This window comes from Caloenas nicobarica, chromosome 12 (assembly GCF_036013445.1).
Source record: "Caloenas nicobarica isolate bCalNic1 chromosome 12, bCalNic1.hap1, whole genome shotgun sequence".
Lineage (NCBI taxonomy): Eukaryota > Metazoa > Chordata > Aves > Columbiformes > Columbidae > Caloenas > Caloenas nicobarica.
In genome coordinates this window covers 19829731-19898095 of record NC_088256.1, presented here as the reverse complement: position 1 = coordinate 19898095, position 68365 = coordinate 19829731, and the positions used below count along the sequence as shown (strand labels likewise).

General features: G+C 48.8%; 5 protein-coding genes across 5 annotated transcripts; 3 read left to right on the top strand and 2 right to left on the bottom strand.

The window, feature by feature from the left end:
- Positions 1-16516: 16516 nt before the first annotated feature.
- On the bottom strand, positions 16517-26156 carry DNAAF6 (dynein axonemal assembly factor 6). The gene is made up of 7 exons (XM_065643545.1): positions 26072-26156; positions 25441-25543; positions 23677-23737; positions 22174-22279; positions 20232-20328; positions 19373-19458; positions 16517-17006 (listed from the first exon to the last, which is right to left on the bottom strand). Exons 2-7 carry the CDS (start codon positions 25522-25524, stop codon positions 16877-16879), a joined length of 564 nt encoding a protein of 187 aa, XP_065499617.1. The 5' UTR covers positions 25525-25543; positions 26072-26156; the 3' UTR covers positions 16517-16876.
- Positions 26157-26334: 178 nt separating this feature from the next.
- On the top strand, positions 26335-34291 carry LOC135993380 (nuclear pore glycoprotein p62-like). Its single transcript, XM_065643203.1, has 12 exons — positions 26335-26707; positions 27606-27988; positions 28230-28340; positions 28707-28835; positions 29859-29957; positions 30304-30409; positions 30562-30706; positions 31115-31164; positions 31291-31425; positions 32084-32195; positions 32400-32466; positions 34079-34291. Exons 1-12 carry the CDS (start codon positions 26424-26426, stop codon positions 34168-34170), a joined length of 1713 nt encoding a protein of 570 aa, XP_065499275.1. The 5' UTR covers positions 26335-26423; the 3' UTR covers positions 34171-34291.
- Positions 34292-35452: 1161 nt separating this feature from the next.
- On the top strand, positions 35453-43870 carry LOC135993426 (nuclear pore glycoprotein p62-like). The gene is made up of 12 exons (XM_065643298.1): positions 35453-35824; positions 36398-36780; positions 37022-37132; positions 37499-37627; positions 38651-38749; positions 39098-39203; positions 39343-39487; positions 39881-39930; positions 40057-40191; positions 40873-40984; positions 41696-41762; positions 43651-43870. The coding sequence occupies exons 1-12, from the start codon at positions 35541-35543 to the stop codon at positions 43740-43742; spliced, it is 1713 nt and encodes a 570-aa protein (XP_065499370.1). The 5' UTR covers positions 35453-35540; the 3' UTR covers positions 43743-43870.
- Positions 43871-45138: 1268 nt separating this feature from the next.
- RBM41 (RNA binding motif protein 41) lies at positions 45139-52690 on the top strand. The gene is made up of 7 exons (XM_065643228.1): positions 45139-45204; positions 45893-46009; positions 46587-46779; positions 49217-49421; positions 50792-51168; positions 51770-51917; positions 52279-52690. The coding sequence occupies exons 1-7, from the start codon at positions 45197-45199 to the stop codon at positions 52434-52436; spliced, it is 1206 nt and encodes a 401-aa protein (XP_065499300.1). The 5' UTR covers positions 45139-45196; the 3' UTR covers positions 52437-52690.
- A 14629-nt stretch (positions 52691-67319) lies between these two features.
- On the bottom strand, positions 67320-68015 carry CLDN2 (claudin 2). The gene has a single exon (XM_065643532.1). It carries the CDS (start codon positions 68013-68015, stop codon positions 67320-67322), a length of 696 nt encoding a protein of 231 aa, XP_065499604.1.
- Positions 68016-68365: the final 350 nt, after the last annotated feature.

The following is a 68365-nucleotide window of genomic DNA, read 5'->3' as shown; positions in this document are numbered from 1 at the left end:
CCTTGTAACTCCTCCCCAGGATATCTGGTGTGCTTTACTTGAAAGCCAGTCAACTTTGACATAGGGATGGTTTCTTCATGTGGGGTGAGAAACACTTCATTGGTTGCAGTGTGTACATGTCCCCAAGCATGACAGGACCTTGGCACTAACAAAACCAAGGTGTCTAGACCTCTACTAGTCCTCTTCTGCAGAAGGCAGCAGTGTTGTCACTGCTTCACAGCTGGGGAAACTGAGGCACGGAACAGCTCCAGGATTTAAAAAAAAAAAAGCCACAAAACAACAAACAACTGTTCAAAACCCAACAGCCTGCAGCTCCAAAGCTGTTGTGGTGTGCAAGGGGGCTGAGCATGCTGCTGGGTCCGTGTTGCACAACCAGCAGTGGCTATGACCTGCTGATGAACAGAGCCTGGGGGAACAGCCAGCAGGATCACCCCGGGGCTGCTGCTGTACGCCCAGCTCCAACCTCACCCACCGCAGGGCAGCGGCAGCCTCCGAACACCAGCATTTTCTCACTCCAGTCCTGCTCCTCTGCCCAGGTTCTCCAGCGGATGGGCCATTCATTGCCTTGGTGCTCTGGCCACACGGGATGTTGCTTTGCTACCTTGAAGGACAGGAATGACCACTCACCCCTGGCCCACAGGGCTTTTCAAGCACAAGTGTCACCTCAGTCCCTTGCATCCCAAGGTACATAAAGAGGCTGAAACAATTTGAAAGCCAAGGCAGGTACCGTGAAGTCTGGATAGCAGGTAGACACTTCTGGAGGCATCTGGATCCCCTAGAAAATTGGAAACTGACTTGTGAGTGGGATTGAGGTCTTAGAGTGTATACGCAGATTGAACAGACCAGCTTGCCCAGGGGAATCTCACAGCCAAGGCAGGAGCTGGAGGCAGATATAGCAAATCCTAGATACATGCACTAGCCTTGAACTTCCCAACCAGCCTGTGAGGCTTTGCAACCCCCTTTCCTATATTCTCAGCCACGGTTTGCCACCTCTCCCCTCCCTGCGTGACAGCTGTACCCTGACATCAGCAAAACTAAGTACCTGTCCAGGAGAAGAAAGTAAGATTAATTTAACTTCAAATGCTGCCAAATGCATAAAGCCAACACAGTGGGAAAAATAAGGCAGGCAATTTTATCCTACTTGCTTTCAGCAGCAGTGACATTAGGTGTTATTTGATACAAGAGAAGAGCCAATATTTCCAAACTGAAGGGCAATTATGTAAACTGGTATCTTTAGAGGATCTGGAAGCCGTTCAGACCAGGAGCACTGGGGAACAGGTTCTGACTCAGGATCGTGTTTATCGAGGGCCCAACTTGTTTCTTGATGCTTTCACCCTAGTCCAGACTTTCCATTTAAAGAAAACCTCAGGCAAGGTTTCCAAAAGCAGCATTGTCCTGACTCCTCTCTGCCATCTGTAACCATCAGCTAGATCAGTGCTAAAAGCCAGTGCCAAAAGCTTTTGCAAACCCTGTATTTCCAGCTAGGAATGAAGGGAGAGCCCCGTTCACCTTGCTGAGTGTGAGTTCCAGAGCCCCAGCCTAATAACATAAATGTCAGTTGTTGAACTTCCAGCCAGCTTTTGTGGGTGTCTCTGGCACAGCAACACATTGCCAAGATTGTGAAATATTAAATGAGGCATTAGAGTAAAAAAAGAACAAAATTACGCATCCGACGGCCATTTTCCAATACCCTCCGGGTTTGGCTTTGACTGCCTGTGACATAAACGGGTATGGATTTATAACAAACCTGCCCCAGCGCAGGCACCAGCGCTGGTGGGGAACAGGAGGTGGCTCCTGCTCAGTCCCCAGAGCCCACGTCTCCCACCTGCTGAGACTAGCGCACGTCCACAAGCTCCAGCCCTGTGGCAGATGTGCTGCCTTTTGCTAGCATCAGGTCTTCTGTGATGCTCAGAGTGCCCCCAGCTCCCTCCCTTTTAAACAGCAGCTTTCAGGAGCCTGAGGCAGAGGGTGATGGATGAAGGCTCCCCAGTGCCAGGCTATTGCTTTCCCCATAAGTTCATTCTGTTTTGCCACAGGAACGGCCAGCAAGCCTCCACAGGAGGCTGCTGTAGGTGCTTGTGAAGAACCCCAGTCACTGCCTTGGTACATCTACTGGCACCGAAGCAGCTTTGCAAGATTGAGCTTCACAGACCTGATCTGCCAGAAATGAAATAAGGAGGTTCTGCCAGAGTGGCAGAGACATCCTGGAGAGAAGACAGGAAAACAAAGTAGGTACAGAGGGGAGAGACACTGAGGTACTGCAGGCATGGAAATCCAATTCCTTGTTAAATTGGAAAAAGGCAGGGCTTGGAAAATAATGCTGATAGGGTAACAGCTCTCAAACAGAGATGAGGCTGCAGGCTGGAGATGCAGAAAGGCACTTGTGTGTACGCACAGGCACATACAGGAAGATGATTGAGAGAGCCCATAAGTGTAACACTGGAGAATATTGAAATTAACCCAGAAAACAGCCTGCGAAATTCAAATAATCCGTGCCATGCAATGGGCTGAATGCATCCTGAGCAGCGAGCTGTCAAGCGCTCTGCAGCTACACGAGGGGGATGTGACATCCAAGACATCGGGAGCAGCCGTTAGGATCACTCAGCTTCTGAGGCTTTTTAGGAGCTATTTTTGCAACTCTATGCCGTTATTCTGCAGGATGTTCAGCCCCTACCCTTCCCCAGAGAGGCTCATCCTTTTCTGTTGGCATAACCTCTCCATTTGAGGTGGAAGGCAGAGGTCGGGGTCACACAGCCATCGGGAGGGCAGGCTTCCTGCCCTCACATCTTCAGCCAGCTCCTTGCAGCAGCACAGTGCACGGAGACCTAGAGGCAGGTCTCTGATCTCCTCCCGGGGGATGAGGGCAGGAGGGACCTGTGCTCCTCCGTACACCAGCTCTGCCCCACCAGCACTGTTATTCACAATAACCCCTCTGCCCTGTTGTTACAGTGGGAGCACGGAGCCATTATCCATCAGCATCCTGGCAGAGCGCTGTAATTACAGGCTGCTCCGTGAGGTGTCTCAGGTGCTTCGGCTGGGTACAGCGTTCATCAAGCCCTTGAGTGCCACGTGAAGCTGCACCCCTGGCACCGCCACCTCCCAGACCAGCACGGCTGCTCGGCCAGCAGCCTCCTGGGGCCAGGAGAATCCTGTGCTGAAGCACACAAAGGCACTTCCACGGCTGCAGCCAAGCACCCCAGCCTCAAAGGGCTTCTACCTCATGAGGAGGGTCTGGTGGAGTCAGTTCTCAAAGCTGGGTAAGATCTGGTTTGCTGTAAAGGCAACCAGTCTCCTTCAGCAGGGGAGGGAGGGATGTTTGCAAAGTGGGACCGAGAAGTGGCGACCACTGGAGGTCCTGCCACCCTTAAACTCCAACTGCTCCCAACACACCAGCCAGGATGAAAGTGCATACGTGTCTATTCTGTTAATGAGGAACATCACAGACAAAGACCACGTTTGCACAAAATATTTAAAGGAAAACTATTTCACCACTCAATTCCCCCTACATCTGTGTTGAACCAAGATCCATGTTGTGCAACTGGTCCCTTTGGTTTCTGCCAAGTATCTCTTAGGATGGATTACTTTACTCACAAAACCCTCACAAGTATTTTTGACACTATCCCACAAAATTATTTCTGCATAAATAGTCACTGCTCTCTGCTTGCAAGTATTTTTGTGCCTATAAACTCTTTGACCAAAGGAAAGAAGGTCCCTGCAAACTTGACACCTGTGCTGGAACTTGAGAGCACCATTTCTAAGCAGTGCCAGACTCTCCCCAGCCTAATTAGGGCTGTCTGAGTCTGAGCAAAACCAGTCCTTCCCTGTGTGGCCAGATGCTGCATTGTGCCCAGAGAAAGCAAGCAACTTAGGCTTTACTGACAGAATTCCTAGTGGAATAATTAAACCCAAATAATTCAATTAACATTGCAATTGAGTAATTGCATTTCAAGCATTGCAGTAATTGAGCAATATTTGTATTGTCCCAGCGATGAAGATAGGCACAGTCGCCTTTCAACAGGCAGAGGAAGACAGATGGTGCTAATGAAGGGCAGAAGAGAAATGTGAGGTCACTAGATTAAGTGCTCTTCCTTTTTTGGCTAGAGAAGAAAGTCAAACCACTGCGATCCTGTTGCCTTTAAAAGCCCAAGTAACAGAAATAAAAGAGACTCCGCAGGATTGCAGGAGTCTGCTTTACCATTAATTACTTTTTGTTGAAAGCTCACAGCCTGCTTGGCATTGCATCAAAAAGAGGACAGCCACGGTTCCTGCCCAGCTAGTCTGTTATCTTAATCTAGCGCTGCTTCAGAGTTCAGACATCAGCAGCGAACGAGGAGCTAAGACTTTGGGAGGAATTTCTGCCTCCCTTAGCTACCTGAATGAGCCTGCAGCAAGTGTCAGGCCAGAATTCAGGAGACCAGATCTTGGTAAGATAAAACAGAGACAGAAAAATAAAACAGTTTTAGGATGCCTTACTTCTTGTGCTAGGTGTAGCTCTTGAGGGTCTGCAGGACTTAGACCAGTGAGAACGCTCTGCGTCAGTGAAGACGGCAGTTAAATTACCACTCATGCCACCACACTTGCATTGCAGCCCAGCTCTGGGGAAGAGTGTCCAAACCAGACACCCTATTATCTGTCAAGTTTGACCCAAACAAATCCACTAACTGTTCTTTCTAGAAAAAAAAAAAAAAGTATTGCAGTGAATAGAAAAGCCACTATCTCCTGTTTACATGTCAGTTCAGGTGCTGGGTGTTTGTCTTTCCCTTGATGCTCACGCTGATGATCAGCCTTGGGAGCACAGGAATTTGGGTTTTCAAGGATTAGCCTCTAACCAAACAAGAGCTGCAGCTTAAACCTTCCTTGCCTGTATTTGGACATATGGCTATTTCCTGGGAACCCAACTCTATCGTGTAGCCTAAGGTGCAGGGAATGGAAAGGCTAACAGCATTGTTAACCCCTTCAAGTCTGAAGGCACCGCAAGCATGATGTACATCATCTCTAGCTACTCTGATCTGGGTTCTTTGCAGCTCTGTTACAATACCACAAGGCTGCCACTTCCGAATCAATTTCAGTTTTGTTTCCCTACTCCCAGAGCTCTCCAAGCAATTTAAATTTGTTTGGCAAATTGCAAAATATATATATACACACACTTAAGAAATTGGCAGCTGATACTACGATGCTGTTTGCAGCTCCCCTCCCACTCTCAGCAACTTCTGAGCTTGATGGTGAATTACTATGAGACCTCTACACCTCTGTGTTAGCTGGAATGATGCACCTTGCACATCAACAAGCAACTAGATGGAAAATAGATCTACTGATGCTCCCATTGTTGAGGAAACCAGCATGCTGATTCAGGCTCTACCAGGCATCGGAATCCACGTGGATGACAGGCACATCCTACTCTGCAAGGGTTTTGATCACCAAGGTCTGTATTAGGTTCTCCTATGTTCACTGCAAGACAAATCCATAGAAACTAGGCTTTGTTAACTCCGCTCATTGCTCTCATTTGAGGCAAGTTGTCTACACATGCAAAGTTGTCTCAGTTTAACTGTACTTGGAATACATTTTGAAGGTCTTTTCTGAGGCGCCCATAGCCAAGGAGGAGCATGGAACCCTCTCTGGGTGGGAGAGGGCAGCTGGCCAGGGGCTGCCTGCATCTCAGTCCCCACGCTGCCACTCGGGTTTGCGGAAAGAGAAAACAGAATCAGGTCTGTTCCTTTGGGCACTGAATGTCTTGCAGCAGACCCAGGGCAGAGTACGACACAGAACCGAGCTCTGCCTCCTTTTCCTTCAAGGCACATGACAGTGCAAGTATGAAGGGGACAAATGTGTCCTTGTGACTGGTAAGCCACATGATGGTCACGAGTCTGGATCTGACTCATAGCCCAGGAGATGCTGTAATAAACCACCACTGGCCTACTCTGTCCTCCCGAGCACTGAGGCAGAGCTTTAGCATTCACATCTGCATTTACTACAGGACCCCATTTCCCCACCACAAAAGCAACCCCAAATCTAGGGGGAGAGTTACCCTTGCTTACTGCAGCAGCTTGTCCTCTGATTAAGGTCTTGCACACAAATTCATTCCCAGCTCTCACAGGGAAATATTACCAGTCTTTCTTCAGATGTGCTTGGGCTCCCTGTGTGCTTTGGTTTTATCTGGTGTTTGAATAAGATCAACTAACATTAGCGTGCTCCAGAATACCCCAGTGCACAACTCCAAGGAGCCCAGACACGCAGAGTGGCATCAGCATAGGAGCAACCCTGGTGCTCTCTTTGCACACCCCTTGGAGAGCAGGGACTGCATTAACAACAAAAGCAGCAAAATCCCCGCAGTGGCATTGTTTTACACGCAGACAGGTCACCTGGGCTGACTAATACTTCCAATAAACATTGGAAGAAATCTCTGCAGGTTTGATGAACCCTGCCCTGGACTTGGTGGGTAGCAAGGTCTCATTGCCTCAGGAAGATCCCGAGCAGATTCTCATCAAGACAATGCATGCTGTGATGATTCCTAAACTTGCTCAATGAAACAAGCTTTGAGCTCCTCCAGCATATTGCATGTTTGCTGGAAAAGCACATTTGGAGGTTTCAAAGCTGCATTCTGCCTTCTGTAGGTGGGAATGTAGTTGCCATTAGCCCCTGCTTCTGCCAGTAGCCTGTAGTTATTAATACACTTGCTTAGAAAGTGGGTAGATACTAGACTTTTTTTTAATAAAAGAATGAGTGAAGACTGCTGTTGTCTGTGTGCATAAGGACACATGAAACATAGAGCTCAACAGCAGCAGGCGACAGTGCACATACACCTCCCACCTCTGACTATCCCATTGGTAACAACTGCTTTTCCACCAGCTAGTGTGCAATCTCAAGAGGCCAGTCTCCCAATTCCCTTCATTTCCTTGAAGAAACCCCAAACCAGCTGATTTTCCTTCAGACCAAAAGAAAGATTTCATGTTGTGCGAAATAACAACAGAAAACTTATTTTAACATGGAAAGAGGAGCTCATGGTCTTCACCCCTGCTGCTTTGATCCAAGTTGAATTTTTCAGTTTTGCCACTAGTCTTGCAGTGGGAAATGATTATTTGCAAAGCCAAATTTACTATCGGATGACTTGTTTCATGCCAGCTAGTGAATAGCTTATTCGTACTTGGAATTGTATCCAGGTCCCAAAAGCCATAACCACTGTCACCTGTCAGGGTCAACAGCAAGTGGCAGAAGCCGGCTGCATGATGAGGAATAAGCTGTTCTCCATCCCCTTGAGAACCCACCCAGATCAGTGGGTCATTGCTTTGAAGTTGTCCTCCTCCACCCAAAGACAGGACTCGACTATTCTACAGCTTCCAGTAGTAAAACCTCCACCGCACAGAAGAAAACGATGTCTGTGTGTCTAGCAGGAGTGGTCTGGGAGAGATGGAGCAGCGTGGCTCTCTCTGGTGGCACGATGCAGAACGCCAGCTTCCATTTCATCGCTTGCTGCCTGGAGAGGGAGAAACTGTCACCCAGCAGCACTCGAATGCTCCACCACCTCCAAGTCAGGGAACTCTGTTTCTGAAGATGGGCTGAATATGGCACACCTGCTTCCCCCGTCCTGTCCTCTGCAGTGAAATCTCCTGCATCTGCACCCATAAGTCTGGAATTCACTTTTTCTGCCTCCTGGCACCAAGCAAGCGGCTCACACAGGCTGCATCACAGCTCACATGCAGAGGACAGCTGCCTCCCAGCCATGTTCCAGTGTTGTGTTGTATTGTATTAAAGGTTGACAGTACATCCTTTCTTCCCCTCCAGTTTGACTGTTTATTTTATAAAGGTCGAAGCACCACTGCAGGGCTGTTGATCTGTGGGGGCTGAACAGCATGGTGCACAGCAGGCCTACGAGTTAACTTGTTCTCAATATTCCCTATACTGAGGCCTCAAGTCCCACCAGCTCAAGTGTTCGCAGCATGTAAAGCTTATCACAGAATCAGCCTTCTCCATAAGTCTCTCGGCAGCATCCCCCTGGGGGAAGACACAGCCCTCATCACTTCTAAGCCTGTAAGTACAATGTACAAAGACTAACTGGCCAGCAGAGTCCTGCAAGTTGAAGCATCTCCAACAGAAAAATGCAGACATAACGCAGTTATAACACTGCCGAGGTTGTAGCAACCAGTGGGTTGAGTGAACACAAGGTCAGGGCTTTAAACTGCCCCCCTCCACCCCAGGGACCTGCAAGCCCTTCAGTGGAGGAACAAGGTCAGAGCCCACCAGGACTCCTCCAAACCAAGCCCCAAGTGGAAAGAGCTGCTCAGATTGTGTCCTGCAGTCCATCACCCCATCTCGCCCAGCAGTTCACCCCACAGGTGTTCTGATCTCAGTCCCATGCAGATCACCGACACTTTCCTCCGAATGGTGCTGGACTGCAGGTAGCAGGCTAACGCCTGAAACATGGTGCATGGGCCAGCCCCAGCTCCGCGCCAGCCTTATCCCCTCCAGTGAGTACCAAAGCACTAGTCTGCTTCCAGGGGACAAATTATTATGTAAAAGAACAACAACAAAAAACCCAGATAACCCAACCACCCCCCACCCAACAAACAAAAAAAATTTTAAAACAACAAGAAAAACTGGAAGAAACTAACAAAGCCCACAAAAAACACCACCCAAACCAAACACACACAAACACACAACTAAAAAAAAAAAACCCACAACCAACAAAAAAACCTACCCAAACACTACCCAGATGGTTTGGTTTTTGTGTATGTTTATTTGTTTTGCCTTTTTTTCCCCCCCTCTTTCCCTTTTGGTAGGACATATAAACAAGTAGATTCTCTCTTTTGATCCATATCACGCTGTCTTATCACACTCTCTCCCATTTTTGTCATGCACACAGCCCTGTTACACAGCATACATCTTTGTACCAAGAAATACTATAATAAACTCATATGAAACTGGTATTTAAGCTGGTCCATGATGCTTCCAGGGAGAAAAACACCAACAAAAAGAAATCTAGCTTGGTAAATGCTGCCCAGGAACAGCCTGCTCATCCCTACGCTGTACTGCACAGCCTTCATTAACTTACAAATGAATTCCTGCTGTGTCTCATGGCTTCCTTCAGATGTTATTATTCCAGCCTCCAAGGACATAAACAATTCTCTTGATTTAAGGAGCTATGCTGAGATGTTACTTGACTGTGGCTTGGGGAGGGGCAACAGCATTGGGAGAGATATTTTATTCAAGAAAACAGAAAAATTCCTTCCAAATAGAAGCAGAGGTCCAATTTAAATAAACTCACAGATCATAAGCTGGGGAATTCATGGGTAAAGAGAACAACAGAAATGGGGTTTTGTATTACTTCAGCTACTCTCTTCACTCAGGACCCATATCACAGCAAACAGTTGATCGCTGCCATCTCTCATCTGAGCACTGGTCCAGGACAACTTTGCGGGATTTTTCTAGATGAGGAAACCCTTTGCTTCATCCAAGAGGTGTCCTGCCCCTGGTCTGAAGGTAGCACCTTGCTGCAGAATGAGAACAACTCTAATCCCCTCATTTACCTATCATTCCTACAACAAAGGCGCCTTTATTTTTTATTTCTTTTTCTAAACTAAACAAGACCTGCTCTAAATAGGGAAAGGGATAGAGGCAAGAAGGCCAGGGCACAGCGATCTGTCACCCGTGCACTTCACACACTGAGCCTGCTTACGCAGGAGCGAGTGCAGCAAGGGCAAAGCAGAGAGTCGGGCTGTTGCAGGCATTTCAGAGGGTTCACGAACTGCAGCCACATTGCCCACTCCTCCCACACCAGTTCCCCTTTCATCCCGTGTTGCTAAAAGTAATTGCCATGTGCCACCTTGGGCTGACCTCTGGAGCCAGACAGCGTTCCCAGCTCAGTAAACCTACGTGACCTTCACACTCCGGTCCTCTTGGAAACCTCACAGCCATTGCAGGCACCGTCCCCTTCCCACAGCTTCTTTAGGCACAGGATTTCCAGCACTGGTGACATTCAAACAAAAGTCGAAGTTTGTCCTGAGCTCAGGGTGATGAGCCGCCTGCTCCGACCCTCCCCTTCAGTGTAGTGGTTTTAAAGAAACTTTGATTATTCTTTTCTCCTCCCAGCTGCGCTTTTGCTCAATGCACATCCCTCCCTGCCTTGCACTGTCTCACTGCACCATCACACATGCCATTTAGCCTGTCACTCATTGCCTTACGACACAGGTCCAGTCCTGTGTGACCCCGCACACCCCAGCCCTGAATTCCCACGTAGCTCTGCCTGCACAGAATCACAGAATGTTAGAGATTGGAAGGGACCTCGAAAGATCATCTAGTTCAATCCCCCTGCCAGAGCAGGAACACTCAAGTGAGGTTACACAGGAAGACGTCCAGGCGGGTTTTGAATGTCTCCAGAGAAGGAGAATCCACAACCTCCCTGGGCAGCCTGGGCCAGGCTCTGGCACCCTCACTGAGAAGAAGTTTCTTCTCAAATTTAAGTGGAACCTCTTGTGTTCCAGCTTGAACCCATTACCCCTTGTCTTGCTGTTGGTTGTCACCGAGAAGAGCCTGGCTCCATCCTCGTGACACCCACCCTTTATATATTTATAAACATTGATGAGGTCACGCTCCAGCCCCGCCGGCGTTATCCATACCGAGGCTCAGAGCCTCACCCGGCTCTCCTCCACACACACCAGCCGTAGCCTCCAACACCTTCACCCACATTAGACACTGGCCTCCAAGCAGCTACACAGATACACCATTACTAGTTACTAAGGCGAATCACAACACAAGCTGTACTTGGGGCCAGGGCGGTGTTTTCGGTGTTTTGCTGTGACCTGCTGTAGCTCCTTTCAGCACCTCAGGTTTCCCCCAGAAGCTTGTCCCGGTTCTGACAGCTGCTGCTGACCGAGAGCCGTACATCCAGCTAAGTCGCACTGACACTCCTGCCTTCATACAGCACCCACAACCCAGGACAAAACCAGAAGAATTTCTCACCTTGTCAGAGCTTCTCACATGCAGCCACTGGCCAATTGCCTCTTGAAACTCCCAGGAACAGCACAGATAGTCTCAACGCCAAGACAAATGATGCATCTTCCAGCTACCTTACTGTTTCTTGTACAGTATTCATACAACTTTCCCTCCTTGCTTCCCCAGGATTACCACAAACACAGCACATACTACCCCTGCCAGCTCCCCTCTTTGCTTAGCTTCTCCCACTGTTGCTCTGCAACCATTTAACTCCTCCTGGGTGGAGCCCTCTGGCTCCCAGGTGGCTGGGATCAGCTCAGGTGAGACAAGCTAGAGCTGACTATTCCAGGTGAAGCCAACTCCTCGTTCCCCCCTATACATTTGCCAGCTTGCCCCAGTGCCACCCAAGGCTGTGCTTCAGGGATGTGGCTACAGGAACCTGAGTCCTCCCGGAAGAAAGTTATTCCTCAGGAGGTCCTATCACCTGGGTCTCCAGCCAGAGAAAACCACGGGGGTGGTAGACTCCCGTCACTTGGGCATGTGTGAGGGGTGGAACCCACCCAAAGCTCACAGCATCGTTAAGCTCAAGCACTGATGCTGACACCTGGTACAGTTCCTAGTCTGCTGCTGACTGGGAAATGTCTGGCTTGCCCACATAATCTCCTTATGAGTTAACAAAATCAGCTGTGTCCATCTCCATTCCTATCCTTTTTCTTTTTGTGCAGCTTTTCAATAGGAAAAGAATTTTCCAGAAGAGCTCTATGGCTCTTTTCTTCTCTGCTGAGCAGCTGCAGGAGATAGGTTGCCAAATAAAACCTTGCTGCCTTGGCAGCCTTTGCTGGGTCATGATACCAAATTAAAAGGGTGTGGATTTAAAAAAAAATGCTGATCAGCATCAGAAGTGAGCTGTCAGTCTGCCAGAACCCACAAAAAGGGTCCACAATTAAAGAGAGATGGTCTCTAAGGATTGTAGGTGGACAACATCCACAAGTGTGCTGGCAACTTCCCATGGCCTTCTCTTCAGAAATTAGTGTGTGAAGACAGAGAAAAGAGATGAAAGCGAGACCTTGAGATGAGTAAGCCCAGAGTGGTCACATATTTAAATGGATTGGAAAAAAATACTCCAAAACCAAGGGCACTCCTGTGTTGTCTGTGTCACTGTTGCCCTGAACTGCATCTCAAAAAATCAAGTACTCATCTGGGACAGAGACACACATCTGGAAGCAGAAAAAAACTTTTCAGGCCTTGGAAATGCTGAAATTCTGAATGATTCAGACTTTTTCTGAGTTGGCTCATTCCTTCATAACCAGCCATTTTTGCACTGGGGAGCTGCAGGATGGCTACGTTTGAAGCATAAGCTCAAGCAGGTTGTGCCTGTAGCAAGGGGCCCCTTCTCAATTCTGTCAACGCTCCTCCGGTAGCTCTGCCTTGACCTGCGGTATCTGCTGCTTTTGTGCCATGGTCCTGAAAGATAACTGCTCTAATATAATCCAGGTTCTGTCTGCGGTTCTCCTGTGTGTGCCGCTTTCCCATGCACACAGACCAGCTGCACAGTGAGGAAGAACAAAGTGCTTTACCTGGTGTTAAGCTGAGTGAGGGGAGATGAATCATACGCTTCACCAACATTTGGCACATCCAGCAAGGGTCGGGAATGTCAACTGCAACCTGTGGGGAGACTCTGGTGAGAAATGTCCTAATGTGAGAACAACCAAGGGAAGTGAGATAAAGCACTTAGGAGAGAAGAGATCAGAGTCCCCTGAAATGAGCACAGAAGAAACAGTTGGGAAGGAAAAGGAAAAATGTGGACTGGCTGTTCTGCATCACAATCTGAAAGTAAAGTCTACCTGAAGGACAAGACAAAGCAAGCCACAAAGAGATTAACTGTCTCCTGTTTGTAAAGATTACACCAAAGAAATAACCCAACCCCCAGCAGATTCCAGGCACCTTCCCAGAATCCAAGACCATACATAGGTAGACAAAAGCAACCGACTGTCTGTGGCAGCAGCTCTTGAAGGAGATCCCAGAGAATAAGGCTGAATCCAAGCTGCAGGTGCTGCAGAGAGAGGGTGAAGGTCTGCCACCACCACCAGGTTCCAGGGCACCCTCTCAGGCATGAGGAGGTGCACAAGCGATGGATGTGTGAGTGCACAGTGAGCCTGCTTGCATGGATTGGCATCGGTGCCTGCCCTTGCCCATCGGTCTGTCTTCTTGTATATCCAGTAGCCTGTGCTGCCAAACATCCAGAGTAGATACTGCTAAAAGCAGTCACCTGCGACCTGACTGATAAAATTTGGGAGGTCTTGAGGATAGAGGTTACTTCACTGAGAGTCTCTTTCCTGTATTCGCACACCCCAGCCTGCAAGGATGGTGCAGAGCTCCCTTTTGCCCACAGCACTGAGCATCATTGCTCAAGGTTAGATGAGAAAGACAGAAGCAACACCAGTTGTGTCTCCCGGCTTACTCTGTAGGCTTTAGGGTAGAGATCTTTCTGTACACATAGATACAGCTTAGTTATTGTAGATAAACTATCTGTCGGGAAGCAGGTACTGATAAAGCAGTGTTTCACACGATGAAAGAATTACATAGACATTTTGGATACAAACTTTAAACTGAGTAGCAGAAAAATGAAGTAGGCTTCCTTTTAAAACAAATACATGGGGTATATGATGATACCAACAACAGACCTGGAGGAAGATGGGAATATGAGCAGCCCAGAAGCTAGACTGCAGGTTTAAGGGAAAAATCTAAATTTAAGTTCTTGTTTTGTCTCTGGTGTTTACATGGAGCAGCTCTTCTGGGTTTTCTCTTTCTCAGGCCATAGAATGAGGAAAGCATCTTTGCCTCAAAAGGTCAGTAGCTGGACAAAGGGGAACATGAAGAGAGGTGAAACACACAGGACAAGCTGGTCTGTGTACTTTAGCACACCACCACAGTTCTGACAGAAGGCAGGAACAAGTCAAAATGGGAATGGTGGCTCTGCCACCACAACTGGAGGACAGAATGCACAAACAAGGCCAGATGACAACCTGCACTTTATTGGGATACTACTGTAAACAGCCTCTATCACATTTCCACAGCTACAGTACCCTCTACTTAACTGCAATCCATTTAATCAAGATGTTTCTTAGGGAACCAAATAAAACTTGATGATGCTTAATGGCTGGGTTGTTTATCTGGGCTCATAATTTTGATTAATTAAGATGCCTGCAGGTGTTGGAGTGGTACTGAGGCAAAAGCTTTGATGTTCAGAGGCAAAGGGGGTTTTGTATCCCCTTCAAAAGGATTTCTGCCAGTGCTAGTTAAGCAAAGCAAAACTGCCTTCAAGCCCTTGCAAAAAAGTAAGCTCTCTTGTAGCTGTTTTAGCAGCAAACCCAAGGTTTCTGGGAAGCTTGGCAGCCTGCATGTCCTTTTGACCAATTTCTTCTTGGGATGATCTATGGAAGACAACCAACCAACCAGCCAACCTTTTGCCTAGGGCAGCTTCTCTCTCCTTGGTAGGAAGAAATGAGAATGTGAGAGCATCTCCAGGTGGTGATGATCAGAACAGCAAATGTTCCACCACCAGACCAATGTTTCTACTCTCTTGAAAACAGCATTAGAGCTTGTACTTTTGAGTGGTGGAAAATACGCAGCCTGGTTTCCTATGAGTTTGTCCCATGTTCATATACTCTGTTCATATACCATAATGCTGTGATTTCAGCTTGCCCCTGCCAGCGTATCTCCCTTTCCCTGCAATACCGTCGCTGTCCTGCCATGTCACCAACTTGCCATCTTCCCTTGGCGCAGGGGCCTGGGTGACCTACTGTCACCTGGAACGTGGCTGTGTGGAGTGACTGGCCAGCAGGCATGAGAAATCACACTAGAACTTCACCCTTAGGTAGCACTAATTTGTTCCCTTTTCTATTCAGCAGCCAACTTTCTTGTAAAACGCACCTCAGATTTTTGTCTCTTGAATGCAGATTAAAATGCCCCCAGGTTAAAAAATACGTGGGGAGAAAATGGGACATGGATACCCATGTGGCATAAGCTCGTTTCCATAGAAAACTAAAACACCGGAGAGGCACAATGAGCCAAACTCATCGTTATTTTCTGTATCAAACATTGACATTAAATTAAGCAGAACTTGATGATTTAAGGCTTGGTAAATTACTACTGCCAACTATAAGGGCAACATTACCTTGTGGATAGAGCACTGGAATAGGGCTCAGAAGAGCACAGTTATATTCTGCTTTGCCATGGGTTTACTGAATTAATTTGGACAAATATTATCTTCCCATGTGTATAAATACAGGTAAATCTTCCACTTTTCTTGTAATCTGTATAAGAAATGTAAAAATGAAGCAGCATATTGTCTGGGGACTACAAAGACAACCTTTTTCCAAGAAACAGCCTTATTGTAACTTCTTGGCAACCACAGGCAGTGCAAACTGAGTCAGGAGGAATGATCTCAGCCTTTTCATACATCTGCATTGTTCCCCTCCACCACAGCTTTGTAGAGCAGGAATGAGACATTCAAATGCAATTTGTGGAAACTTAAGCAAACACAAATTTGAGTAGCCCCTTAGTGTTATCAGCAAATTCGATACCTTGTGGTGAATCTTAACCGAGGTATCTGCTCTCCAGTGCATTAACACTAAAACAAAGGTTGAGTAGTATTATTCTGACACAAGCAATGGGTCCAATTTTAAGGAAAGTGGTTGATATGTCCTGGCACCAGCTTAATTTGTCCTAGAGTTATAATGCAGTATATTGCAAACATACTGTGGGTTCTGAAAATTCCTGACAAAACAAAAAAATATACCTGGAAACTCACTGTCAGTGTCTTAAATTCATCACGAAGAATTCATCTTCTCATTACAGCCTGCCACAAATTTAGCTGCATAGGTGCTGTCTGCAACCTAACCGGTCAATTATTTTCCTCTACTTCTACGCCAGAAGAATGCAGCACGCATGTAATTTTAGTTTTAAAGTGCTTACAAGCTTTTGGTTAAACTTACCTAGAGTCCATCAACATGCAAAGCTCTGCTTGTCCGCTCCACTTTGGTCATTGAGCAAATACCTTTGTCTCCTGCATGATTAGTGATGTTAAATGGGTATATTTACCAAACAGCTAGTAAGAGAAAGACCTTGGTTACCTATATCTGTAGCTCTAGATTGGACCTGAAGGCCAAATAAAAGCTTTTGCTGCATTTCAGCCATTTAAGTGATGCTTCGTTATGCAAATTCCTCTTACCTCACTTTTAGGAATTCTCTCAGGACATTATATAGAGAAGGCAGAGTGAAAGGTAACTGGAACTGTTCATTAGAACACATTCTTTTATTAATCACGAAAGATCAGAAAAATAGCTGGAGGGACAACAGGTGAATGGATGACACTGAACCACACATCGTCAAAAATTGCTCAAAAGAGCTGAGCTGTTCAACAATCGAACTATAGCTGGTTACCTTGCTCTGCCAGTGTAAAGGAGCCTCAGATGAGGATATGGATCCATGAAGAGCTTTGATCTTCTTGTCAAGGAGTAGCTAAGAGGAGATTCTGAACCGGTCCCAGTCCCAGCACTGGAGGCCAAGCAAGAACATTACCACTTGCAAGTCTCCCAACAATAACTAAGCACCAGATGCGTTGGCCAGAGCCACATTGTGCTGCTTATCAGCCATGACCACAAAAAGAGTATATTTGATGTACAGAATTTTATTCTATTTTCCAATTCACAGAGCCAGTATCAGACTGAAAGAAGCAGAACGTTAACCAGGGCAGTGCAAGAGTTGGACAGCCTCAGCTTATAGAACCTATGGGTGCTGTGCTCCTCCTGACTCATTCAGTTTCTTCAGGGATATTCTGCCTCGACAGTTCAAAGAAAACAATCCACTATTTCATGACTGGTTAGGTTTCAAGAAGGCTTCAAACTAAGAGATTACTTTTTGCAACCTTTCTCTATTTCTCTGTCCATCAGGCAAAATTTATGAAGTCAAACATCCTTGATACTCTCAAGGTGATTTCCAAGGTCTCCTCTTCAGAGAGAAAACGAACTTTACAATCCTTGCTGTTCACACGGTAGGGGAGGTGTAGCAGCAGCTTCCTGTAAAAGAGGACACAGTGAATTTCAGTGTCTCAGACTGGATGAGCAATTGCGATAGCATTGCAAGTTACTCCTACCATTTGCCAATCAGTATACCAAGGAATGTTCTTTCAGTGCATCTCGTTCTCATGACGGGTTGTGGGGTTCATGCAACACCCGGTGCACAGCTGTACAGGCCCTGAAATACTCCCAACACTATTCCTTTCCTTTAGCTGTGGCTATGACAACAGTTTCCAACGATGGATTTGAGCTCTCTCCGCTGCTCTTCCTTTTGCACAGTGCTGCATTTTAAATGCAGAGGAAGGAGGAGCTGCATTGATAATGCTCTCCTGGTGGTAAAAATCTGAATAATGCCTAAAGTCTGAACCCGTCTTCAGGAGTTTGTCTTCTCTAGTAAAAAGAAAGAAGCGGTGCAGCCTGATTAGAGACTCTGGCCAGATCAGTTTCACAAAGGATATGTCTACACTGCAAAGCACAGTTCAGGTATGAGAATGGACTTACAGTTATGAAGGTTTTGGGGTTTTAACCTACGTTGAAGATTAACTCAGTGATCCTCTTCCTGTGTCTCAGTAACATAATACACGAAGAAAGGCTGGATCTTGGTCTCAGGAACTATTCCCCAGTCCCTCACTATGTTAGACATACAGCTTTTCCTGGAACGGCTGACAAGCCTTCCCGTTTATCTCCTCGCAAGGATGTCTCATTTGGACCCATCCAACTCTTCTCATTGACAACAGTTCAAACTTACTCGCAGATGCATAGTCTGGACTCTCATCCCATGCTTGTATACAAACACTATCAACAATGGGCCAGTCTTGGACCTTCACTGCATTGACAGTGCAAACAGAATAAAGGACACTTTAGAATCAAGACATCTGCCCAACCAAACTCTATAAAGCCCAACAAGACAACACGGTAACATAGATGGGGGTTACTTTAAATTGTAATTTAAGTCATGCTGATTCTTCTTCAGACCATTTCAGCTCTCTTGTAGGAGGTATGGCTGAAAGAAGTACAGTCAAAACACCTTTGCACCACACCTAGTGCAGGCAACTGTTTGCTATAATTTGCAGAAGTCCCTAAAATCAGCTTGGCTTAGAATCAGCCCCAGTACTATAGAGTTGGAAACAGTTCCTTTGAGCCCTCATACACATCTGTGAGGCTACAGTGGTTTTTCAGTATGTAAAAGTAGAAATCTTGTTTATTTCTTTCATACTGAGAAGACTTACATTTGTGAAAGCAGTGCTGGCTCAGGCTGTACCCAAGCAACCAGGAGATTTGCAGCAAACTTTATTTGCTAGGCTTGTGACTAGAGACAGCTGGATACTAAGAAGATAACGGCAGCTCTGAGTCACCAAAAAATGCAAAAGAAAAAGGATGCTGAGCTTTTCCTACATCTGCAGTATTGCATTAAGCCACCTCTTTTACTACCTGTAGGTTCTGCAAGTCATTAGCTGAGCAATTATTCCTGCTGATTTTCCAGTTTCAGAGCTAGCAATTCCAAACATTCTTCCACTCCTGTTGCATCTTTGGGTTAAACCCAAGCAAGGCGTAACCAATTCAGCGTGGTTTTGTCTGTGAGAAAGGCACTTCACTACAGTTAGTCCACTAGGGACACAATTTATTTGGGCTTTAATCCATGGCCTGCACCTTGAATTTATTTGCAGGAAGCTATTCACATATGGATCTTCCCACATCCCATTCAATGCAGCAGGTCAGCCCAGCGAGCATTAAGTTTCCTACGAGAGCACTCTGTTGTGAAGAAGGACTTAAAGCAAAACAGACACAGGAATCAGCTGGAAATCTCAGGCAGGGCAATTGCACACTCAGGGAAATAGGGAAGAATAATGAGAGTATATCATTCAGTTGACTATCTTTGTAGGTTTGAAATAGCCCTATTAAAAAAAAGGACTCACAAGAAGTCTGTTTATGGAAACCTCATAACATTTCCATCTCTGCATCCATGCCTGGATATGTCCAAAATTTGGCTTTCAACTTCTGAAAATGTATCTGTAAATTTTTTATCATCTTGCACAAATTAGTATTTAGAAAGCAAACTCTCAGGATGTCCTTCAAGTCTGTGGGCAGTTTTTTGCCAGACATTTTGGGCCCTTAAAGCCTTGCTGTTTAAGTAGCTGAAATCTGTCTTAAAACTATTTTTGTTAAAACAGTATCACGGATGCAAAGCTAGCACACTACACACGTACAGATGGACTATGCTTGGTTTTGTCTATATCTATTTCTCATGTGCAATTAATAACCCAATCTTTAGCTTTGCTTTCCATACAACATTCAGCTGAAGGCTTGGTTAAATCTCCTTTCAAACAAGATTCTAACTGTACTTCTATAAATTGTGTTTCACTTACATTTTGGGAGTTCGAAGGTCAAGAACCTCGTCCTGGATATCTAATGCAATGTCTGAGCACTTTGTCTCTGGCAGTTTGATTTTAATCTGAAATGATGGGCAGAGGCAAAGCTGTGATTAGATATGTATCCCTTTAAGCCATAAAAGATCTCATCTTCATGAATATTTTGACAATAGTGTCAAAGAGCAACATTCTCAGTGGGTAATTTGTATCAGAGAAAGTATGACAGTGATAATCATTGCTTTCCATAGCTTAATGATGTGTATTGATTTTCTATTTTCTTCAAAATCCTGAGCTGATAATATACTTGACAGGTATTCTACATCCAGCAAACTCCTCTGGCTTTGTGTATTCCAAGGACAGCTTGCTTCTACTAGAAAAAATTGCACAACGGTTCCACCTGTCCTGAAGTTCAGAAAGCAGGAAGGTCTTTGATCATATAATAATAGGACAGGATCTGATAGCTGTAAGTTTAAAGATTGTCAGTATTGTAGCATTCTGCTAACTCACATACCTTGTAAGAAATGCAGGCAGATGAAAACCATCTGCTTCCCAGCCCCTCTCCCCTTCAAATTTGTGCCCAAGATGAAACTTTATCTTAGAGCTACATTTTATTTTCCTCAATCAGGATGTGGCATATGATTCTCTTGAGTACACTAGGTCCTTGAGATACACATGAGTTCCTCAGGCTAGCAAGTGTAAATATCATCTACAAATGCTTGAAGAACTACAAGAACATCCTACAGGAGGCCAGAGGCAGTTACACAGCTGAGTGTTTACATTCTGTCCCTCAAGAAGGCAGCAAGATTGAAAAGGGCAGAGAAAGAGCACAAAGGATGGGGATACAGGTTCAGCTCACCACCATGTATTCACAGCAGGCTGTGGAGTGGTCTTTCCTGCTCATCCCAAGGAAGACGTCCTCTGTTCCCACGCACTGTTTGAACAAAATCTGGTACCTGAGAAAGAGAAGTAGTTGCCTAAGAATACTGGAGAAGGGGCAGGAGACTGTATTTCTCAGAGGACTGTAAATATCCCCATTGCATTGTCTCTCCCCCTTTTCGGTCTCCCTTTAAGGCTTCATCCCGTCTGCACAGGGTTTCTGTCCAGAACCATGACTGAGTTAGCTAGAAGACAGGTGAAGATCGTTCACTCCACCTTCCAAGGCTCTTCCTTTGCTGCCTACACTTCACTAACCAGCCCTCGTGGGATCAGGAAGTGCATCCTAAGTGAATATGATACATACCAACTAATCAAACACCACAAACTCTCGGGAAATGGATTTGAAAAGGATGCTGTCACAATTACCTGTGTTCTGTTCTGTCATTCGTCGTGTTCTTGCAGCCAAGGCATAACACTCTTTTGTCAGATTGTAATTGTTTTGCATGCAGCCAACACTGATTTCCTTTCCCTCTGCATCCACTAAACATGCAACCACATAGTCCCTTGCTCTTGATACTTAATGAATAAGGAAATACAAGCTAAAGATTGTATTTTGAACATACGTTACTCCTACTAAATTGAGCAAAATAAGCGGAGTGAGTTACTTCTCTAAGCTGTTGGAAAGAGTGTATGCAAAGTGTTCACATCTCCGGTATTCATATGCACAGGTAATAATTCCTGAGTCAATGAGAAGTCTGTCTAATAGCTCTGGCTGCACCTCTCTGGCCATCTGTTTTCCTTTTGGGTCATTCTCCTTGATTCAATTTGATGAACTGTTACAAAGATTTACACTTTCTTTTCATCTGTGCAACACAGGTCACAGTTGCTTGAGGCTAGAGAAGCACTGCATTTTACCCAGCATGCAGGGGAATGGTTTAAAAATAGCATGAAAAAAGCTTCTGTTTTGCCCACAATAGAGAGTGTGTTCTGTACCTCACAGGTGACATTTTGAAGAACAAGTGTACAACTGTACATGAGTCTATAGGTTAATGCCAAATCACTTTGAGAAATGCTGAGTCTAAGTTCAGGTGAGCCTCAGTCCTGTGTTTAGAGCAGGAAATTGAACACCTAACGGCATGACTTACATGCAGGGAAAAATGGGGATTCTGGACTACAAACGAGCGTATGATGTGCAGCTTCATGGGCTTCAGTCCAGCTGCTCCAGCATTTAGCACTCCAGGATATTGCAGCAGAACACAATGATCAGAAATGCAAAGGCTGCTTTGTGGATTGACCCCGAGGGCTTTTTGACCTCTACAAACTACAACTAATATACCTGATTGTATCTATTTCAAGGACGTTTTTGTTATCATTTTTCTACGAGCAAGGGAAGGGACTCTGGGTTTAGAATGTCCCTTGATAGACTAAGATTGAATGACAAGATTTAAAAGTTCAAAACTGCCTGCCTTCCTTCCTGTAGTAGTATTTGTCCCTAAAGAGCTTAATTGTTTGAAACGCAAATGTAAGTTGGAGTACTTGATGAATTTATGAGTATTGAAAATGAACACATCTCTGTTGCGGTGGGAAAAGACAGGTATTTCACACAAATGTCATATTTGAAAGCTAGGAAATAATTTTGCTGGCCTACTTCCCCTCCTAATTGCACTTCATACAAGTATCTGACACGGCAAGTAATATTATAATGGGAAAAACTAACTCTACATTTCTGTTATGAGATCAGAAGGTTTCCAAAGGAGAGGTTAAAATCACTTCTCACATGTTGCTTTAGATGCAACACTGATATTTTCTTCCATGACACGAGCTTTTCAGATGGCTGTTTCACTCAAATGCAGCAGACGCTGTTTAACTCCTGTTTCCATTAATGCTACGTAAAGCCCTGCAGGCAACCTCAGCTCACTTACTCTGGCTCTTCTCTAGGGTCCTGGGTATCATCAAATTCAGATCCTTCCGGAACCTCCTCTGTATTCCAAATAGTTTTGCTGGTTTTGGATTTCAGTTTAAGAGTAACTGTAAGTGATGAGAAAAATCAACATGGTCATCTTTTGGAATGCCTCTGTGCCTCTAGATTTGCTGAAAACTTAGATTTTTCTAGGCTTTAGAAAAAAAAATCTTTGTATTAAAAGCATTCTGGTTAATGATTACAGTCTTCTTTACCTCAGTATCTTATAAATAGGAATTTGCAGAGGGAGGATGTTTTCCTTTCCCTTAAATCTCCTTTACCCAACCTCTATGCCAAGGAAATCCTCCTTTCAGGCATAAAATATCTAGCACTTCTAAATGGGTAAAGTGTAGAGGTATGACATATAAATCTTCCCCAAGACTCCTGACATGAGTTTTTTAAGTGAGCAGAGTCAATTACAAAAGGACCTCCCCCCTCACATAGAAATCCAGTTCTTCCCATTAGTTCTTGAGCACAGCCCAGATAAGGTACTGGAGACACATGACAGTTCATGGGCAGAGTGTTGCGGTTTACGCCTGTCCTACATGGAAAAACATATTTTCTATGAAGCTGGTAAATCTGCAACGTGAAGGTTTTTATAGTGGAATCTCTGGTTATTGTTGGAATCCCAAGCAGAAATACTGTATTTGCTTTATTTGCCACAGTTCCTTTCCTGCTACACTCATACTGGTCCTTGTTGACCTTTCTTAGGGCTCATAACTAAGCTGCCAAATAATGTGACAGCATTAGCTCCTGCAAGAACTTTATATTAACTTTGCCAAGACTAAACTTCTCTGCCTTTCTTTCCTGAGTACAGTCCAAGATGTTGACACAAATTTAGGAACCCTCAAAATACTTGTTCTCATTGTCTGAGTATCTGCCTTCCTGTATGGTGCCAGAACACCTGAGTCAGGTAAGACACATAACTGTTTGGGGTTTGCAGACAAAGAACTAGGTGCAGGAAGGAGAATAACTGAAAAACATTTCTCATTCTGTTGATGGCAGCACTGAACAAAGCTTCTGTTTTTTCCTGTGTGTGATCTGAACAGGGTTGTAAAACTTTTGGGGGGAAATATGGTATGACTGCATTTCATGGTACACTTCATAGCTCTTTCTCCTCATAGGCATAGGCTCAGTTCCACACAGTTTACTCCATGAAGATCCTTTCAGGTGAGTACTTAGAAGCCCATCTTCCTTGTTTGCTCTAACAACTCTGTTTATCATCGTCACCGGAGGCTGCTGCGCTCTGGAGTTACCCTTTCTGTTTCTCTTTATATATTTCGCTGTTAAGCTTTCAGGAAAAGAAGAAAATTAGTGTTATTGTGAAAATGTAATGCTATTTCCACCTCAAAGGTCAGCGACCACTCTCTTATTGAAGCAAACCCTATGTGTGGTAACTTACTACAGCTGTTTTAGTCTGCTAACATGGGACGGAATGCTAAAACATACAAATGCTCCTCCTTACCAGTGGTTTTCTTTACTGGTCCAATACTAGCAGGAGTCATGGTGCTAACAGAAGTGTGCGGCTGCGAAAAAGGCAAACGGAACTTCAATCAGTTTCACAGAGCCCAGTAACAATGACAATGTCAATAAATATAAAATGTTATCTGAGATCAAACAAATCCCCGCTAGAAGCCGAAAAATATTATCACACAATTACATGACTGAACCATTCAACATTCTCTCCTCTGCACTCTCACCCAGCAGAAAGTGACCTTGACACACCAGGTTTAAGAAAGACTCCCAGAAGTACAGCATTATGGACAGATGTGCTTTTTGAGTATTAGTTGCCATGGCATTTTGGCAAAATTTCCATGCTTTGCCTGCCATGAAAATATTGCAGGAAACCAAGGGTGTTAAATGAAAACCCCATCACAGCATTTGGATTCCTTTTGACAGTAGAGATCACATGAGGCAACAAATTTTCCTCTAATTATGAATTAATTTAGTGCTAATAGGCAATGTGAGGCATTTCTCCATATATGAAGATTCCTCAGATTGATAAAAGTGCTCATATGCACAGAACATTAAATTAAATAAAAATAAAGATTTCAGTTTACCCAGATTGACTCAGCCTTAATTGACACCCCTCATGGCAATTTTCCATTTCTGTCTCTGAAGTGTCATTCATTTCATTAATAAGATGTAAACAAATTCTTTTAAAATCAGTATGTTTACTGCAAAGATGTACATCAATAATGCCGGTTTTAATAGGCAGGCATTAAAGAGCTGAAGGGTAGTTAAGAGTGTGAAGGACCACATCTACCACCTGCTGAAAGGAAATTTGAAGGGATATGCACCCCTTTTATCCCAAATATTACTACCATTGCCACTACTGGTGCACAACTGCTGGGTCAGCCAGCTGGCTCTTTGTTGAGGAGTGATTTGGAGGAACACTGAGGCACTTGCCATTTTTTGTTATCCATGTCATAACATGATTTGTTCAAAATCCCAAGAGACTTGGCAAAGTTTTGAGCCTTCACAGAGACCTTCTACATTGTAATTGTTGGGACCTGTGACCCTCTTGGGATATTTCTCCCCAGTTCGCATACACACCTAGACAAAAGCAGCAGTTGCGTATTGCAGGAACAACATACTCTTTCTAAAACGTGTGAGTTTTCACCTAGTCCTGAGATTAATTGATACAGAAGAATAGGAAGATATTTCTTTCGTTATTCATTCAGACCCTTCACCTTAGAATGATTACTCACCCTTCCCTGTCCTACAATGACCAACATATCTATTGCACTTCAGGGATCAATTACCTCTACAGTTCAATGCCTGACACACAGAATTAGTACACTCAGTCACTTCTGGATATTTTAGTCTTTACTCAGAAGCAGAGCAGCAACTTTTTTCCCTTCATATGAAATATATAGCTGTAATTGCCTTCATCTCTGGCAGACTTCAGGGAAAAGTAGGGGGAAGCCTAAAGTGTCTAAAGCTCTTTCAACTACATGTTCCTATTTCCTTTAGGCTGAAAACTTAGATGTCTCCTCCATTTTCTGGTCTCAATCTCTCCATGTTTTCCTAGGGCATCTTCCTTACTCTAACCCTCAAGAACTTGTTACCTTAAAAGTACCTTCTAGCTGTGTCAGTCCAAAACCTCCTAAGGTTTTCATGCTCTTTTTACTCACTGTGGGAAAAGAGAGATCTGCTTTTCCTCACGTAACAAGGTTAGGCTATGGTACGGCGTGTAAAAGCAACAGCATTTTTATGAAAGACTCACCTCATGTTCATCATCGTCTTCATTTTCAGCATCACGAAGCAGTGTGGCAAGAAACTGCAAAGAGCCTGAGGAAACACTGTCCATATCAATAGCCACCGCTCACCTATGCAAAAAAAACCAAGCGACAGATGAAGAAATGATAACTGAGTTCTGTACTGTCTGTAAAGCACAACTTTCCTCCTGTGTGTTCTGGAAGGACAAATTTTGGCTAAACTCTCACATGCATAACATCAAAATAAATATAATGGAATATAATAATCCTTTACTCTTTGCACTCAGATTATAGACTCTTTGCTCCACGACCATTAGTTACAATCACAGCTCAAGCGGTAGTGACTGTTAGATCTGGTAGACCTGTGTCGACAAAGATTTGCAGCTCAGACAAGGGCACCAGGATGCCTTGGCTCAGGCCTGGCACTGAGGGACCAGACAAAAGACCTCCACACAGTTCTCTGCCTGCCCCCCTCGCTCCATCAGGCTTAGGCCAGACCCAGACCCGGCCCAAGCCGAGGGCGAAGGGAACCACAGCCCCCGCGAAGCCCGCCCTCCCCACGGCGCCGCTTCCAGGCTGCAGAGCGGCTCCCGCTCACGCCGTCCGGGCAGCGGGGCAGCCCCGTCCCCGCAAACGCACCGGGTTCGAGCAGCCGCTCTGGCCGAACAAACGTCCCGGAGCCGCAGGGCCCGCCCGGGGCCGCCAGCGGCCGCGTCCCCGTCACCACGGCAACGAGCGCCGCTGCCCCGCCCCGACTCACCGACCAATCCGAGCGGGTCGGCCTGGAGCGGCGGCGGGACCAGCCAATAGCTGTGGAGAGCAGGAAGATCCGGCCGGTGGTTGGCGAGGCGAGGGAGAGGGGGCGGGCGCTAATTGCGTCATCAGTTCGCGCGAGCGCGGCGCAGTCCGGCTGCAGGAGCGGGGCCGGCGCCGCCATCGGTGCGGTTGTGGTGGCGGGTCGGTCCCGGTCCCTGTGGCCGCCGCCGCCGCCATGAGCCAGTTCAACTTCGGGTCGGGCGCGGCGGGAGGCGGCTTCACGTTTGGCACGCCGAAGACGGCCGCCAGCACGGCCGCGACCAGCTTCTCGTTCTCCACGCCCGCCGCCCAGGGCAGCTTCAGCTTCGGCAGCGCGGCCCAGCCGCCCGCCAGCAGCCAGCCCGCCGGGCCCTTCTCCATCAGCACGCCGGGCCCCGCCGCGCAGCCCGCTGCCGCCTTCAGCTTCGGGACGCCGGCCCCGGCCTCGGCGGCTCCGGCCGCGACCGCGTTCCCGCTGGGGTGAGAGGCCGGGGCCGTGCGGGGGTGTTGGCGGTGCCGAGCGGCCCCGGAGCGGGGGAGGACGAGCGGGTGGTGTCGGTCCGCTCGTTGCTCTGGAGGGGCTTTGCGTGTGGCTGTCAGGGGATGAGCCTGTTGCTCTTGTGCCTTCGAGCTCCTGCTGGACGTGGGGAAAGTGTTCAGTGAGAACCATTATTTGTCATTGCTGAATCTCTTCAGAATGGCTCTAAGAAAAAGCTGTTTCATGCTTCAGTCTGTAATTAACACACCACAGAATGGTTGAGTTTGGAAGGGACCTGTGGAGATCATCTAGTCTAATGCATCTGCTAAGGCAGGTTCACCTGGGTTATTGATGCTTGCATGAAGAAATGATAGAACTTTGCATCTAAGCATAAAGTGTCCTTTCTGATGTAAGTCTAGAGTGCTCAGAATGTTCCTTCAGCCAAGTGGGATCGTTCTGTCCTTAGGCCAGCCTGAAAGCTTTGGAGTGATTCTTCATAACTGCTGTTGTCGAAGCTTGTCAGAGCGGAGCAGTGAGAAGGGAGCTCAAATAGGGACTAGCAGTAAAAGTCAGTTGACAACAATAGTCTTACGTAGGGGAAGTGAAAAGGGTGCTTAGGAGCTGACAGAATAAGCAGCTTCACTTACACTGCCATCAATGTCTTCTGGTGCCTGGGTGGTTGGAGGTAATTAAGGGGGAGTCAGTATAAGGAGACTTAAAGGAGGACTAGAGATGACAGGAGTCACAATACAGTCTTTGTCTAAATTCAAAGGTTAACCCAGTCAAGTGCACACCTTACTGAAAGGTGGTTTCTGGTGCCAGCAAAGGGTCTGTGAGAAAGCTGATGCAGAACTGGACTGGATGTATGTCTCAAACAGGTTGGCTTCTTTTCTTCTGTAGGACAAATACACCAAAACTGACGTTTGGAGGCAGCACCACAGCTCCAGCGACCGGCATCACAGGGGGCTTTGGGTTTGGTAGCTCTGCACCAACCAGCGTGCCCTCAAGTCAAGCAGCAGCCCCTTCTGGCTTTGCGTTTGGATCTGCTGGCAGCACCAGCAGCACCACCGCTCAATCAGGCACAACTGGAGGGTTCACGTTTTCCAGCGGTACCACAACTCAGGCCGGAGCAACCAGCTTCACCCTCGGCACTGCAGCTCCGCAAGCAGCACCCTCAGGGTTGACCTTTGGAGCAGCAGCTGCAGCTGCTGCCACCACCGCAGCCACCTCAGGAGCTGTGACCCAGTCGACAACCCCCTTCAGCCTTGGGGGACCGTCCGCAGGTGGGGGTCAGGGCTTGTGAAAGGGTGGCCGGAGTTGTGGGCAGCCTGTGTACAGGGAGGGCGGCTGGGCTGGTGTGGAGGTTCCACAGCCTTCTGCTTCTGCTGGGGGGGAATGGAGAGAGTGGCTGCAATCAGTGATTTTTCTGATGTGCTTATGCAGGCTCTTCAGTGATAAGTGACAATACAGTGTCTCTGTAGTAAAAGGTTCATCTTTTCTTTTTACTTGCTGTACTTGTTCCAGGTCTAAACTTTGGGTCATTGACTTCAACAGCAGCCACTAGTGCACCCGCGGCAACGCTGACCGCGAGTACCAGCCAGGGACCCGCTCTGTCCTTTGGAACCAAGCTTGGAGGTAGGAATGATTTTAGGGAGTAATTACTCAAGACGTAGTGAATCTGCTGTCTTTCTGGGAATAGTTTTCTAAACTGAGCCTGGCGATGGGCTAGAAGTGTTTGTTACTGTGAATTTGCAATGGCATCGGTAATCTCTGATGGTTCATAGAGCCACTGAACTTAGTCTCCTGTGTTGTTGTTTTTATTGCATCCCATGTGTCAAATTCTGTTCCGTACTTGTTGCTGGAGCGTAGTGGAAAGGAGCCACAGGTTTAAAGGGTACATTGGAAAAGAGATATGAGGTAGAATAAGAACTGGTGTAGATAGGCAGATTTGTATTATGTTCCCAGCACGATTGTAGAGAGTCTATGCTTTTTCTGTTGCAGTAACAACGACGGCTGCCACAGCTGTTGCTACCACCACAACCTCCATTCTTGGTTCAACGGGGCCTACGTTGTTTGCATCTGTAGCGAGTTCTTCAGCACCCACATCATCTACCACCACAGGCCTCTCACGTGAGTCACACCGTAGAGTTTTTATCTGTTGGGGGAATAAGTGAGCAGTGCATGGTTGGTGGTACCTGTCAGTGGTGGAGCTGCAGGTGCTGGGGTAATATGGGAGAATTCAAAAGGCCGGGTCTTCTCAGTGCTGGCCACGTTCCCTCTTTGTGGTTTCTGGCAAACTTTCTTCAATGGCGAGGCGTGGCGGGTTCTGTTCAAACCAAAGCGCAGTTTAGATTCAGAGTGGGCAAGCGCATGGGGCGGTTTTAGCTTCAGTTTCCTTTGACTGTGGAGCCACTAGCTACAGTAAGCGTCCCTGTTTACCAGAGTTAAGACAGCTATTCCATACATCATGCTGCCTAACACCTAGCTCTGAAAATATAGGCAGCTGCTCCCAAAAAGTTTAGCAGGTTTTATGTTAAAACCACACTGATTAGTTTCAACTAATCAGTGGCAATTAGTAGATGTCCTATATACCAGCCTAAAAACTTGTGTGTTTTACTAGCTCTACAACGCTAGTATTGCTACTCTAGTTCCAAAGCTGACCTTAATCTTGTGTTTCAGAATGCTTCTAAACTAATGGGCATTCTCTGTTTATCAGGATGTCTGAAAACTTTTTCTTAGATGATAACAGGTGGGTTGTTTTCAGGGAAGTGAGATGTGAGCAGTGTGTTTCCTGTAGTACATGCAGTTGTGTTGCTTTACAAATAGACTCATGGTGAGATTGTGTTTCCTGCCTGCCTGTGTCCAGTACCTTTTGCTTATTTTAGCGTTGGGCAGCAGTTAAATGTTGGAGAGTTCAAAACGGTTAAAGTGAAGTGACGGTAGCTGGGTTGAAGAAGTTTCCTGGAAGAATGGCAGAGTGTTCTGGCTCTTTTATAGCTTCAGTCTGCCCTTTTTCCTGTTGTATGTGGAGTGGTCCTGGCTAATAGAAATAAAGATCAGGTGGAGATGGGTGAGCAGGCAGGGTGGAACATTTCAAGGGGTCACTGTATTTAATGGGTTATGCAAACTCCTAATGTTGTCTTCTGTTGACAGTTGGTGCCCCTTCCACTGGGACAGCCAGTCTTGGAACGCTTGGGTTTGGATTAAAAGTTCCTGGAACAACAGCTGCTGCCACAACCAGCGCTACCGCGAGTAAGGACTAGATGCTGAAATAACACGGGTCTTTCTCTCTGATCCTCGTTTTCCATCTGCCCAAACACACAGTCACTCATGACTTGTGAGATCCTGGCCACAGCAGAGGCAGCCAATTCCTCATTTTCCTGGAGCTGCCAGTCAGGCATTTACAGGCCAGTACTTCTGTGTCAAGTTGTGCTTCATTCCCCTCTTGACAGACATGGGATTTGCTTTTAGTCCCTCCAAGCGCAGTGCTCTATGAGCTCAAATAGGTCCCTTTGGAAGTGTATGTTGGAGATGTTCTTGTTATGCTGTATAGCAGATGTGTCTTCTTGTGTTGGTTGACTTGAATCTCTTCTTTCAGGCACCACTTCTGCTTCTGGCTTTGCTTTGAATCTGAAGCCGTTAAGTACAACCGGTGCCACTGCAGTGGGGACTTCTACAGCTGCCATAACCGCAACAACAGCCAGGTGAGTGTTTTGTTAGAGCGGACTATTTCTCGACTGGGGCAAGAGGCGCAGTGTTGATGCTGGTGTCTGGTGTCGGAAGGGGAGATGGGTGTTGTCATGTTTATGTTTTGGGTTCTGACCTCTGTTCTGTGCTGTCTGACGCTTCCTCTCAGCGCGCCTCCAGTGATGACCTATGCCCAGCTGGAGAGTCTGATAAACAAGTGGAGTCTGGAACTGGAAGACCAAGAGAAACACTTTCTCCATCAAGCCACGCAGGTCAATGCCTGGGATCGGATGCTGATAGAGAATGGCGAGAAGGTCAGGTGACATCCCGTGTAACCTGGTTTTGCTTGCTGAGATCCGTAAAGGCCTTTGCTGGTACAGATGCAGCACGACATCCAGGGGGACATTCTACTGGTTAAAAAAAAAATAGTTGTGAATTCTATCTGGATGCTTGTGAAAGTCTCTTTGTATGTCTGCTCTGGTCTGTAGGCATTGAAGGCTGGAAATCTCTTCTGAGTTTACCTGGTGATAAAAAGTTATATTGGAGTGGAACTTTGATAGCATATCCTCCATGATTCAATATTTGGTCTGTGTATCTTCCTGTAATGGCTGCTTGCTTCTAGTAGACATTTGTACAGTGCTGTCTTTCTCAGTTCCATCACCCTTCTTTTTTGAGTTGACATTTGAGTTTTCGTAGTGTAACTGAGTGTCTTCTGTTTCCAGATTACATCATTACACAGAGAAGTAGAGAAAGTGAAGCTTGATCAGAAGAGGTACGACAGTCTGAAGCCTTGAAGTGATGCAAAAAAGAACCCAAATGTTCTCGTGCCACTGGTGGTATGGCAGATCTAGAATGTATATTACCTGTGATTGGGGTAGCTGACAGTTTCTCTTTTCAGACTGGATCAGGAACTAGACTTCATTCTGTCACAGCAGAAAGAGCTTGAAGACTTGTTGACCCCCCTGGAGGAGTCTGTGAAGGAACAGAGCGGGACGATCTACTTGCAGCATGCGGATGAAGAACGGGAGAGGACGTAAGAGAAAAATGGGCTTGGGACGTGTGCTGAGCAGAGGAATGTGGTGGTGATCGATCAGCAAGAAGTAGAAATGGGCCGTGTGACAGTATTGATCTATCGGTGGCATTTGTCATGTATGGGATCCTGTTTTATGCATGGCAGCTTAGATTTTATGCATTGGAAACAGGGTAATGGGGACTGGAAGCCTTTGGATGCTGGTCTAATGAGCTGTGTGGGAAAAGGTTACTGATTTGGACATATATTCTCTGAAAATTAGTGATTCTTTAGTGATAGAAGTGAAGAGAGCAGAATGCACTGTGTGTGGCTCAAGCACCCTTGTAAGCCTTAAGTGTTTAGTTGTAGCAAGGTAATTAAAATAAGTGTTAGGTTTGAGAGATACAAATGTTGAAGAATCTGGACTAGCTGGTTCCTTGAGTTCTGACACAACCTTCCAGAAAGTCTCAACAGTGTTACTTGTCTGTCTCTGTGTGTCTGTCAAGAGAGGAAGAGGTCAGCAGTTACTTCATGTGTGTGACACAATGTCTCCCGTGGTGCTGTCTCCATCAGTGGAAAGGTGCAGAAGCTGGTTCTGACTGCCCAGGGTTGGTGTGACTGGGAGCAGATCTTCTGAAGTTTACGTCAAATATTCTGACCTTGGTTCCCATTAATTTTGCAGCTATAAACTGGCTGAAAACATAGATGCTCAGTTGAAGCGTATGGCACAAGATCTGAAGGATATCACTGAGCACTTGAATACATCAAGAGGTCCAGCAGACACGAGTGATCCGGTAAACTCAAGCTTTATTTTTCTTATGTGTGCACAAGGCGACAAAAGATATTTAAACAGTTGAAACTCTTCATGTATCCACTCTTGGATGCTACCACTGCTTGTAGTTTCATTCTTGGAAGGGTATTTTGTTGTAGACTGTCTCTTGCTGCCCTTAGTTTTTGTGTGCTGTAACAAATGACTTGCACCATTTCTTTCTGCTCAGCTTCAGCAGATCTGTAAAATCTTGAATGCGCACATGGATTCCTTGCAGTGGATTGACCAGAACTCAGGTGAGAGTCGTGTTGCAGCTTTTTGGGAACGTAAGCAGAAAGCATGTAGCGTGTATGGCTGTGTTTCTGGACATAAATGAATTCCTGAAGATCTCTGAGGAATCTTCTCACCTTCATTTCCACTGACCCTTCTGTGGTTGAATTCTCCTGATGTGCATTCAAGGCCTCTGCTGAGAAGGAATTCCTGACAACTGCTCATGCTTCACAAAAGAGCACTGCTTGGAATGCATCAGTGCAAAGCAGAGGATGTGAAAACGTTATGCTGTATTCTATCCAAGTGAGGTTAAATATTTCAGCTTGTGAAATATTGTGGAGTTTCCCTTTCGATCAGGAAAATGGGTGAGGAGGTGCGTGTGTGTAATGTTGTCATCTCCCTCTAAACAGGAAAGCCAAACCCAGGTGAGACAGAGCAGGATGCATTTATCCGCAGGTGGGGTAACTTTGGAGTATGGAAATTTCACAGTAGCAATAACTTGAGATGTAATGCAGAGCCGAAGATGGCACTCAGTAGGGAAAACATGAAAGCAAGGAGAATTTGTTTATTGTTTGCCCTTAAGCAGTGTGGTGGAAACACAATGCAATTTTCTCTTAGCTCTTGCCATTAGTAAATTGATAGGTCTGGGAAGGACGCAGTCCTTAACATTCTTTTCGTATATCAAAAACAACAAGAAAGCAGAGAACAAATAAGCAAAACCCCAGAGCTCAGACCTCTGTGCTGCAGGTGATCCGTTTTGGTTCCTGTGGAAAACCTCCAGGACTGTTTCCCCACAGCCAGTGACCATTTCTAGGTGAACCCATACACAGTGGCTATTATTAACTTGCCTGACCTGTTGAACAGTTTTGTGCAACTATGGCACTTTATTCTTATTAACGTTAACCTCTACTGCCACAAGTCAGCGGCTTTGCTGAGCATGGACGCAGGGTGGTGCTGCTGGCACAAGTGAAAGGTGTTTGGACAGAGCCTTGTTGTGACCTCCTGCCTCTTCCCGAGAGGCTCAGAGTCTTCTCTCGCAGGTACAGCTGAGACCTGAGTTGGGCGAGAGAGATCTGGGAGGTGGTGAGGCAGACTGCTGTTTTATGCCACAGTCTTTTTGGCATATTTGAAAAGCGACAGAGAGGAGTGTGTTGCTTACTATGTTAGTGGAACATTCTGGTTTTGGCAGGCTGTGCAAAATCAAACCTCACCTGGAATATCTGTCTCCAAGCCACAGGCTGACGTAATGTTGTAGCGCTGTTGAATAGTGTCTGTGAGCTTTGCTGGAATGAGATTAGAAATTGCTTCAGCTTGTGCAGAGCAGTTTTGCTGTTTATGTTCAGGGAAAGTTTGCTCTGCTCTCTGATGCAGTGCCCTGCAAGTCCAACACGCTGGCGTGGCAAAAGTGTCGCATGTCCCAGCACCCTCTGATTCTGCCTGCCAGTCCCCAAATGCCTTGGGATACTTTTCGTATGATTTTCTTTGCCTTGGAAGGTTCGCAGTGCTTGGTGTAGGGATTTCCTCCTCCTTTGTGCACTGTCAAATCTGAGGGACTGTCAAAATGTTTTTCTGCAGGCTAGTGTGTGCAGGATTGTGTTTTAGGGTGACTATAAGATTAATCCCTTGTTTCTCCCACAGCTGTATTGCAGCGAAAGGTAGAAGAGGTGACAAAGGTGTGTGAGAGCCGCCGCAAGGAGCAGGAGCGCAGTTTTCGAATCACGTTTGATTGAATGAGTCCAAGTTTGAAGGATTAAACTAAAATCTGCACAGAAAACAGAGGCTTTTGGGAACCTATGTCTCAAATCATGTGTCTGTTTTTTTTTTTAAATAAAATCAGTTGTTTGTTCCCAAGCTAGTCTTTGCAGTGTCTGACTGTGTTTCCCCCCGGTCTGGTGTGAGGAGACTGCATGAAGTTTGTGCTGAGAGTTTGTGCTATTTGTGCTGTGTAACTGCACGCAGCCTGGATAGATGCTGCTTAAAAGCTCGAGAGGCAGCATTTGTGTATGTGACTCTGCAGCTGAGCTCTTTGGTGCTTAAAAGTAATGGGACTTTGTTCAGTGGGACTTGCTAAGCTTTTATTCAGGTCCTTACAGAGCTGGTGTGATGAAGAGCTGTCCCCAGAAGGAGCTGCAGCCGATGGACTCAAATTCCTCATATTGCTGGCTGGATTTTATGTTTAAATGAGGTATGTGCTTCCACTGCTGAAAGTGAGCCTTGTTTTCTGTACCTTTGGCAGTAAACAGCTTTAGTGCTGTACCTGTAAGCGGAATTTCTATGCACTTAAAACTGAATATATGTGCCCATAGAACAATGGTACCTGTGTGGGGGTTTAGTGTAATGCAGCTTGTTTGGTTGGAAGGGTGTGGGGAAAGAATGTGTTCAACAAGTCTGCCTTGGCTTTTTAAGAAATAAACACATGTGATCAAAAAGAATCAATATGACTCTATAATGCACATTAAAATGTATCTTGGAGTAGAGGGAAGCGAATGGTCATGTTATTTAGCAGAACTGCCCTCCTTATTGCTTCTCCTTTGCACTTTACACTTGGCTTAGGACAGGATCTCCACACCGTCCTCTGGCTGCCCGCCTCGCTCCATCAGGCTTAGGCCAGACCTGGCCCAAGCTGTGGGTGAAGGGAACCACAGCCCCCGCGAAGCCTGCCCTCCCCACGGCGCCGCTTCCAGGCTGCAGGGCGGCTCCTGCCCACGCCGTCCGGGCAGCGGGGCAGCCCCGTCCCCGCAAACGCACCGGGTTCGAGCAGCCGCTCTGGCCGAACAAACGTCCCGGAGCCGCAGGGCCCGCCCGGGGCCGCCAGCGGCCGCGTCCCCGTCACCACGGCAACGGGCGCCGCTGCCCCGCCCCGACTCACCGACCAATCCGAGCGGGTCGCCCTGGAGCGGCGGCGGGACCAGCCAATAGCTGTGGAGAGCAGGAAGATCCGGCCGGTGGTTGGCGAGGCGAGGGAGAGGGGGCGGGCGCTAATTGCGTCATCAGTTCGCGCGAGCGCGGCGCAGTCCGGCTGCGGGAGCGGGGCCGGCGCCGCCATCGGTGCGGTTGTGGTGGCGGGTCGGTCCCGGTCCCTGTGGCCGCCGCCGCCGCCATGAGCCAGTTCAACTTCGGGTCGGGCGCGGCGGGAGGCGGCTTCACGTTCGGCACGCCGAAGACGGCCGCCAGCACGGCCGCGACCAGCTTCTCGTTCTCCACGCCCGCCGCCCAGGGCAGCTTCAGCTTCGGCAGCGCGGCCCAGCCGCCCGCCAGCAGCCAGCCCGCCGGGCCCTTCTCCATCAGCACGCCGGGCCCCGCCGCGCAGCCCGCTGCCGCCTTCAGCTTCGGGACGCCGGCCCCGGCCTCGGCGGCTCCGGCCGCGACCGCGTTCCCGCTGGGGTGAGAGGCCGGGGCCGTGCGGGGGTGTTGGCGGTGCCGAGCGGCCCCGGAGCGGGGGAGGACGAGCGGGTGGTGTCGGTCCGCTCGTTGCTCTGGAGGGGCTTTGTGTGTGGCTGTCAGGGGATGAGCCTGTTGCTCTTGTGCCTTCGAGCTCCTGCTGGACGTGGGGAAAGTGTTCAGTGAGAACCGTTATTTGTCATTGCTGAATCTCTTCAGAATGGCTCTAAGAAAAACCTGTTTCTTGCTTTAGTCTGTAATTGAGATGTATATGGAAGTGAAAAGGGTGCTTAGGAGGTGACAGAATAAGCAGCTTCACTTACACTGCCATCAGTGTCTTCTGGTGCCTGGGTGGTTGGAGGTAATTCAGGGGGAGTCAGTATAAGGAGACTTAAAGGAGGACTAGAGATGACAGGAGTCACAATACAGTCTTTGTCTACTTTCAAAGGTTAACCCAGTCAAGTGCACGCCTTATTGAAAGGTGGTTTCTGGTGCCAGCAAAGGGTCTGTGAGAAAGCTGATATAGAACTGGACTGGATGTATGTCTCAAACAGGTTGGCTTCTTTTCTTCTGTAGGACAAATACACCAAAACTGACGTTTGGAGGCAGCACCACAGCTCCAGCGACCGGCATCACAGGGGGCTTTGGGTTTGGTAGCTCTGCACCAACCAGCGTGCCCTCAAGTCAAGCAGCAGCCCCTTCTGGCTTTGCGTTTGGATCTGCTGGCAGCACCAGCAGCACCACCGCTCAATCAGGCACAACTGGAGGGTTCACGTTTTCCAGCGGTACCACAACTCAGGCCGGAGCAACCAGCTTCACCCTCGGCACTGCAGCTCTGCAAGCAGCACCCTCAGGGTTGACCTTTGGAGCAGCAGCTGCAGCTACTGCCACCACCGCAGCCACCTCAGGAGCTGTGACCCAGTCGACAACCCCCTTCAGCCTTGGGGGACCGTCCGCAGGTGGGGGTCGGGGCTTGTGAAAGGGTGGCCGGAGTTGTGGGCAGCCTGTGTACAGGGAGGGCGGCTGGGCTGGTGTGGAGGTTCCACAGCCTTCTGCTTCTGCTGGGGGGGAATGGAGAGAGTGGCTGCAATCAGTGATTTTTCTGATGTGCTTATGCAGGCTCTTCAGTGATAAGTGACAATACAGTGTCTCTGTAGTAAAAGGTTCATCTTTTCTTTTTACTTGCTGTACTTGTTCCAGGTCTAAACTTTGGGTCATTGACTTCAACAGCAGCCACTAGTGCACCCGCGGCAACGCTGACCGCGAGTACCAGCCAGGGACCCGCTCTGTCCTTTGGAACCAAGCTTGGAGGTAGGAATGATTTTAGGGAGTAATTACTCAAGACGTAGTGAATCTGCTGTCTTTCTGGGAATAGTTTTCTAAACTGAGCCTGGCGATGGGCTAGAAGTGTTTGTTACTGTGAATTTGCAATGGCATCGGTAATCTCTGATGGTTCATAGAGCCACTGAACTTAGTCTCCTGTGTTGTTGTTTTTATTGCATCCCATGTGTCAAATTCTGTTCCGTACTTGTTGCTGGAGCGTAGTGGAAAGGAGCCACAGGTTTAAAGGGTACATTGGAAAAGAGATATGAGGTAGAATAAGAACTGGTGTAGATAGGCAGATTTGTATTATGTTCCCAGCACGATTGTAGAGAGTCTATGCTTTTTCTGTTGCAGTAACAACGACGGCTGCCACAGCTGTTGCTACCACCACAACCTCCATTCTTGGTTCAACGGGGCCTACGTTGTTTGCATCTGTAGCGAGTTCTTCAGCACCCACATCATCTACCACCACAGGCCTCTCACGTGAGTCACACCGTAGAGTTTTTATCTGTTGGGGGAATAAGTGAGCAGTGCATGGTTGGTGGTACCTGTCAGTGGTGGAGCTGCAGGTGCTGGGGTAATATGGGAGAATTCAAAAGGCCGGGTCTTCTCAGTGCTGGCCACGTTCCCTCTTTGTGGTTTCTGGCAAACTTTCTTCAATGGCGAGGCGTGGCGGGTTCTGTTCAAACCAAAGCGCAGTTTAGATTCAGAGTGGGCAAGCGCATGGGGCGGTTTTAGCTTCAGTTTCCTTTGACTGTGGAGCCACTAGCTACAGTAAGCGTCCCTGTTTACCAGAGTTAAGACAGCTATTCCATACATCATGCTGCCTAACACCTAGCTCTGAAAATATAGGCAGCTGCTCCCAAAAAGTTTAGCAGGTTTTATGTTAAAACCACACTGATTAGTTTCAACTAATCAGTGGCAATTAGTAGATGTCCTATATACCAGCCTAAAAACTTGTGTGTTTTACTAGCTCTACAACGCTAGTATTGCTACTCTAGTTCCAAAGCTGACCTTAATCTTGTGTTTCAGAATGCTTCTAAACTAATGGGCATTCTCTGTTTATCAGGATGTCTGAAAACTTTTTCTTAGATGATAACAGGTGGGTTGTTTTCAGGGAAGTGAGATGTGAGCAGTGTGTTTCCTGTAGTACATGCAGTTGTGTTGCTTTACAAATAGACTCATGGTGAGATTGTGTTTCCTGCCTGCCTGTGTCCAGTACCTTTTGCTTATTTTAGCGTTGGGCAGCAGTTAAATGTTGGAGAGTTCAAAACGGTTAAAGTGAAGTGACGGTAGCTGGGTTGAAGAAGTTTCCTGGAAGAATGGCAGAGTGTTCTGGCTCTTTTATAGCTTCAGTCTGCCCTTTTTCCTGTTGTATGTGGAGTGGTCCTGGCTAATAGAAATAAAGATCAGGTGGAGATGGGTGAGCAGGCAGGGTGGAACATTTCAAGGGGTCACTGTATTTAATGGGTTATGCAAACTCCTAATGTTGTCTTCTGTTGACAGTTGGTGCCCCTTCCACTGGGACAGCCGGTCTTGGAACGCTTGGGTTTGGATTAAAAGTTCCTGGAACAACAGCTGCTGCCACAACCAGCGCTGCCACGAGTAAGGACTAGATGCTGAAATAACACAGGTCTTTCTCTCTCTGATCCTCGTTTTCCATCTGCCCAAACACACAGTCACTCATGACTTGTGAGATCCTGGCCACAGCAGAGGCAGCCAATTCCTCATTTTCCTGGAGCTGCCAGTCAGGCATTTACAGGCCAGTACTTCTGTGTCAAGTTGTGCTTCATTCCCGTCTTGACAGACATGGGATTTGCGTTTGGTCCCTCCAAGCGCAGTGCTCTATGAGCTCAAATAGGTCCCTTTGGAAGTGTATGTTGGAGATGTTCTTGTTATGCTGTATAGCAGATGTGTCTTCTTGTGTTGGTTGACTTGAATCTCTTCTTTCAGGCACCACTTCTGCTTCTGGCTTTGCTTTGAATCTGAAGCCGTTAAGTACAACCGGTGCCACTGCAGTGGGGACTTCTACAGCTGCCATAACCGCAACAACAGCCAGGTGAGTGTTTTGTTAGAGCGGACTATTTCTCGACTGGGGCAAGAGGTGCAGTGTTGATGCTGGTGTCGGAGATGGGTGTTGTCATGTTTATGTTTTGGGTTCTGACCTCTGTTCTGTGCTGTCTGACGCTTCCTCTCAGCGCGCCTCCAGTGATGACCTATGCCCAGCTGGAGAGTCTGATAAACAAGTGGAGTCTGGAACTGGAAGACCAAGAGAAACACTTTCTCCATCAAGCCACGCAGGTCAATGCCTGGGATCGGATGCTGATAGAGAATGGCGAGAAGGTCAGGTGACATCCCGTGTAACCTGGTTTTGCTTGCTGAGATCCGTAAAGGCCTTTGCTGGTACAGATGCAGCACGACATCCAGGGGGACATTCTACTGGTTAAAAAAAAAATAGTTGTGAATTCTATCTGGATGCTTGTGAAAGTCTCTCTGTATGTCTGCTCTGGTCTGTAGGCATTGAAGGCTGGAAATCTCCTCTGTGAGTTTACATGGTGATAAGTTATTTTAGGGTGGCACTTTTGTAACCAATCCTCCATGATTCATTTTTTGGTCCGTAAATCTTCCTGTAGCTATTCTTTGCTTCTAGTAGACATTTGTATGGTGTTGGCTTACTCTGTTTTATGAGTTGACATTTGAGTTTTCGTAGTGTAACTGAGTGTCTTCTGTTTCCAGATTACATCATTACACAGAGAAGTAGAGAAAGTGAAGCTTGATCAGAAGAGGTACGACAGTCTGAAGCCTTGAAGTGATGCAAAAAAGAACCCAAATGTTCTCGTGCCACTGGTGGTATGGCAGATCTAGAATGTATATTACCTGTGATTGGGGTAGCTGACAGTTTCTCTTTTCAGACTGGATCAGGAACTAGACTTCATTCTGTCACAGCAGAAAGAGCTTGAAGACTTGTTGACCCCCCTGGAGGAGTCTGTGAAGGAACAGAGCGGGACGATCTACTTGCAGCATGCGGATGAAGAACGGGAGAGGACGTAAGAGAAAAATGGGCTTGGGACGTGTGCTGAGCAGAGGAATGTGGTGGTGATCGATCAGCAAGAAGTAGAAATGGGCCGTGTGACAGTATTGATCTATCGGTGGCATTTGTCATGTATGGGATCCTGTTTTATGCATGGCAGCTTAGATTTTATGCATTGGAAACAGGGTAATGGGGACTGGAAGCCTTTGAATCAGCATGCAAAGCTCTTTGGATGCTGGTTTAATGAGCTGTGTGGGAAAAGGTTACTAATTTTGCATATTCTCTGAAAATTAGTGATTCTTTAGTGATAGAAGTGAAGAGAGCAGAATGCACTGTGTGTGGCTCAAGCACCCTTGTAAGCCTCAAGTGTTTAGTTGTAGCAAGGTAATTAAAATAAGTGTTTGTCAGGTTCAAGAGATGTTAATGTTGAAGAATCTGGACTAGCTGGTTCCTTGAGTTCTGACACAACCTTCCAGAAAGTCTCCACAGTGTTGCTTGTCTGTCTCTGTGTGTCTGTCAAGAGAGGAAGAGGTCAGCAGTTACTTCATGTGTGTGACACAATGTCTCCCGTGGTGCTCTCTCCATCAGTGGAAAGGTGCAGAAGCTGGTTCTGACTGCCCAGGGTTGGTGTGACTGGGAGCAGATCTTCTGAAGTTCACGTCAAATATTCTGACCTTGGTTCCCATTAATTTTGCAGCTATAAACTGGCTGAAAACATAGATGCTCAGTTGAAACATATGGCACAAGATCTGAAGGACATAATTGAGCACTTGAATACATCAGGAGGCCCAGCAGACACGAGTGACCCGGTATATCCAAGCTTTTTTTTTTTTTTTTAATATGTTGATAAAGCAGCAAAAGATACTTAAACAGTTCTCACTCTTCATTTCTCCCCTTATGGATACTAGCACTGCTTGTAGTTTCATCCCTGGAAGGGTATTTTGTTTCATCCTGGGGTTGTTTCTCTTCTGGTAAAATTTGCATTGTAACACAGCACAAGTTAGCCTGACTTACCTCCTTACTCTGCAGTTCTGTTAATAGTTTTCAGAGTGTCTCATTCTGGTATGAACTCTGGTTATTTGCTTGTGATCTAATTTTTGCCATGTTTCCGAGGCATTTCTGAACACTGATCCAGCCAACTGCCCCGTTGCTTCTATCTTGTAGCAAAATTTCCTGTCAGTGTTTCAGACTCAGGGGTTTTTTTCTGTTCATTTTTACTTCTGCCACCTCAAGCCCCTCAGGTGATCAGTGTAGTGGTGGTTCCTACCTCTGAACTGGAATAAGCCTAAGCCACAGGCATATACTCTACACTAGTCTGTTTTCTTGACAGTAGAGAGAAGTGAAACAACAGAGTTGCTGCACAGGCTTCCCTGGGAAAGTGGCTGCCACGTTAGTGGAGCTGCACCTCTGAGAAATTTGGTTGCATCCTGTTCCAAAGGCGGGGACAGGCAGGATGTCTTTTATTGCCCTTAGTTTTTGTGTGCTGTAACAAATGACTTGCACCATTTCTTTCTGCTCAGCTTCAGCAGATCTGTAAAATCTTGAATGCGCACATGGATTCCTTGCAGTGGATTGACCAGAACTCAGGTGAGAGTCGTGTTGCAGCTTTTTGGGAACGTAAGCAGAAAGCATGTAGCGTGTATGGCTGTGTTTCTGGACATAAATGAATTCCTGAAGATCTCTGAGGAATCTTCTCACCTTCATTTCCACTGACCCTTCTGTGGTTGAATTCTCCTGATGTGCATTCAAGGCCTCTGCTGAGAAGGAATTCCTGACAACTGCTCATGCTTCACAAAAGAGCACTGCTTGGAATGCATCAGTGCAAAGCAGAGGATGTGAAAACGTTATGCTGTATTCTATCCAAGTGAGGTTAAATATTTCAGCTTGTGAAATATTGTGGAGTTTCCCTTTCGATCAGGAAAATGGGTGAGGAGGTGCGTGTGTGTAATGTTGTCATCTCCCTCTAAACAGGAAAGCCAAACCCAGGTGAGACAGAGCAGGATGCATTTATCCACAGGTGGGGTAACTTTGGAGTATGGAAATTTCACAGTAGCAATAACTTGAGATGTAATGCAGAGCCGAAGATGGCACTCAGTAGGGAAAACATGAAAGCAAGGAGAATTTGTTTATTGTTTGCCCTTAAGCAGTGTGGTGGAAACACAATGCAATTTTCTCTTAGCTCTTGCCATTAGTAAATTGATAGGTCTGGGAAGGACGCAGTCCTTAACATTCTTTTCGTATATCAAAAACAACAAGAAAGCAGAGAACAAATAAGCAAAACCCCAGAGCTCAGACCTCTGTGCTGCAGGTGATGTTATCCGTTTTGGTTCCTGTGGAAAACCTCCAGGACTGTTTCCCCACAGCCAGTGACCATTTCTAGGTGAACCCATACACAGTGGCTATTATTAACTTGCCTGACCTGTTGAACAGTTTTGTGCAACTATGGCACTTTATTCTTATTAACGTTAACCTCTACTGCCACAAGTCAGCGGCTTTGCTGAGCATGGACGCAGGGTGGTGCTGCTGGCACAAGTGAAAGGTGTTTGGACAGAGCCTTGTTGTGACCTCCTGCCTCTTCCCGAGAGGCTCAGAGTCTTCTCTCGCAGGTACAGCTGAGACCTGAGTTGGGCGAGAGAGATCTGGGAGGTGGTGAGGCAGACTGCTGTTTTATGCCACAGTCTTTTTGGCATATTTGAAAAGCGACAGAGAGGAATGTGTTGCTTACTATGTTAGTGGAACATTCTGGTTTTGGCAGGCTGTGCAAAATCAAACCTCACCTGGAATATCTGTCTCCAAGCCACAGGCTGACATAATGTTGTAGCGCTGTTGAGTAGCATCTGATGAGCTTTGCTGGAATGAGATTAGAAATTGCTTCAGCTTGTGCCAAGATTTTTTGTATCTTGCAATGCCGGCTGGGTCTGAAGTGGTGATCGATCAGTGGCTTTTGTATTTCCAGACCTGTGACCTGCAAATAAGAGATGATCTGTGTTGTGGCTGCAAGTGTTCTCAGCTCCTCTGTGTGGTGGCAGTGTCCTTTCTGAGTTTACAGTTAAAAGCTTGTTACAGCTGTGTGATACCCTGCAAGAAAAGATGGTTGAGCAGGAGGTGATTGGGGAAACTGTTTTAAACAACAATTGCTTTTTCTCAGGCTGCAGAGCAGCTTTGCCGTTTGTGTTCAGGGAAGGTTTGCTCTGCTCTCTGGTGCAGTGCCCTGCAAGTCTAACACGCTGACGTGCCAAAAAGTGTCGCATGTCCCAGCACCCTCCGATTCTGCCTGCCAGTCCCCAAATGCTTCGGGATACTTTTTGGACGATCTTCTTTGCCTTGGAGGGTTCGCAGTGCTTGGTGTGGAGATTTCCTCCTCCTTTGTGCACTGTCAAATCTGAGGGACTGTCAAAATGTTTTTCTGCAGGCTAGTGTGTGCAGGATTGTGTTTTAGGGTGACTATAAGATTAATCCCTTGTTTCTCCCACAGCCATGTTGCAGAGAAAGGTAGAAGAGGTGACAAAGGTGTGTGAGAGCCGCCGCAAGGAGCAGGAGCGCAGTTTTCGAATCACGTTTGATTGAATGAGTCCAAGTTTGAAGGATTAAACTAAAATCTGCACAGAAAACAGAGGCCTTTGGGAACCTATGTCTCAAATCATGTCTCTTTCTTTTTTTTATTTTTTTTTTTTTAATAAAATCAGTTGTTTGTTCCCAAGCCAGTCTTTGCAGTGTCTGACTGTGTTTTTCCCGCCCCGGTCTGGTGTGAGGAGACTGCATGGAGTATGTGCTGAGAGCATGTGCTGTTTGTGCTGTGTAACTGCACACAGCCTGGATAAATACACAAATGCTGCCTTTTGGGATTTAAGTGGTATGTGACTCTGCAGCTGAGCTCTTTGGTGCTTAAAAGTAATGGGACTTTGTTCAGTGGGACTTGCTAAGCTTTTATTCAGGTCCTTACAGAGCTGGTGTGATGAAGAGCTGTCCCGAGAAGGAGCTGCAGCAGTCGGAGAGACTCAAACTCCTTGTATTAGCTGGCTGGATTTTGTGTTTAAAGGAGGTATGTGCTTCCACTGCTGAAAGTGAGCCTTGTTTTCTGTACCTTTGGCAATAAACAGCTTTAGTGCTGTACCTGTAAGCAGAATTTCTCTGCAATTAAAACTGATTAGATGTGCCCATAGAACAATGGTACCTGTGTGGGGGTTCGGTGTAGTGCAGCTTGTTTGGTTGGAAGGGTGCGGGAAAGAATGTGTTCAACAAGTCTGCCTTGGAAGGCTTTTTAAGAGAGAGAGTCAAATTGATGCTTTTTCACCACGTGTGCTTATAATGCACTTAAAATGTATCTTTATAAGCAGAGGGAAATGAATGATCATGTATTTAGCAGAACTGCTGTCACCATTGCTTCTCCTTTGCACTTTACGCTTAGCTTAGGACAGGGATCTGTACACAGATTCTAATGTATCTTTATGAGTAGAGGGAAGTGAATGATCACGTCTTTAGTAAAACTGCCTCCATGCTTGATTCTCCTTCGCACTTCATGCTTTTGCTCCTCAAAATGTTGTCGAGGTTCAAATAAGGTGAACTTCGCATTTACCTTCCTGCCCCTGTCTCACATCTGCCTCGTCTTACCTCTTGCTCTGTGGAAAAAAAAAAAAAAAGGGAGTCACTAGTGTAAATCAGTGACTTTAACGTGAGTCACAACTTGTGAATTACTCTCTCACACGTGTGCATTTTATCATCTTTAAAGCAGAGCATGGGAGGTCTGCCGGGTGCTACAGATGAACTTGTTGAGGGGCTTGTGGGGAAACCCTTGCGGGGCTTGCAGCCCCGTCCCTGCGCGTTTCCCCCGGGGAGCGGAGCCACGGCCCCGCCGCGGCACCCGAGCCCAGCCCCCGCGGCTCGCCCCGAGCCGGGCACCGCCCTCACGCCAGGCCGCGGTTCCCCGGAGCCGCGCAGGCCCCGCTCGGCCCTTCCGGACTCCATGTCCCGGCGGCCCCCGCGGCGCGGGCGGTGGCGGCGGAGCCGGTGGGGCCGCGGCCATGCGGAGGTGAGCGGGGCTGGGGCGGCCCCGGGCTGCGGGAACAGGCGCTGCAGGGCTGGTGTCGGCCTCCCCTCCGGGGGAGCCCTCCCCGCTGCGGGGCCCGCGGCACCCGGGGGGCCGGGGGGGCCGGAGGGGCCGGGGTGCGGGAGCGCCCTCCGAAAGAGGGGCCGGGGGTGTGCGGGGTGTCCGTCTGTCTGTCTCCCTGAAGCGGGGGGGCCCCAGGAAGGGCAAAGGGACCTTTCCATGGAGCGCTGCTGGAATTCACTGTTTCTCTTCTCCCCCGCAGTTTTCTCTTTGTTAAGTCCTTTGAAACTAGCAATGACTGTCTAGATGCTGATACAAAACAGCTTTCCAGTAATAAAAATATGACTGCATGTGAGATTTTTTTTTTTTTTAGACTCCCTGGGATATTTTTAGTGTTCTCCAGGTAACCCCAAATCTTTTCTAGTTAACCTTAGCAGGAGCTTTGGTCACATAGTTTTGGTTCCTTGTGTGCTTTAGAATCATCGAATCGTTCTGGTTGGAAGAGACCCTCAAGATCATCGAATCCAACCACAACCTAACTCTGGCAGTAACCCGTGTCCCCTTTAAATCCCACGAAAAGAGTCAAGGGGGCAGCGAGGCTGCAGCGGTGGTGCGTTTGGAGCAGTGTTTTCCCTTGTCCTTACTGACCGTGCTGTGTTGTGTGCCCCAGGGTGAACAGCAGCCTGTCCAGCGATGAGCTCCTCCTGGAAGACTTGGAGACGGAAGGAGAGAGGCAGCTGAAGAGCCTCCTTCACCACCAGCTTGATACCTCCGTCTCCATTGAGCAGTAAGTCCTCATCTGGCCGTGGCGGGGCTGTTGGAGGGGCTGCTGAGCGGAGTCTGGCCATTTTAGGGGCAGCAGCAGTGTTGCCTCATTGGGGCTTCCTTCCCGGGGAGATGTTTGGTGTTGTCTGCCAAAACAGCTGTGCAAACCCTTCCTCCTTTGCTTGGTCTCCCTCCCAGACATCCCAGCAGGAGATAAGCACTCCTTATCTCCTGGAGCAAATGCAGTCAGTAACTTATTTTCACTCTTTAGGTGAAAATAACTGATTTGCCTGGGGCAGACGCAGGGGTGAGTTTCCAGGCTCGATAGCTCATCCCCACCAGGCTGGCCTGTGTTTGCACCTGCGGGGTGTTTGGTGTTACGGTGTCACAAGGTGCCTCCTGCCCGCGTTTGGGCAGCGTGCTGCCATGAGGCATCTCCTGGGCTTGCAAAATGGTTGGGAGAGCGTGGCTCAATTGCGTGTCAGAAACACAGGATCTCTGCCCAGGTGCAGCAGGACCAAGCACGGTTGCGGGGAGAGGCCAGCCCCTTCCTATTCCCCCGGTTTCTCAGTGCTAAGTTATTTCTGTTTGGGTTACAGGTGCAAGTCAAAGCGAAGATGCTTCGCCCCTGCAGCTTTTTACAAGCCTTTTGGGGAAGAGGCTGCAGGGGCTTTGACCTTGTCACAGTTCCAGGCTCTGCAGGAGAGCAACAAAGAAACTGCCTCTCTCCGAGAACTGGGGCTCTCCGATTCGGAGATCCTGCTCTGGAAGAGTCAAGCTTCAGCAGAGAAGGTATGCAGGCTCTGCTCTGATGTGAACATGGTCAGGTCCCTCTAACCCCATGGCCTGTGGCAGCCTGGTAGAAAATTCAAGTCCTTTGTGAGCCCTCTGGTATAGAATGGCCACTCCGTATGTCTCTTGCCTTTAGGGCAGTGTGATCCCATGTTTCTTCTGGCCTGTTTTCTTTGATGGAATGGTCTATGCCAGAACTATCAGACTCATTTTCACCGGGGGCCACATCAGCCTCGTGGTTGCCTTTAAAAGGCCGAATGTAATTTTAGGGCTGTATAAATGTAGGAGTAGTTCCATTTATACAGTCCTAAGACTACATTTGGCCCCTTGAAAGCAACTATGAGGCTGATGTGGCCCCTGGTGAAAATGAGTTTGATACCCCTGCTCTTTGCTAAAAGCTGTGGTGGAGAGAAGAGTTGGTCAATTGGAACACAGCAGGACCTGACTATATTCCTGCTTCTACCTTGGTGGTCTCAAGCAAGTAATTTCACCTGTTTGTACCTGTGTAAGAAGGATTTAAAGGCTGGAGGAGAAAAAGGGGGAAATATTTCAAAGTGCTCCAACCTCCTCCTTTCTGTATCCTGACACACCCTGGGATCCCCTGACTGGTTTGGAATAGCTGTAGGGAGGGTTTTGTATGTTCTCCATGGGGCTTGCAGGTCCTTTGAGGGATTTGAAACAGCCACATAAAAATAGCAGTGCCGAGCTGTTAGACCAAGTGTGTGATTGCAGTGATGTGCGCCTCTTTGGGTGCAGTTTGCAGCAGAGCAGCACCAAAGCAGGTTTCTCCCCTTCCTCTGCCTTCACCTTTTCACTTTGCAGAGATAAGGGGCTTTGGGGTCGTCCTGTGTCAGGTGCACTGGAATGTTCTGCTCTTAATTTGGTAAACCAGAAGGTGCAAAATAGGAATTGGGCTGACTCTTGGCTTCCCTCTGTCTCCTCTGTGCTGTGTGCAGGAGGAAGCCGTCTGCAGTAATCATAGGTTTGCTCTCTTCAGCTGGAGTCATTACCGTGGTGGTTAAATGCAAACCCAGCCCTGCTGTGGTCTGCATTAAAGCTTGGATTAGAGAGGAGTGGTGTTAATTTAAGAATAAAAATTAATGTCAGCAGTACCGGCTGTTGTATTTGGTATGAAATCAGTCCTGGGATGTTTAGAAATAAAGATTAGCATGGAAAACACAACTCTTGACTGAAAGAACCATTGGTATTAGGGTACAACTTCCACAGCTCCTGAGAGCAGGATATTTAGAGAGAAAGCCCAGGTCCTGTAGCAATGCGCAGCTTTGTATGTGCAGGCCCTGAGTGAAAGATTCCACCAAGGAGGAGTCAGCTGAGACAGACAGGACTTCAGATTGCCTGTGGGGCGCTCGCCAAAGTGGTGAGCGCAGGCTTCTGTTATTTTCGGCTGCTAAGTTGCAGCTTTTTTGAAAACAAAGTACTACAAATGATTTCCCGGAATTGCTTTTCCGTATAAACAGCCTTTTGTGCCCCAGGGGAGCTGTGAAATGGTGAATGGAAGCCACGCAGATGCGGGCCCGTGCAGTCAGGCGGGAAGGGAGAGGTACCCATGAGAAAGTCTTTGTTGCATTGCGCTCAGTGCAGGGAGAAAGCCTGAGGCAGAAGGATCTGCCACAGTAATTCTTGAAGTGAATTTGAGAAAAGAAAATCCACCTACAGCCCCATGAAAGTGTGTCGTTGGGATTCTGATAGAGGTGCAAGGAGGAACAGAAATGCTCTTCTAGAAGTTGGGGTATGTCTCTATGCTTTGGCAGCCGGAGTCTGGTGAATCTTAGCAGTGCTCTGGCCCCTGCATTGAGGTTTATGTGTACAGGAATGTTTGCCTGTAGCTCGGTTATAGCTACGAGGTCTGTGCCACAGTAGCTGGGTGGTTTCTGGGAGCTGGCTCGTGCAAAGCTGGTCAGGGGTTTAGTCCCCAGCAGAGACCTACCCCTGGGTGCCAAATGGCAGCTTGGGCTCAACTTTTCAGCAAATAGGGTTCTCTCAGTGATGCCAGGATCATAGATCAAAAGCTTGGTGGAAACTTGAGCTCAGGGATGCTGGAGACGTGGCAAAAGAACTACCAAGGAGGTGTTTGCAGTTACTGTAGGTGGCCTCAGAAAATGGCTGTAGGTTGCGGAGTCTGGGACAGAGGGACACAGGCACCGTCAGACAATGAGGCTGGGGAAAGGAAAGCAGCACAGAAAGGTCAGGAGAAAGCGGCTGTTTCTCTGTTTCTCTTAAGAACTGAGGTTTGCCGAGCAGTTGTATTTCTGTCCTGTACTTGCAGTAACAGGACCTCTTGGTGAGCTGCTCTTTGGGGAGAATGGTTCCTGGTTGCACCCACTCCAGGACTGGAGGATGTGAACTTTGACTGCTGGCCAGGTCTCTGAAAAGGAGGCATGTGCTGTATCTGAGCAAAGCTGTTCCTGTCTTCCAGGGCTCTGGGCTGGGAGCAGCCCCGGAAGCCACACAGGACCGACTCCATGCCATCCAGGAGAAGATAGAAGAGCGTCAGCGCATACTTGCTTTGCCCCAGAGGTTTGCTGGCAGCAAGCAGCTGAGCCGACGGGAGATGGAGATTGAAAACGCCCTCTTCCAGGGAACAGACCGGCACTCCTTCCTCCGGGCGCTCTACCACCAAGGTTTGTGGGCTCAAGGCTGTTCTTGCCTTTGCTCCATCGCAGAGAGCTGGGATGTGTGGGAGTCCAGCACATTTCTGTCTGCCCTTATGTCCCTGTTTTGGCACTGTGTGGGAGGAGATATTTTCCTCTTTTACATGAGCAGACAGAGAGTGGGCTCTTTGAAGGGTTTAATATAGAGTCTTGTTAAGTCCATCTCTGTTCGGAGAGCGTGGATCTGATGGATCTCATGGATGTGCTGCAGGTATTGCAGAGCCCAGCTCAGTATGTAGAAGAGCAGCCGGGGTTTTGCTTTGGTAGAGTCTGGAGGTCCACACCAAGCTGCACTGAGTGACACAAGGTGCCTGTGTGGGTCTGGAGATCATCCCTTCACTGATGTAACTGCAGTGTAACAAGGGAAGCAGAGGCACAGAGCAGGAAAGAGTAGGAGTGACATGTTAAAGGCTTCTCCCAGTAGCCAAAGTGGAATTGAAGCTCAGTTGCTGATTTCAATACTGTGTCCGTGGGATGACAGCACTTGTCCCCAAGCCTGTGGCTTAGTGTGACTTCTCTGGGTGGAAAGTCAAGTGCTGTCCAGAGATGGCAAAAAGTGCTCCAGCCTGCTTTAGCTGAAGAATATGTGGGCATGAAGCTCCAGCCCAGACTGATTTTTGTATGTAAGACAGCATTAAGTAGAAGATGAGGAGGAACTTCTAAACTCCAACTCCTAAAACACCACTTTGATCAGTGTTGACACTGTTCAAGCTAGAATGTCCAGCTGACCTGGCATCCTCTGGCCCCTGCTCCCTCCTTTGGCGTCAGTGTTGTGGTATTTAGCAAAATTAAGAGGCAGCCAGGTTGAGGCTTGTAGGCTGGGAGATGCCCCTCTCACTTCCGTCCTCATTTCCTTTAAACAGAGTAAAGGAGATATTATTGGTCAGTCCATGCCGTGGACCTTCTTTAAACCCAGGAGCTTAATCTGATATTGTCCCTGCAGGCAAAAAGTTTCTATTCCAGGTAGTGGTGTAGAAAGGCAGCGTGGCACATCCTGGCCATGCATGAAGGAGGAGGAAGGTGTGTTGAAGAAGTCACTAGAATGTGCTGAAACATGCCTGCAGATAAGCCAGCGAGGACATCTCTGGAAGAAACGAGCTCTGTACAAAGCACCGGTGGACCTGCTGCTCTTTGCAGGTTCATCCTCAGCTGGGACAACAGCACTTGCTGGCTGCTGCGACTATTCTTCTTGTTTTGAGTAACCTGCAGGGCTTGGTTGGCAGATGCATGGAGACTGCGGCAGAACATGGTTTCTTCTGTCTGTGTGTCTTCCTGCAGTCTGTGCGTTTTTCAGGTTCTTGGTGGTTGTTACGTTGCCGTGTTTCTCCGTTGTGGATTAGATGACACTCAGAAGAAGGTAACAGATGAAAAGGACCCCATGGTTCATCTGGAGAGTGTTTACCAAGAGCTTCTGAGCAAGAAGGGACCTGAAGAAGTCCAGCCTACCAAGAGTGACCCATGCTCATGCCCTTCCCTGGCCCCACAGGGGCCGGTGGCTGAGTCGTCATCGCTTCCAGACCAGGAAGAGCAAGCAGAACAGGGAAGAAGTCCTAGCCTTCCTCCAGCAAGGCCACACCAGTCCCCTCCACAGTCTGTGATTATAAAGGAGCCTGTAGAGTTTGTCCCAGAAGAGGAGATCCGCAAGAACCGTCTTTCGGAGGAAGAACTCCGGAATATACCCAGGTTCTCATCCTACCATCCTGGGGAGCCTAACACGGTATGTTGAGATGAACCAGGATTATTTCTTGTTCCTCCCTAGCATGCCCTGAAGCTGTTTCTGCAGGAAAAGGCTCCTCTTTGCTGTTGCCTAGAGGGCGCTCGGTTGATCCTCCTGGCCAAGGAAGAGCAGCCTCCGCTCCGAGAGGGAAGGGGCCCTTTGGCTCTAGTGGGAAGTTGCCCGGCCTGGCAAAGAGCTGTAGTTCAGCCCCTGGCCCTTCCTGGCTTTGGCAGCTCACTCATCAAGATGTGCTCTCCCAGTTTGGGCCTGACAGAGACCAGCTGTGACTTCACTCAAACTGTGCTTAACTGGTAGCTGGAGCTGCTTGTGTTTTACAAGTAACTGGAGCTATCAGCACTTGGTACACGCAAGCATGATGGTGCCTTGAGTCCAGAGCTGTCTTTCTCTGTACACCCACCTGCCTTCCAAACTCCACTGTGAGCGTGCGGGTGGAAGGAGGACTCTAGGATGGCAGGATGGGCTGAACTGATTCAGCCTTTCTGAACTGATTCACACCTGTGAAGTGTATGACTTCAGACCGGTTTGGAAGGTGTCTGTTTGCATAGCATGGGCTGGCTGACCCTCTGTGTCTCTGGAACAGGTGCTGTATTTGAAGAACCTGGGCCCTCGAGTGACAGTGAAGGACCTGGTGTCCTTGTTTGCTCGGTTCCAGAAGGAGGACAGCCCACCGATCCAGTTCCGCCTCCTGAGCGGCCGGATGAGGGGTCAGGCTTTCATCACCTTCCCTGGTGAGTCACTGCCTTGTGCCTGTTAGTTCTTCCCTGACCCACGAAGGTGCTGCATCTTGCCTCAGGACACTGAGCTGGCTCCAAGCCTGCTCTCCAAGGAGGAGGAGAGTTCAGTCCCTTTTCTTCCTTTCACATCATAGTCTTTTCCCTGGATTAGAAGAGGATTGATCAAAACAGAAGGGATGTAGTCTGTGTGCTGTATTTATATTCAGCACATCAGTCCGGCTGGAGGATCCCAGCACTGCACTGTGTCGTGCTGCAGGCTGAGGGTCCGTGTGCCAGGAACATCTGTGTGAGCACCACACGTGTCTGTGCCAGAACTTGCCGTGTAACCTGTGCCTATTTTCCTATCTCATTACAGATGTTCAGTTGGCCCAAGACGCCATGCTGTTGGTGAATGGGTATAATCTGCAGGGGAAGCCGCTGGTGATTGAATTTGGGAAAAGCAAGAGGCAGTTGCCAGAGGCTGACTGTGCCATCCCCTGCTCCTCTGCTGGAGAGAACTCCCTTACCAAGTAAGGGATGGATAACCGAGAAGCTTGTGGATTTGCATGGGCCATGGAAACTCCTTGGTCATAACTGGGGCAGTGAAGGACTGTTAGGAGTTAACATGCAGGTCCAGAAATCTCAGAGCAGGGAAGGGAGAGAGCTGGGGACTGGGCTCTTCTTGAGAGAGATGGGCACTGCCTTTACACTGCTGGGGCGTGCTGGCATTTTCCTCCTGTTCTATGTGTGTGTCCACTTTCTCAGCCCTTCGTGGCAAGGAAGGAAGAAGCCATGTAAATAAATGTATTTATTATGATATTTCCTTAGTGTATATTTATTCACCTTTGTTTTGTGCAAGTCTTCCAGAGGCAAGCGTGCTGCGCTCCGGTGGTGCAGGACTGTGTTGGCAGAGTTCACTCGTGCCCTCTGTGCTGGGAGCTGGAGTACCCGACCGATGCAGGGACTGGTGGGGCTGCTGCCCCTTCTCTGGTGGCAGCAGCTACATTGCTTTAGGACAAGAAGAAAGGCTGCCTCTTTTCTTCCAGACACTTTGGCTGCACCGGTATCTAGTTACACGAGTGCTTTATGATCACAAGTATGTTTTGGCTGCTCACCGTTGATCCCCATGAAGCCCTGTGGCACTGAGGGTAGTTGCTCTGCTGCGGTACCATTGTGGCAGATGCCAGGGTTTATCTGCTGACCCGTTGTAGCACTTTTTGTGAACAAGGTCATATGCTTCCCACAGTATCCCAGTGCTCATGGAAGAGCAACATCCGAGCTTTTGGTGATGGTGGCTGAGGGAACACAGGCTTTCCCAGCAGAGCTGAGTTGCAGCCTTCCTCTGTGTACCTAAACACAGCCACACAGAGAAGAGGAATGTGGAGATATTGCTGACCCCCACTCAGCTCAATACTTTTAAGTGGTTTTTATTCAAAACATCCCACTGTCATGTCTGTCCTGGCTCTGTTTTTGAGACCATCTTCCTGTAGCCTCTCCTGTGTCACACTTCTCTGGAGTGTCAGGTCTGTGGTCAGGTCTTTGCAGCTGGATTTTTTTTGTGCCCCTGTGGCAGAAGGGAGGTAGGTGGACTGGGCAACCCTGTTCTCCTTGACTCTGTGGCTTCTAGAGAAAATGATTGTTACTGAAGACTCTGTGCCTAGTCTGGAGGCCATCCTGGAGCCTCTTCAACACCAGGGAGAAGCTGCTAGCACATTTCCATGCTGTTCCAGGCAAAAAGGGCACACGCATCCTTATCCGGAACATTCGCAGGTAGGGGGCTGGGCGTGCAGCGAGGCAGCGATGCCCTGAGGATGGGGAAGAGCTAAAAGCAGAGACAGCTTCAAGACAGCACCTGGCCTGGGTGGTCTAAGCCCGCTGTCATCCAGCCTGGCTGCTGGAGGAACAAATGCAGGGATTTCTCCTCCCTCGGTATGACCGAGTGCTTGGGGTGCCACGCTGAGAGTTAGGAGAGATGGGTCTAGTTCTGTCTGTCACAGGTGTGCTCTTTTTTTTTTCAGAGGAAACCAATTAATAATATTTACTTCCTTTTCCCACCTGTGCAATGGAACTTCTACAAATCTGTGCCATCAAGACTGTTCTGAAGTGTTCTGCTACTTTGCTGTTCTGCACAGAAATACCTGTAATTAAATGACTGACTAGTGAGATCCATGGAGCATCTGAAATGTGCTGTTTTATCTGCTCCTCAGGAAGTTCCCTTGGAATCCTGATACAGAAGAGCAGAATGGGGTGCTGATGATTGGAGGAGACTGTCTTTATTTTTGTATTTGGTGTTTGTCAGAAATAAAGATGGGAAGCAGATTTCCTTGCAGGTGACAGGGAGATTCCCAGCAGAAAGATTCTGCACTCTCAGAAGATGGTTCCAGAGTTTCCTGGCCCAGAAATGGAGCACTCATCATGGGTAAGCTGATGAACTCGAAGGGAGCAGGACGGCCCTTCCCCAGCTTTGTGCTGTGCATGACTCAGGGGATGAAAGACTTGAAATCCAGACTAGATTTTGGGTTCACCTGGAAGAGGCTACATGCAACTAGGTTTCTCCTGCCTGTTGTTTTGTGCTGTCCCCTCTCCCAGGCATACTGCCCTATCTGGTACCCAAAGCCTCGCATGCAGATTGATCACCCTGCCGCGGATGGTGAACACTCGGCTGATCACCAGGAGCCTGGCCGACGTTGAATATGATTTTTACAAGCCAAGATTAATTATATCCTTCCTGCCACCTCTTGCCACACTACTCTCACAGCAGCCTCAGCACACTGGAGGGTTCTAGGTCAACCTCAGAGCTGGGCTCAGGCCTGTCTGGTCTGAGATATAGAGATTTCCATTAATAGAGAGGCTGAATTATCTTCTCTTTCCTATCTTCTGGTAACCTTTGGGAAGCCAAATCCTGATGTGAAGCTTAGAAAGGAGGCTTTTGCTGGAGCTCCCAGGTGATAGGGCTCACAGCTCACCAGTTCCTGCAATACCCCAAGGCCAGTGTGCTGGAGAGGTGCCAGTCGACTGGAAGCTGGTAAAGGTTGTCCTGGTTTTCAAGAAGGGTAAGAAGGAAGACCCTGGTAATTACAGGCCAGTCAGTCTCACTTCAGTGCCTGGCAAAATTAAGAAGAGTTATTATTCTTGAAGTTATTGAAAAACACTGAAGGGACAATGCAGTCATTGGTCGTAGCCAGCACAGGTTCACAAAGGGAAATTCCTGTTTAATGAACTTAATTTCCTTTTATGACAATGTCACACATCTTGTTGACCATGGGAAGCCAGTAGATATGGTGGTTTTGGATTTTTAGCAAAGCTTTTGATGCTATCTCTTGCAGTATCCATCTGGATAAACTGTCCAGCACCCCGCTAGACAAGTCCATAATATCCTGGGTGAACAACTGACTGACAGGTCAGACCCAAAGGGTTATAGTAAACGGGGTTACAACAGGCTGGTGGCCAGTCACAAGCAGGGTTCTCAGGGCCCAGTTTTAGATCCAGTGTTCCTTATTGTTTTTATAAATTGTCTGGATGCAGGAATCAAATGTACGCTATGTAAGTTTGCTGATTATACTAAACTAGGAGAGGTGTGGACTCCTTGAGGGTAGGGAGGCCTTAGAGAGACATCTGGGTAGATCAGAGAACTGGGCGATCACCAACTGTGTGGAATCTAACAAGAGAAAGAGCTGGATTCTCCACCTGGAACGGGGTAATCCTGGTTATACACACAAATTGGGGGATGAGACGCTGGAGAGCAGTCCCGTGGAAAGAGATCTGGGGATCTGGGTTGATGGCAAGTTGAACATGAACCAACAGAGTGCCTTGGCAGCCCAAGGGCCAACTGTGTCCAGGGGTTCATCAAGCACAGCATCACCGGCGGGTTGACAGCGGGGATTGTCCCGCTCTGCACTGGTCCAGCCCCACAACCTCGAGCTCCGTGTGCAGTCTTGGGCACCTCACCATGAGAAGGACATCAGATTGTTAGTGTGTCCAGAAGAGGGCAACCAAGATGGTGAGAGGCCTCGAAGGCAAGACTTAGGAGGGGTGGCTGAGGTCGCTTGGTTTGTTCAGCTTAGAGAAGGCCAAGGGGCAACCTCATCGCAGTCTGCACCTTCCTCAGGGGGCAGCCGAGGGGGAGCTGCTGATCTCTCTGGTGACCAGCGATAGGACACGAGGAAATGGGATGAAGCTGCGTCAGGGCAAGTTCAGACTGGCCAGCAGGAAAAGGTTCTTCACCGAGAGGGGGTTGGTCACTGGAACAGGCTCCCCAGGGACGTGGTCATGGCACTAAGCCTGTCAGAGTTCAAGTAATGTCTGGACTATGGTCTTAGTAATGTGGTTTAGTTTTAGGTTGTCTTGTGAGGAGCAGGGAGTTGGACTTGATGATCTTCATGGGTCTTTTCCAACTCAAGATATTCTATGATTCTGTTTGACAGATCAAAGGTGGAAAAAGCCCCATGCCTCAGTGGTGGAGACAGAGGAGGAAGAGGATTGCAGGTCATTAACACAGAAGAGCAGGAGGATATAATGGAGTGGGAGAATGGGAGAAGACCAGCGGAGAATGTCTTTGTGGAACTGAAGACTATTTCAGCCAAGTGGGATGTGCTCCAGTGCAAGGTAATGCATTGGTGACGGTGCATCCCTGCTGGTTTGGAGGGTTTTGGAGAGAGCAGATCAAAGTGGGTTGAGGAGGAGTGATTTCTCCATAAAGAACATAAAGTGAGCTTCTTCCTTGGTCTGCCAACTTTTAACTTCAGGCCTGGCAAAGCTGTTTTTATCTTGCCGATCGATATAATTCCTGTGCATGCACCCTCCTCCGCTTTCAGGTGGAGAAAACTGAGCATGAGAAGTGTTGCCTGAAAACAGAGTTCTTGAAATGCCAACAGGAACTGACGCTCAGAGCTCGGAAGATGGGAGGCAGCAAGAAATACGCGTGTTACTGCCAAGCTGCATGACAGAAGTGGAAAGCAAAGCTGGCGAGGTCTGCAGAGGAGAAGGCTGAACGGACGGGGAGACTCAACTATACAGAGATGCACTTGGGGGTGCTCAGGGAGGCACAGGTTTTCCGCAGAGGCCCAAAGAGAGAAGATGTAAAGAGGTCAGAGGTGTGGGTTGGCTGACTGGCAGTCTTTGTCATCCTTAAGTTGGGAGGAGAGGGCACAAGTCATTGTGGGCTGCTATTTCCACAGGACACTGCTTCTCCAGTGTCCATCACCCTGCTGTGTAGGTAACCGGGTTATAACTGAGGATCCTGCTGTTATGAGGAGGTACAATCACCAGATGAATCCAAATAATTGATCCAGCTTCAAAGATGCGCTACAGAAAGGTGCTTTGTCCGTGCTTTGTCCTGTACTGTGACACCTTGTTACTGGATTTCTTGCACAGTGTTGGGTCTGTAATGGACAGAAGAATGGGATGGAGCAAGGAACCCCAGTGCACATGGTGCTCCTGGTAGGAAGGGAGATGAGATAGCAGCTGGGTGTGTGGTGGGAGGTATCAGATCCAGCCTCTCACCACAGACTCTCCTCTGGCTTCTTTCCCCTACTTGAAGCTCCAGGATATTAACTTCGGGTTGGGTCAGGTGGACGAGATTTTGCAAACCGTGCTGGAGGAGACAAACCTCACGTGCCTTTTGCATGTGACCATTAATAAACCCCTGGTTTCTTTACTTGTGTCCTAGATCACCATTCTGGTGGGGCAGCTGGTTCCCCTCTCCCTCCTTTGCTCTTGCAGGACCAGCACGGCTCTTCTTCCCATCGCTGGCGCCTGGGGTGCCCCAGGCAGTAGAAACCCAGAGGCGGTGTGAGCAGCGGGGACTGCAGCATGGCCGTGGCTCTGAGCACAGCCAGGCCCCCGGACACCCCGATGGCCCCTTCGCTTCACTCCTTAGCAGTCGGGGTTGAGGAGCAGGAGACCCTGGTGATGGCTGCCCAGCTCCTGGTGCAAGAAGTGTCCCAGGAGAGCGCAGCCTGGGCACTCCTCTGTGGCCATCCCGGAGTCCTCTTGTGCCTATCACAGCTGCCTGGCTGGGGCTGGAGCAGCATGGCATGGGGGTTCAGGATTTGGGACCTTTCTCTCTGGGGAGCAGACTTGAGGCCATGGGTCTGATCAGCCCACGCAGCAGCTGAACCAGATCCCTGACTGTGTTTTCCTCTTGAGTGCGTCTGTTTGTTCATTAAATAATGTAGCAACACAAGGTTCCTTGAACTAAATTTATCTTCCCGTGTAGCTATGGGAACAGTCGGTGGTACGGTGACGCTGGGGCTTGCAGTCAGATCTGCTGCGAGGCTCTGGGCTGAGCCCAGCTTCTTTCAACAGACACTGTCCTGCATGGGAGATTCACCTTTAAATTCTCTTTTTAGGCTTATTTGCTTAGACTCTTCTTTAGCCAGCAGTATGACCATTTTTTTAACCTGGGAAACCTCAAGAATTACAGGGTTTTTGGAGGAAGACTTGGGCTTTGAGAGCAGCCAGACATGACACAGGGGGATGGTCACCCTCAGACTAAAAGATGCTGCAGCTCCCTGTCGTGCCTACTAAGGGCAAGTGCATATAGTTCAGTGGTGCTCACGGCTGCACTTATTTCCAGCTCAGCTTACTGAATCAGACATGATTTCCTACAGGTATAAAATGACTGGCTCAAAGGAGCTGAGGAGAAACCCCCCTTACCATCGTGCATTTGCTGTCTTTCCTAAAGCGCGGTCTCTTGCCCAGGTGGTGGGTATGGCTGGGTGGCCAGCACAGCATCGCTCCTTTGACTCAAACGCTTCATTTATCCTGGACAGGCAGAGGCCATGTGACAGAAAACAGTGGCTTAGGTGCTGTCACCAAACATGTCGTAAGTGTTGCCCGAAAACCAGGGTTGAGCAGCACAGCTCTGTGGATAGAGAGTGCACCATCCCGCGTGGGAAGAACTTTGCCACATCCTTTCCTCCGTGGCTGGACTTACGCTCGTTACCGGATAAATTACTTTCACTGTTGCTAGTGGGGATAGAAAGGACAAGTCTATACAACTGTGTTTTTCTGCAGTCTGTAGGTGCTGCCCCTGTGCCCACCATTCCCGATTTCCTGTCTGGTTGAGTCCTGCTTTGTTTTCAAGCTTGTGTTTCTAGATCTTGGAGCTGTTTCTGTGCCCTCTCTTGACATTTTCAGGTTGTGCTGTTTATTGTGTTTTCAGGTCAGTACTGCGGGTGGTAGCACTAGAGCTTGAAGGTAGCTCCCTTACCTCCCTCCATTCACGGTTTGAAGGTAGCATTTTTTATCTCCGTTCATGTTTGGTTTTTTTGCTTTTGACATCTCGCCAGCTGGTCCTCAAACCACTAGAAAATGCTCCCATCACATTTAATTTTCAATAGAGCTCTTGGCATTGAATCTGCACCAGGATATGCCAAGGAGTTGAAATTTCCTTTCACCATGTTTGGGACACTTGCATTAGTTTTTATGGTTGCAGGAAATATGGTTTCTGACGTGCAAAATAACCAGCAGACTCGGGGAGCTGTTATGTTTCTGATCATGGTAGGAAGTTTTATCCCAAAAGCCAGCCATCCTTTGAAGCATCCACCCTGGGCAGGGGAAGAGACAGACCTTTATTTTCTTCTCCCAAGCTATTTCTAAAGCAGGAAGTGTCCACACCTCCTTCAGGCTTGATGTCAATGCTCTTCACAGCACATATGGGTTGAGCTAGTAATCTTAGCTGCTGCTGCTCCTCTTTGCATCTTGTTTGTTCCATCCCATTATAACTAGCTCTGGGATCTGAACATTATCCCTAATACTAATTGACCTTATTATTTTATCCACAGACATCCCCGATGCTTGTCATGTCCTGTGTGGAGCCCTCAAGCTAGACCTTTTCTCCGGCAGGGACTTGTGGCACAATCTGCACAGCTCAGAGCTCCTCTTGGCTAATTCCTGCCACCCAGGGAAAGGAGAACGTGTTCGCCTGATGTACAGAAAACAGATGCTCAGGCGTTAGTGATAGGAATGGGCTTCGCTGGATGAGGAGGTGGTGAGCAAAGGGCAGCTTTGATGCAAGCATTGATCAGCAGAGATCCGCGAGCCCGTGGAAGTGTTTAACAGCTTGTGAACAGTTAGCAGGCTTCATACTCTCACCTTTCTGTGTCTTGCATTACCAGCGAGGCAAAATAGATGTTCCTTACTGCAATACGTGGGTCTTTTGACATTTCTTGAGCTGAGTTGTTTTCCTCAGTGTAAAGAAATAACACACAAAGTGGTTCTGTGACTGAGTGTTTCCTAAATGGATGTAACTTGGCAAACAGTGCAGCTATTAATTTATTTAGATAAGCCGGTATCAAAGTACCTGGTTTTGAAACTTGGCACTTCTCTCCTGTATCTTTCAAAGCTTGCTCAACAGTGCCTGTGCCAGAAGGTTGATGCCATAGTAGTTTGGGGAGATTAAGTTGTGTAGTGAAGATAAATACCTATTGCAATCGAGGAGGTCAGAAAAGCATCTCAAAGATAAGGCTGCTTGGCAAAGCTTTCTCCTCCCAGACCTCTCCATGTCCTCCCTGGCAGTGCTGTGCTGTGCCCTGTGGAGTCCTGGGGCTGCAGCCAGCAGACCTGGCAAGGCTCGGGGGGGAAGCCCAGCCTGTCCTGCGGGAGAGTTGCAGAAGCAGGCAGGTGATGTGAAGAGCCAGGGAAGAGCAGAGCCGCGTTTCCTCGGCTCGTGCTGCTGCAAGCGGTGCGGGTCCCTGCATCCCAGCGGTGAGCGGGGAGCTCCAGTGCTGTATTTTGTGGGCAGCCTCCCTCTGCTTTGCAAAGATCTCCCATGGGAAAGGGCAGCTGCGCTCAGGGACAGCTGAGGATAAATATGTCTCTTCATATAAGACTTGGCTGCCTTTACAGAGTGTTTTGCCCTGGTTATTCCCTTTTTTTCCCCCTGAGCCTTTTACTCAGCTGGAAGTAATGAAGTTGGGCAGATTAGTTGCGTGTGCGTGTTACCCGTGTGGTAAAACTTACCTGTTTCCAATTGCAGATTTACAAGCCAGAAATCAGCCTATGGGGCTTATGGGGGATGCTTGTCAGAGGGGACGTTTTTGTTTTGGGAAGGAGACCGTAACTCACAGCAAGACCCTTGTTTGTGTGCAGGCCCTGGGACATCAGCTATAGGGACAGGTTTCCTGCAGCCAGCCCTGCCTGGAGAGGTGGAAATTCAACGTGTGTCAGCCGGCTCCTGGCAGCCGCAGCTCTTCACATCTCACTCCCTGGGGCTGAGCTTTGGGGGCTTGGTGCTGGGGGCCACTTTGCCCACTTTCCCCTTCCAGGGGCTTTGCTTTGCAGCAGAAGGGTCCTTCCCCTTGCCAAGGAAGGTCCTCAATCCTGAAGCACCTGCTCTCCTTGCCTTGAAAACAAGCAGCTAGTTATTTTTTTCCATCTGCTGCCTCCCACCAGCACAGGCAGCCTGTGCCGCCTCTGCCTGCACAGAGGTGGAGAGAGCAGCCCCAGCAGCCTGGCCCGGGGGGAAACAACCTGCTGGTTTTAATGGAAATGCCATTAAAAGAAAGGTGGGTTGGGAAGAGCAGAAGGCCAGGGAAGAAGCATTCAGTCGTGGGGGAGATCAGAGGTTAATTGTCCCCTCAACCCCCCACACCTGGTGAGATGCGATGTTGGCCTCTGCTGCACCTGGGGGAAATCCAGAGGCAAAGGGCAGTGCCCTTGTTCCTGTAAAATGCTACTGGAATAGCTCAAAGGGTATGGGAGCATCATGGTCATGGAGCCAGGGACAGCTGCCGTCTGCCCTTAGCTCTGTAACACCTGCAGAGTCCCTGGGCTTCTCTACACCTTGGAAAATACTGAAGGCTGGAATTGTTCCCACCCTGCCGCCCCCTTGAGCCAAAAGGAAAGGGCAAAAACTTCAGGTAATGGAAACGCATCTGTCAGAGCCATCTTGGGAGCACCTGCCAGGTATAGCCAGTGGCGTGGGACTTTGCTCCAGTGACCTGAGAAACCTAGAGAGAGAGATTTTCTAGGAAAATGAGTTCAAGGCAATCACGCTGTTTGTGACATGGGTCTTGTCCTGCTTTTAGCCTTTTTTAGCAGGCTGGACATTCCAGAAATAGAGGGTGTTGTAAGTTCTGTGAAAAAAGGAACCTGCCTTGAGGAGAGATTAGTTCTCTGGTGTGGGAAAAGCTTCATCGAAACAAACCCTTCCCCTGAAATCCGGAACAGAGATAAGAGGCAACCCCAGAGCCACTGAAGCCTCCCTGGTTTCTCTGCTTACATGGTGACTTCTTGTTTCTCCCAGACTCCTGGTGCAGAGCAGAGAGCTTGGAGGGGCTCAGCAGTGTCTGAGGTCTGAGCATCTTCTAGGTATGGACCTGGGTTAGCGGGTGACGAAATGCTAGTGCCCTCAAGCATACTCTGAGCATGGAGGTGCCAGCCTGGTAGACTAGATTGCTTGAGATGAATCTGCAGACTGGTTAATGTGGCTGCAGCTCAGTTTGTCCATGTAAAGGTGTTTGGGATCCTCTGGTCTTCATTTCTTCTGTGCAGTGCTGTGCTGTATTAACCATCAATTGTCAATGGAGCTGATGAGGGTGCAGGACAATTTATCTTCAATTCTCTGCGCCAGTTCTCCGGGGCAGATTTTGGCTAGAGATCGAGTCTGTTTTCACAGATATTTCTGCAAAATCTCTGAAAGAGCTTATGTTTACACCCCTAAAAAAGTGTGTCTTGCTGATAAAGCTTACTTGCTCACTGAATTGGTGTAGGTGCTACTGATAAAGCCTGTTCTCGCTGCTGCAGGTTGCATGTGTGCTAGGTTTGCTGACATCACTAACCTGAGTAGATTACACTCAAATTACGGAGAAATCTGATTGTGATGTTAATGTGATGCCTGGAAGTTCAAACCTCTGTATCATCCTCACAGGTATCATGGTTTTCCGAGATAACCACTTTTTATTACTCTTCTGATAGGTTTCTGAGCTGTTGTTTGAACCCAGCCAGGAAGGTGCTTTCCAGCAATATCCTCTGGTACACCTGAAGGTCTCTGTGCCCTGCAGTGCCATGGAGTTCATTCCACCCTGTTTCCCTCATATCTTTCTTGAAAGACCAAAAGATCCCTTAAAGCACCTTTAAACAGGTCTCTTCCAAGAGGCTATGGAAAGGCATGAGTTCATGGGCAGACTTTTCCTCTGACTGCAGATGTTTTCCAAAGAGGAGCTGGTTTCTCACTACCCCTCACCTCCATTGCAGTGTCTCCCATTAAAACCAGAAGAGCCAGGCACCAGTGGTGTCCTGGCTGTGTGACACCAGACAGGGCCATCACCTGGGCTTTGGGAGGGCAGGAAGCCTTTGGAGGTAAAGTGTGAGTGCAATTGCCAGCAAAGCATCATAGATGCCCTGAGATGAAACCATGAGGTTGTTTCCTGGTCTTGGACCGTGGCCACCAGCGGGGACATCAGGTGGGAGCTGGGGCATGGCTGGTGAGCGCATCTCCCATTCCCACCAGCACGGTCCACAATTTGTGCTGTTGCTTAGTCCAGCCCAGGAGTCAGGATTTGAATTGGCTGAGAGCAGCCCCTCTCTGTAGCACATGTTCTGCTGTTCCTGCAAAGGCTGCTGTAACGCCATGGGTAGGAAGAGTTTGTTCTCTTCCACATCTTCTGGCTTGCCGAGGGGCTGGAAGGCAGCTGGGAGGAGGGTGGAGGAATGTGGAGGCGCTTTCCAAGTGCCTCAGCCCATCAGGAACTTGGCCTGAATTTTCTTCCCCCTCCTGCAACTCCTATCTGAGCACTTTCCGGGGGCTGCGGGCAGAGACAGGCTCTCCCAGCACCTGGCCTGATACTCCTCAGAGAGCTTGCATGGAGTGTTTGCTGCTGCTTCAAATCAGCTGTGCCAGGCAGGAACAAGAGGCAGGTTGGGGATGCCAGAAGGAGCTAAGCTCTGCTTGCCTGGAGGGCTCTGGGGATGCAGGAGGCGTGGGATCTGGCCAGGTCTGGGACAAACCTGTGCCCCTTTCCCCGCAGTGCTCTGCATGAGAAGAGGCTCCACTTGCCCAGGGCAGCAGCCGGGTGCTGCTGGGCCAGGAGAGCAGGAGGGTGATTTGGAGAGGGTGCTGTGGGTGGGGGTGCCTGGTGGGCAAGGGCTGGCTGCAAAGGCTTTGGTGATGAGCAGGTATCATTCCCTCTTTGGAAGAATTAGTTGGTACTTTTTGCATGTTTCTCACGACCATCTGATGAGCTTGCAGCCCTTGGCGCAGCTGCAGGTTTGGGTGTGCCGGGCATTTATAGTGCTTCCATTGCTTTTGGAGATAAGGGCATGTTAGTATTTCATTGCCCCATTTCTCCATCTGAGGCACCATCCAGAGCAAGAAGAAGAGATGGAAAAGAATCGTTTTCTTGTGATGGGGGATTAGTTGCTGCAGCCTGGCCCTCCAGAGATGGGCTCCAAGGCTCCCTGCTCCACTTGCGAGGTGAGGGCTCCAGCCTGGGAGCTCTCAGGAGGGAGTCGTTCCTCACCAGCCCTCTGCCCGTTCCTCCTCCACTTTCCCCCTGGCCGCCTGTCCCCCTCACACCCGTTCTGAGCTGGGGCTGTGCTCCTCCATGGCTTTCCTGTGGGAAAACCTGGAGCACCTTCAGCTTTTCCCACTGAGCTGGTGAGGGGCAAGAGGCGACGCGAGGGGCCGGCTCGGTGCCCCACGGGCCGGCTCGGTGCCCCACGGGCTGGCTCGGCTCCATCGTGCCGCTCATGCTTGCTGTCAGTGGGGCTGGCTCCTGGGACAGGCTGGGCTCTCGTCCTCCCTGGCCCCGGGCTGGGACGCTGCCAACCTGCCCTCGAGGACCCGGCTCATCGATAACGGGGAATGTGGCATATTGCACGAGACAGAGATAACCACCGCCACCGCACTTGTGCACTCAGTGGCCTTCCCTTCCCCATCCTCTGCTCTTGCTGGTAAAGTGGAAAATCCTTTCCAACCTCCCTTGCCAAGTTTCACATCTTAGGGTGCATTCAAGCTAAAGGCCGGGAAAACAGGAGGGCAGAAACCTTTCCCTCCCTGTGCCCACCCACACTCAATAGAGGGGCGCTCTCTTGGCGGGGGGGCTGTGGAAATGCTCACCCCCTCTTCAGCGCGATGCTCGTCAGCTCCTCTCCTGCCGTGCTGCAGCTGAAGCGGTTGTGCTGCACACACGGAATGGAGGTCTGGCTTTGCACAAGGGAGAAAGAAACCCGAGGGGCTGCTGAGGACATTGGGGCCCCTTGCAGTTCCTCTGCCCTGCGCTTGTCTGTCCAAACCAGGGGTATTTCTGTACCTGAGCTCCTGCTCTGCCTGCCCTTGCCCGTGCTGGCTGCCTCTCTCCTTTGGGGGGAAGCCGTTCAAAAGCTGACTCCTCTAAAACCAGAAATCTTCTCTTCTGCTGCTTGAATTAAAGTGTTAATAAACCCAGCAGGAAACAAACTCTGGATCAAGTGTTTCAAATGCCCCTTTGTTTAATTAGCGGAGCCTCTGCCCGCAGACACAGGCAGTGCTGTCTGGCCTTGCAGCCCAGGGTGGGAGGCGAGGGCTACAGACATGGCACCTAGGAATTTCTGCTTTTCAGAGGTGCAACCTCTTGTACCAACTATTTTCTTGCCTCCTTTCTGTGTCAGCTGCCCAGAAACAAAACATTTATGGCTGAAGGACTTAAGTGAACTCGTGGTATCTCCTGGGGGGCAGCAGGCTAAGCCCCTTGCATGCTTTCCATCCTTTGCGCTCAGGGCAGCAATAAGTAACTCAGCTGGTCTGGGGCTGGGGCAAGGCTTTGTCCCTTGGCCATGGAAAGAGGGTGACCGGCCTTTGCCTTGAAATCCACCTTGCTCCTCTCCAGCAAGTGTCACCCTGGGAATGGGTCCTCAGGTGGCCGCTTGCTCCATGAGGAGGGGAGAAAGCATGACTCAGTGTTGCCAGGAGTGTGTTAACCCCACAGCAAACATGATTTTGCTTATGCGAGGGTAACGGTGGTGACGCCTGAGCAGGGAACATGGTCCCCTCCTCTTTGGGACCTAATTTAAACTGCTTTATGAGAGGCCAGCAGGCAGACCAAAGCTTCCTGGGGGACAAGGATCCAGGGCAGCGGGGTCCTTGGGCAGCCCTCTGCTGTGTGGCACAGCAGCGCGGGGATTATGTCACCTCTGGTGGTGGGAAGTCAGAAGGGGCACGGTGGTATGCGTACTTGCTCCTCAGTAGGCTGCGTGGCTGCCTGTGCGTCCTCTCCTCCCACCGTGCCCCAGCACACACCAAGCACCCCCCAGTGCCACCAGCAACCTGTGCAGGGCTGCAACCATGCAGCACATCCTGCTGCTGCTGAAGGGTTGTATGGAGCAGACTTGGCCCCTGCCTGCCCATCCCTTATGGCTTGTTGATGTCTCCCTGGGGGTATTTTTCCTTCCAAAACAGTCCCTGCAAGGACTCCTGAGCTCTGGACCCACCTGTGAGACCTCTCTGCAGCTGTGGCCAGCAGCTGCCCTGGGTGCTCAGGACCGTGTTGCGTCCTGGGTGCTGATGCTCACAGCATCCTGTGATGGAGATATGGTGATGCCAGGACTCTCTCCACCTCCTGGGGCCCTTGATGTGTCACATCCACCTCGGGGCAGTGAATCCCCCCATGGGCATCCCCGTTCCAGTGATACCTGCACCCTTAGCAGTGAGCAGGGCTGGGTGGGCACTGCCTGCCCTTAGCTGCTGCTGGCACCCTGGCAGTGATGGCACATGGCAACTTCCCAGCGTGGTGCCACAGGACAAACACTGCAGGGGAGTGACCCCCCCCTACTCCCACTGTTGTGCTCCCACCTGTGTGGGTTCCTGGGTGGTGAAGCCACCACGGCGGGGACATGACACAGGCCAGAGCAAGTGCTGGGGGTACCTTCTGCACTATGGACCCACCAGGTGGGCGAGTGCAGCCCCCACCACAGCCCACCCTTCTGGAGGAGCTGCCAGGGCCCCTCAGTGCCAGAGGAAAGCTCAGCCACAGCCTGGCTAGAAACACAGATTTATTGCGACATCGGTTTGCAACCAGCGCTCAGCCACCCCAGCTGTGACTCCAGATCTGCACAGACAACCTGACCCACCCTGTGAAGCCTCCATGGCCACCGGGCTGGTCCCTGGGGCCAAAAGCCCACCCACCCCATCCAGGCAGGCTCAGTGGAGCTGCAGGCTGGAGTCCTGCTGTGCCAGGGGCTGCCTGTGGGCTGGCAGCACAGAGGAGAGAACAGAAGCCGGATTCAGGGTCCTTCACCCAGCCACCAGCTGGGATCTCCAAGCAGTCACAGGACCTTTGGGATCCCCGGGGAGAAAACAAGGTCAAACCCCCAAGTACGTAAGCAAGAGGGCTGAGAGATGCCGCTGTGTCCTGTCCTCTTACTGTGCTCCCTCGGTGCCAGCCCAGATGCCTTGGGGAGCAGGAGAGGTGCCAGCCCGGTTCCCACCTGCAGCTGCTACACGTATCCTGTCAGGTTGTAGGAGTTGAGCTCGCTCTTGGTCTTCTGCGTCTGGCTGATGGAGGGCCGGGAGCTCTTGCCTGCCAGCAGCCGGTGCTGGTAGGTGCTGGCATAGGTGGCCGCTGGGTCCCGGGCAGGGCAGGAGGTGCAGAGGATGAAGCCACCGACGAGGGAGAGGAGAGAGGAGGTGATGCCCAGGTAAAGAGCCTCCCCGAGCTCGAACTTCAGGCTATCAGGGAGGATGGGGTTGCGGAAATCCTGCAGCACCACGTGGATGTTCCACACCACGGGGATGAAGCAGAGCAGCCCCCCGAGGGTGAAGACTGTGCCGCCCGCCACTGCCACCCGGTCCTTGCCCGGCGAGCCCTGGTTGAAGACGGTGCACCTCATGCCCACGACAGTGAGGAGGCAGGCAAGGGAGGAGATGGCACAGGAGGTCACCATCAGGGCTTGGGCTGCCTGGATGTCAGTGGGGAGGTTGAGCAGGGAGCTGTAGATGTCACATTGGGTGATGCCTGTGCTGTATGTGGCACATTCCATCCACAGCCCCTTGGTGAAGCTCACAGCTGTCACGATGCTGGAGCCGATGTAGGAGCTGGTCTTCCAGCTGGGCAGCAGTGTGGCCGTCAGCGTGCCGATATAGCCCAGGACGGCCAGGGCATAGCCCAGCAGCTGGAGGCCCATGGAGACCATGGTGGGGGCTGGCTGTCACCTCCCCAGGGCTTGTGGTTTCTCACCTGGCTCACCGGTGGCTCGCTCCCACACGCTTACCTTCCTGTGGCCCTGCCAGTGGCTCTGCTCACTGCGCCGCAGCTCCACCCGCTCCCGGGGTGCTGGTTTTGTGCAGGAACCGGCGCGTGGGTGGGAGCCCGGGGGGAGGAGAGGTTACCTGCAAGAGTGGAAAGCAATCCCTCCCTGATTAACGATTGACCTAAGCTTGTGGAGGAACGCCAAGAGTCCTTTCACCTCTGCTATCTCCCCAGCCAGGCTTCAGAGGCAGAGCAGCGCTGCAGGGAAGGACGCCCAAGCCCTCCCTTGCACTG

What these genes read in the sequence shown, in the direction of transcription:
- LOC135993380 (XM_065643203.1), top strand. Translation starts at nt 26,424, where the DNA reads ATGAGCCAGTTCAACTTCGGGTCGGGCGCGGCGGGAGGCGGCTTCACG. An exon ending in GATGAAGAACGGGAGAGGAC is followed by an intron (nt 31,426 to 32,083) that starts GTAAGAGAAAAA and finishes TTAATTTTGCAG; the next exon opens with CTATAAACTGGCTGAAAACA. An exon ending in CAGCAGACACGAGTGATCCG is followed by an intron (nt 32,196 to 32,399) that starts GTAAACTCAAGC and finishes CTTTCTGCTCAG; the next exon opens with CTTCAGCAGATCTGTAAAAT.
- DNAAF6 (XM_065643545.1), bottom strand. Translation starts at nt 25,524, where the DNA reads ATGGACAGTGTTTCCTCAGGCTCTTTGCAGTTTCTTGCCACACTGCTT. An exon ending in AAGACGATGATGAACATGAG is followed by an intron (nt 23,738 to 25,440) that starts GTGAGTCTTTCA and finishes CCTTTTTCGCAG; the next exon opens with CCGCACACTTCTGTTAGCAC. An exon ending in ACCAGTAAAGAAAACCACTG is followed by an intron (nt 22,280 to 23,676) that starts GTAAGGAGGAGC and finishes CATCACTTACAG; the next exon opens with TTACTCTTAAACTGAAATCC.
- CLDN2 (XM_065643532.1), bottom strand. Translation starts at nt 68,015, where the DNA reads ATGGTCTCCATGGGCCTCCAGCTGCTGGGCTATGCCCTGGCCGTCCTG.
- RBM41 (XM_065643228.1), top strand. An exon ending in GTCAAGCTTCAGCAGAGAAG is followed by an intron (nt 46,780 to 49,216) that starts GTATGCAGGCTC and finishes CCTGTCTTCCAG; the next exon opens with GGCTCTGGGCTGGGAGCAGC. An exon ending in CCGGGCGCTCTACCACCAAG is followed by an intron (nt 49,422 to 50,791) that starts GTTTGTGGGCTC and finishes GTTGTGGATTAG; the next exon opens with ATGACACTCAGAAGAAGGTA.
- LOC135993426 (XM_065643298.1), top strand. Translation starts at nt 35,541, where the DNA reads ATGAGCCAGTTCAACTTCGGGTCGGGCGCGGCGGGAGGCGGCTTCACG. An exon ending in ATAACCGCAACAACAGCCAG is followed by an intron (nt 39,204 to 39,342) that starts GTGAGTGTTTTG and finishes GCTTCCTCTCAG; the next exon opens with CGCGCCTCCAGTGATGACCT. An exon ending in GTGAAGCTTGATCAGAAGAG is followed by an intron (nt 39,931 to 40,056) that starts GTACGACAGTCT and finishes TTCTCTTTTCAG; the next exon opens with ACTGGATCAGGAACTAGACT.